Source organism: Rhea pennata, chromosome 8, assembly GCF_028389875.1.
Source record: "Rhea pennata isolate bPtePen1 chromosome 8, bPtePen1.pri, whole genome shotgun sequence".
NCBI classification, from domain to species: Eukaryota; Metazoa; Chordata; class Aves; order Rheiformes; family Rheidae; genus Rhea; species Rhea pennata.
The window spans coordinates 22142510-22214598 of NC_084670.1; the positions used below are offsets into that span (position 1 = coordinate 22142510).

The window sequence follows — 72089 nt, forward strand, 5'->3', positions numbered from 1 at the left end:
ATCTCTCTGTTAATACAGGAAGATGCACAAGCTGTTCTGGGAGTGGCTTAACTAGTGTATTTACCTGGAGTTAGTGTCTCCAGATCCTGTGCAACAGACTTGAAGGAACAGCAACTATTGTTTCAGTTAGATAGGAAGGAAAATGGAGGTAGGACAGGAACTTTTCTGTGGTCCTATTGTAGTTTTTTCCCATCTTATCAGTTCTTGAGACCTGTAAGTAGTTTTGTATTTTGCAGCCTGTATGAAAAATAAGACAATTTGTTGTGCAGCTGCTCATGGGCTTGAGTTGTGAAGTAAATTTATGTAGATAGATACATTTATAAGAGTGAAAACATTCCTGAGACTTAAGTTGGTATCAGCTGGCTTACTGGAAGAGTAAGTGAAATGGCCTCAGATAGATCTGCCAAAATGTCAGTGTGCTTACATTTTTTTTCGCATTTTTAAACATGAACATTATTTTAAATGTTTTTGCTTTTCTATGAGCAAAATTTCAAAAGACTTGCAAGAGGAGAAACGAAGAGTCTGGGATGAACAAAGCTTTAACACAGTGTATTGGACGCCTGCCTTTTCCCAGTGTGCGACAGCCCAGCTGAATACAAAATCTTTACTCTTTCTGACGTTAGCGTCTTTTCCTTTATGCCAAAATAGACAGAACCTCATTCTTTTTCCTTAATGAAATACCCCTCACCACAGCCTGCAATTTCTAATGAAAGCCATGTAGCATACATAAATATTTGTTTACATCAGTTTGGGCCGTAAGTAGTGATATTATCTCTAGCAAAACCTAAACCTCTTTGGAAGAGGTTGGCCTCACTATTGTGGCTGCTTTCTCCTAAGTTGTCTATCAGGTGTCGCACTGATCATTTCGGCCTTGGACTTTTTCCTTTGTCGTCTCCTCCCCCCACCACCACCACCAATTGCTGCCATCCCAGTGAGAAGCCCTTTGTCAACAGATACCTGGTTTTGTATTATGAGTGAGAAGATAGGGAGATTTAGTAAAGCAGTTTGCCTTATAACTCTGTTCCTTGCTGTCCCAGAACAGAGGCAAATACAGGACTGGCTTGGATGTTCAGCCTGGAGTCACAGGTGACAGCCACTATTCTGAGTTTCTTCTGCAGTCCACATCAGGGAGTGAGCTTAGGGAACAAGGGAAAGAAATGATGGGAGGAAGGAGAGTGAGAGAGACGGAAGAAGGGACACGAGATAGAAATTGGGCAGAGTCAGTAATTGTAAAATTGAGGTTGTTCTGAGGCTTCAGGGTTGCAGATTTGCCAGTAAATACCAAGGATCTACCAACCACAGCTGAGAACAGCGCTCATGCATCTAGCAAACTATTGGTCTGTCTCAGAAATAACAGCCTTTTCTCAGATTTACCACTTTCAATTGTCCCATAGCCAGAACTTCAATTAAGCTTCAATATATTTTATAAAAAATAGTACTTAGTTTACTTTCACGTAAGTGAAGAGATACAATTGCACAATGGTGGTTACAATGGTAGAAATACATACTGTCAATAAAATGTTTGCAAGAGATTTAAAAACATACTGTACAGCACCACATCTGAAATTGGGTGATGGCAAAATGAATCATACTCCATGTTTAAGTAAATTAAATTTCTAAGTCTTTCATTTGGAATAAATAAAAAAATATGGCATGAAATTTGTGTCAGATTGCAACCAAAAAATTTCCTGAAGTTGAGCAATATATAGATGAAAAAAAAATGATGAGGTAAAAAAGACATTCATGCATTTAAGCCACCATTAGTCTCTGACTCTAATATAAGGCAGATCATAATCTTTTTAAAACTATGTCTTTAGCCACTTACACTCTTTAGTGCTTTTCATGACAAGGCTTGGACAAACCTTGTAGAATCATGAGTTAAGATGATTTTATTTCCAATAGGTCTTTTTTGACAGGCTCAGCCATGTTAGAAATGCATTGTATTTCTAGAAAATGTTTTTCCTTAATGGAAAAAAATAAATTAAAAGAAACCCAGAGAGATGGATGCTTTAGAGTTATCACAAATGACAGTGTTCTGAAGTGGGATGAGGAGAGGAAAAGAGGAAGAAAATTATGTGTCATCTTCAGTTTTAATGACATGGAAAAGAGTGACATTAAACAGGACTTGGTGTCCATTATTCCAGGCATAGAGAGCTCTATCTCTTGCATTGTAGTCAAGCATGGATATATGAAAATACTGATTATGGAACGGAATGTCTGTATACTCGTAAGTGGAGGTTTTTGTGGAATAAGAGTAGTAGACCTTGGCTCCTGTTAAGTGAGAGTTAGTAACATATAAGGTGCCACAGATCATGAAGGATTCTCCAGCACTTCTCTTTGGATAGCCTGTACTCCAGCTCTTCAGCACTTCCAGTGTATCCTGGTTTAGCTGGCTGATGACAATGTTGCCTGCATTCTGGTTGGTGGCATATACTGCCCAGAGCCCAATTTCATCTGCCATCAGGTCAATATCAGAAAAGCCACCCCAGGTATAGGGGTAGACATTGTGAAAGCCTGCGTACTCAAGGCTGCGCTGTGCAAGCACCCGCCCAGTGTCAAAGCTGTATTTGATGATGATGTTGCTCTGATACTTGTTGAAATAGAGGGAGCCGTTGTAGACAACATGGTTGGTGCCTGCCCATTTGAATGGAAGGTTGTATGTCCTTGATTCCGCCCCGCTGACAAAGTCTGCAATTGATTTATATTCACGAACAATTTTATTGTTAGTATAACTATCCATGTACCAGACCTGGAAAGAAAACAAAGATTGGGAGTGAATACCTGGAACACAATCCGTGATACATAGTCATGAGCCTGCGTGACTGATACCAAGAAAGAAAGGAAGGGCTTCTAGGCATGCACAAGGCTAGCAAAGAACAGGATTGTTCATATTTCTGTTACAAAGTCATGAGGAACTCTTGAATTTCTAAATCAGAACTTACAGAAAATTAACTCTCTAGGAGACTATTAAAACTACAGGGTCTACAATTTCAGATAAATTCAAATTCAGATTATTTAATATTTAGGTCTCTGCTTTATGGGATTTGCTTAAAGTTATTCCTAGAGACTAATAATCTAAGAGACAGATAGAAAATGTTCTGTGAGCTAAGCTTGGTCTTATGCTTATGAGTAACTTGGTTGAATTTTCTTCACCTGAACCTCTAGTCAGTGCAATCCAGTAAATTTTGAGGAAAGCAATCAAATATAGTAGTGATGAAACCCATAGAGTTTTAGGAATTTTTCCCCTTAAAGCAAAAGAGAACAAAATTAACTGATTTTTTTTCACTTCTGTATGCCAGCTATCATTTTCCCCTTTCATGTTTTTTGCCTTTTCTCCTTTCAGTTTATCTCTGAGGAAAGTCAGAATCCTGACTAATAAAAGAACAAATTGTTTTTTTGAGTTATTTTGTCTGCTGATTTGAAAAGTGTTGACAGAGTATTTGTTTAGATGCCAGTTCAGTTCCCCATGTTTCTAGCAGCTGAGATTCTGTGTGCAATATGGCTTGTTTCAATTTGCATGCACTTGGGGAGTTTCTAGGTAGCTCCAAGAGGGTGGCCAGGGTGGCCGTGAGGGCGATGTGGAGCGTCCCTGGGGAGGGCGTTGCAGGGTGTGCGGGAGGGGGCTGCAGTGGGCAGCAGGCCCTGTGGTGGCAAGAGCCCACAGCGAGGGGTCTTTAGCAGCCACCAGGCCTCCGCAGTGGCGGAAGAGATGTCCTTGGGACTGATGGGGCTGGGCAGAGTTTGCAGCACCCCAGGATGTAACCGAGATGGCTGGGGCTGGTAGCGAACCTGCGGGGACTCGGTGGGCAGGGAAGAGCTGCACACAAGCCTTTAGTAATTACTATTTCTGTGTTGCCTACTCTAGCTGCTTTGATCTTTTTCTTCATTTAAGAAGTTTCTGGGTCTTATACAAATGAAACCTAGTGTTCTGACTTCAAAAGCCCTTTTGTTTAGGCAACACCTCCACACAGCTCTAGCCAATTTGAGATCCTATTGCAGATCCAAACAATAACATAACTTTGATCTGAGCAAGTACATGATCTGAATACAGCTCAAATTGGGCCTAGTCCTGCAAATTTTGACTGCTCTGTTATGAGTTGTGTTCTTGGGTAAATTTATTCATGCTATTGTTAAATTATTTGGGTTCTTAAAAATGATAAAATACAATGTAAGAAAAAAAAGATTTGTATAGTGATTTCAGATAAGTATGTATCATCCATGAAATACTTTAAGGAAGTGGCACAGTAAGCTTAGCTAACTTTTGTCTTTGAATATTTTTGCACAAATGCTTTTAGCTTTTTTTTCTAAAGATACAAAACAGTGAAAATGACGAGGGTCCAAGAAATTTGCTTGCATGTATGACCTAAGGGAAAAATCTGTCTTTATAAGTTAAAATATTGCAAGTAAAACTTCAGAAGGACACAAAGGTATTTAATGCTTTAACATACTCGGTTATTTTTCTCTGATGCTAATGGATCTGTCATCCAGGCTCCAAATCGAGTTCCGGATATCTTGACTGTAATGGGGCCTGTAATTTTCATCAATTTGCCACATGCTGAAATTAGAAAAACAAATGCATTAATGCAAACAATTACACAACTCTCCTTGACATCACTCAGAGCACAAGACACATTCCTCTGAACTAAATAGTGGCTCCAGGGGATTTAGGCTTAGATTGAAGATAGATTGTCATCTTCACAGTATGAACTTTTCTATATTGATAACACAGGTATGTAAAAACATAAAAAATAAATAATTTTTTTTTTATATTTCTATCTTTATATATTTATATACAGATACATTTTCTGGACATGTGTCTTTCCAGATGCAGTTAATAAAATTTAATAATAAATAAAAAGAAGACATAAACTCCCCTAATTTAGATCTCCAGAGGGCCAGAAAAATGTTTGAGTTTTCCATTGACCAAGGCAGCAAGAAGGTTAGGGGTAGACCATAAAAAATAGTTTGAGATGTTGGAATAGGTATCCAAATGCCTGTGGCTGTCTCTTCGCTACAGTGACGCACCCATAGCTCTTTCATGCTCACATACTGTATTATGGGCCTGTCTGATGTTAGGAATATGAATGTGAGAATTATTCAGGAACTGTGGCTGTATCAGTTGGTTTCTAATCCATTAGACTGTCTTGTATTAGCCTGTCTGGGAGAAAATAATGAGAGTCAATATGATCTTGAATGCTGACCTTTCTAACAATCCTAAAATCTATATTTTAGGGGACATTAATAACATACCCATTAGCCAAAAGCTGTAGGAGGAATTCATATGTTTGCCCAGGGCCTTAATATCACACAGTGGTGCAGGTGGTTAAGTGAGATAGCATGTTGTTGAAGAAAAGATTTTTCATATGAATGTAAAAAAGTGACTCATTTTATTTCTCTTAATTTAGAAATAAGTACTTCTCGATGATACAATGTATAACACAATCTATCTAGGAAATGTGACAGACAAACTGTATATAATTTTGAGAGTGGAATTTATTCAGTTCAGAGGAGAAGGTCATATCATGCCTGGATTTTCTACTTTCTGTAGCTAACAGGGATGTATTGTATCTTGCTGCCCCAGTTGGTTGGCGTGGGATGATGCTGCAGGGACGGCTCAGGGACTGCTTGTGGGCATTTCGTTCATGGCCAGCGAAACTGGCTGTAATGAAGCTAACTGCCCATGTGCATTGACCTGAATGAGCAGTGCAGGCTGTGCCTCGTGTCTGGATCAATTTAAAGGTGTTATTGTTTAGGTATCACAGTGTATGTATCGTTTTGTTGATATTTTACCCATTTGTTATAGCAGAACTATAAAATACTGACAGAATCAGGGTCATTTATGGTTTAGCTCATTATAAAGATTTGAGTCTGCTCTCTGCACTGAAGAATTGCATATTGAAGAATAGCATTGAATTGCTATTACAAGTAAGTAAATCACTCCAGATGAATCATGCAGCGTTTTGATGACATATTGCTCCAAAGTGCAGTTTATTGATCTGTTTAACACTGAAATAATTAGTGATACTGACTTTATAAAGATAACAATTTCCTTATAGCTTGCCCAAGCCTAGGTTTGCATCTGGTATAGAAGTTAAATGAGAGCTCTTTCAAGACTAAAACTCAATATAGCTTTTAACAGTTCACTAACAAAGCAAGATGAGTTTTCTAGGTGGTTGCAAGCACTCTGAATATTGCATTCAGTGCAAGAAATTTCTTCAAGCCCTCATCTAGTTTTGAAAACAGCTTCTTCTTGCCAAGTTAAGTGTAAAAAGTATTGCTTTAGTGCCAGCCTATACTCATATCTGCAGCACAGACCCTGTAATTTTTCATGCAGCTGTATTCAAATTCACCTTGCATGCTGAGGTTTCTAGTTAGGGAATGGTGATGCTGATGTATTGAAAAAGCAGTAACATCTACGTAAATGCTCTGTGATGTGCCATGTTCAGGTTACTTTCAGAGTTTCACTTTGCAAATAAAATACAGTCCTATGTCATATCATACCTTATAACTAACATAGGAAAATAACAATCTGGATAGATATTAAGAGAATAGGAATCTAAAATAATAAAAAAAAAATCCTTATTTCTAGTTAAGAATTTTCTTAAGTTGTTTTGTATCTGGGGAAATGGCACAGAGACAAATGTCACGTGAAATGGGAAGCTTTCTGGCCTAGTATGTGTTAAACCTGTTAGGAATTGACTTTGACTTTGCCAATCTGGAGATTCCCAACTGCCTCGGTACCTTGTTAACCCTCTGGAGGTGACTCTCAAAACATCTTCAAAGGAGAATTTCTGCCTGGGAGATGTGAACTGCAGAGCAGTTCTGTCAGCTTCAGGCTTTGTTCTCCTTTTGGTTGTTTTCTATGGTCCTTGGAGACGGAGTCTTCATTGCATTTTTAAACAGATGCAAATACTTTACTACCCTAGACTCTGTGTTCACAGGATCTTCCTGCCACACAGCACAGGGCAGCAGAGTTTGCTCTTCTATCTAAAGCCCCTGTGACATGTTGTCAGGCAATGGGATGTTGCTGATAGGTGTTCTTCTCACATTTAATATAGGAGATGTTAGTCAGATGTGTGACTTCTGGTGAGTTTTCCAATTTTCCAGATTGTCCTCATTAAATCAAAAGGAAATTTGAGGTACAGTAACTGGAGCACTTGCAGTGCCTTTTTTGAACTGGAATTACACCTCATGGAAAAAAAAAAAAGACAAAAATCCTTGAATTATTTGACTCAAAATTTCAAAAAGAGAAATCTACTACTCTTTCTATTTTCCTCTTGCAGAGTGTATAAAAAAAGGAGCTTTTGCTTTTGAAACTCGTCAGATCTAAAAGATAGATTTCTTTTTTCCTTTAGAAGCAGGATAGAAAATATTTTTTTCCAAAAGCTGCCTTGGAAGGCAGACCTGGTGGTCAGTGTGTGTGCAGTAGAGGAGATGGTAAAATTACTCTCTACTATGCCTGTCTCCCAACCCAAAAATGAGTAATACATTTGCAGTTATTACCGTATTATAGGTGCATGACTTTTTTTTAATATAACCTTCATATCTACAAATCCTTCACTATTAAGTAATTTGCGACAGAGGTCTTTTATAAGCAAGATATTACTATTTTTCCCATACTAGTATTTACTGGTTGTGAATATGAAAATATAGTTGGGAAAGATCTCAGTGAAGCAGAGAAACCATCTGCCACGGGAATGTTCGGTAACAGTAAAATGGCTGAGAATTAAAACTGGCCCCTGCGTTTCTTTACATGGCCAAAAGCCCCCTTTTTGTTTCCATTTTCTTTCTTTTCTTTTTTTTCTTTCACTTCTGGCACGTAGTGTCCTGTCTCCCTTTCCAACTGAAACTTTTTTTTTTTTTTTTTGGCTTTATCTGCTCTTTAATTGCCTGGTAGGTAAGGGACCAGATGGTAATGAGAAGGTAGGTCAAATGCTTCACAATACTAACAAATGTCAGGAAGCTCAGAAATGTTTAAAAAACAAAGAAACTTTTGTGAGTTTTCTAGCTTTTTTCCAGCACAAAAAGATTCAGATGGAGTTACACTCTCAGAGTGGGGTGATTTGAAGCTTTCAGTGATGGCCTCTTTCTCTTGACTTCAAAAGTACCAGCTTAGAAAAACCCAACCATTACCACTTAGAGTAATTGGAAAATCAAACCTCTGAGTGTTCATCCATCCTAAATGAAACTGTACAAAGAACATCATATAGTGCAAAATCTGGATGTTTATGACTTGATTCTACCTTACAACAGTTTTCCACCATGGACTTAGTAAGTCTGGTTGTGCTTTCCTGAATGCGTCTTTTCAGAATGCATCTGAAAACTCACTCCAAAGTGAATAAATACCAAGAGAAGGTTGTGAAGACCAATTAGGGAACTATTTTGAAAATAGGAATGGGTAGTTAGTATTCCCAGTCTCTGTGATGTCAGTGAACACTGGTAGCTGCTATATATACCAAGCAAGTGTATGAATTATTAAAGGGCTTGCAGGGGAAATGAAATCCATCTCAACCAAACCATCCTCCTGTAAGGATCACATACATTCTTATTATAGGTAATAAATGGGAAAATGAAGTTTTTTTTTTTTTTCAGTGCACACAACCGCTTCCATGTGCTTCAGTTCTTTCACTTTCCACTTACGATCAAATTTGTCACAACATTACTTTATAATGTGAGGGAATGAATAATTACTTCTTAATGGCTGTGTTTCTGTTCTCTTACATAATGCAAATCCAGAAAACATTGTCTACTTATTAGAGCTTGCTAAGAGGAAGCCGGTGGATTGTTCTTTGTGTGCAATGTCTTGCTGTGTAATCTTTTGGAAAGTGACTTCTTGCCTTTTTGTTTCTTTATGTGTAAACTGGAGATATTTATCTCCTTTGAAGAGTTTTGTACTAAATGATATTTGTAAAGCTCTTCAAATACTGATGGGAAAGATGCTTTGGAAGTGCCACACATTATAAGTGTCACTTACAATCAATAAATGCCTGCACTAACACCTCTTTTGCTGTGGTGTAACAGCATTTCTTTGCTGTTTTCTATGGTCTTATATTCTACTTTATATTCTTTCTATGGTCTATATTCTACTTTTCAACTCCTAAGGAAAAATGTTACTGTAAAATGTTGTTTAGATTCTATATTATAATTAGATGTAGCTACAAATTAATCCAGTGTGTATCTGTTCTAATTACTTTTTCATGTTTCATATGCAGTGGTTGGCACGTGTCTACCTGCTAAAGATTTACACGTGCATAAATGCATGCAAATTTGTAGTTCGGGCAATTATATTCCTACACTGTATTCCTACAAGTTTAATAGCGTGCACCCTTTTAAAGTTATGTGACCAAATTTGTTAGCAGCTTCAACTTAAGTTTCTTTCTTAAGTAACTTTCTTTCTATTCCAGGGAGAGGGAACAAGCCTGACTCATCACAACTGCTATAATAATCATTAAACTTTAGTGAAAGTAAGAAAACTGCTCACTGTATGCTAATGACTTTTGCAGGGGTTGCCAGTGCAGATGGAAGATCCCTTTTAAGTGGCCATGACCAAATAAATAATGCATTAGATAGCAGCTATATTGCTGAATAACACCTGCTAGGGAGGAGAAAGGCAAAATAGCTATTACGCATACTGATTAAATAATTATATTGTGCAACTCAACAAAAATCTTTGATGATTCAAGACAGAAACTGTGGCACATTGTGGTCACATATGTCTTCTGCTGCCATAGGTTTCTGGACATCAGATTGGCGTGGATAGCTTTAATTGGATCACCTCCAGTGTGGTGAATGTGGCTGGAGAGAGGGGGTAGGCATGAAAGCCTGTATGCCTGCTGATGTGTGTGCACACTACCTGCTTTCAAGAGTAACTCACAGTAAGCCTGACCTAAGGTGGTTTTAGAAGAAGCAGATATGTGGACCAAAAATGCAGCCATTTGCTTATCAGGAAAGCATAAAAATCATTTAAGCATCTAAGCCCAGGGAATAATACCAATAAGGATGAATAAATCTGTATTTGAGCTTGAGAAGGCCCAAACCCTTTTAATAATTGGTCAGAAGCCTGGCTTCTGATCATTAAAAGGTGTGAAGAAGCTCTTAACCCTATTATGAAATATCAGATTCGTGGTAGTTCTAAGTGACGCTGTTTACCATTGTTGTAACTTCAAATTGCACTTGTATGGCATGTTGGAAAATGTACTTTGTTATAAGACTTTAGAAAGCTTAATGGGAAAAGGAAGGTGCCCAGGGAGGCATCAGTATATTAGAAAAAAGGTATCTTATTTATATAAATGCATTAGGGGCATGGATGTGTATAGTAATCTATTTTGTACAAATATTTTCTCTCTATTGTTAATATGTGTAATTTTAAAGATTTTTTTTTTACATTAGCATATTGAGAAAAATAGCAGGGATTGAAGGATAGAGAGGAGGGGAGACTTGGATAAAAAAAATAGAGAAATATTTGGGAAATAAAAGGCAAACATCTGAGAAGAGTATCTATCTGAATACACCTGGTCATTCTAATGTTTAAAATGTAGCCTGTACTGTAGTTACTGTACTGATCAGTGTTACAAGTACGCATCATAAAACAAGGAAAACCGAGATACTCATTAAAATTGAGATGATCTTTTGGTGCCTAATATACTTGCTGGAACGTTCAGAAAATATTGTCTATTTATACCATTTCTCGTTTGCCGCAGTATTGTAATGCAGCCATTTTCTTTTGACTGCAAGTGTGCCTCCAGTCAATGCAATAATGTGCTATTATGTCTGTGTACTGAGGGGAAAATAGGATCATAAGAGATTTCTGTTTGAAAAATTCTTTCATGTCTTTTTGCCCATCATTGCTATGCTATTTCTAGTGGAAAATAAGGAAATTGGAAATAAATATTTTAAAAGGATAACCCAACCTAGATTTTCCTTATTCTATTGCCTCATGAAAACAAAGAGGCATTGCTTATTACCCTAAAAATGTTTCCTGTCATATGTAGCCTTTAAAAGTAAATCCCCCAACCTGTGGCAGACATTGATCACAGGGTTGAATTTTGTAATTTCTACTTTATTCAAGTTCAGTTTTAACTTTGTATTTATTTCTTACAGAAGGGGCTGTATTGCTGGTTGTAGAAGTCAAGATTTTACTAGCAATCCATTCCGGTTTCTCAGAATGGATGGAATGATTGAAATGACTGATTTCCTAGGGAACTAGTCTGCATCTGTGAGCTGCTGTGTGCTTTGTCCTTACCTTTAAAGGAGACCAGGCTAAGGGGGTAGATTTTGGTTGTGCTTACTGATTACTCCTATTTGGGAAATGGAAGTTAAGGTTGGCATTTAATAACGATAATTATGGCTTCTAATTTTGATAACTGATATGGAGCTGGTGCTGATTTTCAGAGAATGTTCATGCTGAACATTCACTTTTCCTAAGTCAGTCAGCATGAGAACAACCGAGGTGGACACTGTCTAACAGCCCTGTAGCAGATCTGTTGCGTTGCTCAAAATGCATCATTGCTGTGCTTCCTATAGAGATTGTGCTTCATTCCTCTGAGTTAGGTGTCATACTAAATATGCTGTACTGCAAATTGCGGAACAGCACATCTCTGCTAAATGCTAACATTACAGATCTAAAGACAGTGCAGTTTAAAGGGCCTCTCAGATTTTGTAGTGGCATTTGAATCAAGTTTGTGATGTGGATGCCTCTAAACTGATCCCAGTCTACTTTCTACTAAATTCTTTTCATGGTGACATCCCAAAGATGATCTGAATAGCAAGCCTGCCTGAGCTAGCATGAACAAACCTTTGTAGCCCCCCAGGAAGTTGTAAATCTCTTATGATTTAAAGTTGCCGTCTTTTATAATTTTTAATTATAAAATTGTATTATCCTCCTGTATATTGTAGGGCAAATTCTCCTCTGAGATACAGTGGTGTATACTTAGAATGCTATGGTTGACCTTGGCAGAGTTACTCTTGATTTTTATTAGAGTAGCATAGATCAGAATATAGTGTAGTCTTTCTTCAAACAAGAGAACAGAAAACTTCATCTTTCCACAAAGCCTACTAAAATATACAGCTGAGGGACCAAAGCTGACAAGAAGTTGTTAACTTACTGAGCTTTTTCATGCAGTCTCGAAGCCTGGTTTCTAAACTGAGAACCCGCTGGTGTAGTTCCTCATAGTCATAGGCACCAATTTCTTCCTGAATCCCAGTGAGAACAGTAGACAGATTCCTAATTTCCTCCTTGAACTGGGTGATTAATTTGGCATCAGTTTTATATTGTTCCAGAACTGGAATCAGTGGTAAGAGCTCATCCATCTTTTCCTTCAACTCCTGTAAGAGGCAATCATATGTGCATTAGAGCAGTTTAAAGGAGTTCAATCCTCTAACTCCCATTAATATAATATTTATGTGTGATTATTAAAATGACTTAAAAATGCTTATTGATTTTAGTTATAGAACTATTATTAGCATATTCTGAAAGTCTTAGAAATCTCAGAAGTAATGGTAGTAGGCAGTGGGTAAAATGCATGAGAGAATAGTCAGCTTCTCCTGAAAGTACACAATTACCATCAAGTGGCTCGAACCAAACCCCTGAAGGTCTGACTTTCCATCAACAAGGTATAAAAGCCTCAGTATCTTTCAGGAGAGGTGATTAGACCTGAACACACAGTGAGAGTCAAGGACGTCGTACCTGTTTTACAGTGCTGTCATAGCTGGTGAACTGTTTTTTTCTTTTTCAGGCCTTAAAAACACTGAGTTCACCTTTTCCATAATGGCAATTAAACTGTGTAGTGCTGATCCAGCCACAGTGATATACACATCTTTCTTCTGAAGTAATAAATTCAGAACCTATTGTGCATATGCATAGTTCAAAATGCACTTTTCTTAACCGTGAGTCATATTTATCATTCTGCTATATCACTACGTGCCTTTCAACTTCCTCCGTTGTTTTTGTGCTGGACTATCCCAGATCATTTTACTGTCATGCGCAGTTGGTGCTGCCTTGCCAATCCTATTCCTAAACATTACTTAAACAAAATAAGGCTCTCTTTTGCCACCTTGGATTGCAATCTCTTTGCAATCTTAGATTTTGCTATGCCATGTGCTTTGAGAATTTGTCTCAGTTGGTTTGTAACCTATAATGGCTGCTTATCTTTTGTAATTATTTTTCTAAACATGCAAGTCTTAGAGACTTTGTTAAATTAGTTTATATAGTTTGAGAGGGCTTTTTTTGTTTATTTGGTTATTATTCTGTAGTACCCTCAAATAACCCTTGCAGTCAGAAGGTTTTGCTTTATGAAAAACATGCAGGTTTGCCTTGATGTATCATCTGTATATAAAGATTTGCATATCTGTTTGCAATTTGAGGAAACAGCAGGACTTCCGTGAGCAAATGCCAGAGGGACCAGAGGAGATGCAAGCCTGGGCAGAACAAGAAAAGGGTGGAAATAAGAGATTTGTTAGATGTTAGCATTTGGTGATTATAATAGACACTGGCTGCAGATGAGGACACCCAGGGAGAGTCTATAGAAGGGATTAGAAAATCAAGTCCTAAGGAGTAGAGGGAATAGTAGATAGAAGGGAAAGCAGGAGAGAATGAAAATGGAAGCCCAAGAGAAAGAGGTGCAGAAGCAAATGTGGTCAGAGGTGCCAGGTTAGCACCATCACTGAGATACATAGAGACGTGCATATAGTTTATTATGTCATGTATATTAAAGGATGTAATAAACTATAAAAAATTTCCAAAATAAATATGATACCAAAGAGAATACTTTTCTGCTAAGATGTGAAAGAAGCTGAGAGAGATTTTTACTCAAAAATGAAGATTTGCTTGTTTTTTTAGGAAGTATGTTTTACACACAGATCATCTTAATAGCTAGAAAACTGCATTTTAAATTACATGCTGCTATGTTATTATAAATGGGGTCTAAGAGTATCAAGAGTTCTCTTTGTATCTTTGGTTCTATTTTCAAGGGGCCTTCCAATTATAGTAGGTTAGCAGAATTACTGAACTGAACAGAAAGAAGTGAAGAATCAGTTTTGTCTGCTGTTAAAACTATTTTTATTTGTCTGTTCTTATTGAAAAGTTAACTTGAGCCTAATTTGTACCTGTTAAAAAGAACAGCTATGTTGCATGTGATGATAATGAGGTTCCATGATTTAGGAAACACAGCTCCAGAACCCAGTATTTTTGGTATTTAATTTTGAAATGAACTTAGGCTTTGGTTCTATGAAGCAGTAAGCTATCAAAACTCATGGTTAAACCATGAGGCAAAAAAAGAACAAAGTCTGTAAAAATTCAGCAAGATAAAATTAGTAAAGGTAACTTATTCCTTGTAGAATTTATGCCAAATAAGGTATCTTTTGACCAAACCGCTCTTAAGTTTTTGGAGGGTCAGGTATCTTGTGCCTGATATAAATACTGATTTGACAGAAGTATGCTCAAATGTGATCTGGATTGCATTTGTATTTTCTGCTTCTCATAAACATGGAACAGTGTTGGAACATTTCACTTTGGTAAGGAACACACAGGTGGTTTTGGTATTTTCATGACAAAGAGAATAATTTTCTTGGAATCTGCTGGCACTCTTAGCTTGTTGCTATGATAACTGGTACAAGAGCTAATTTGTAGTGCAGCACTGATAGGTGGTAGATGTATTTTGGCACTTTGCACCTGCTGGTATGAGGGGTAATGCTATATCTAGAATGAGTTTCTTTGTCTCAGGAAAGATAAAGCGCTGGGATTATAGCAGATCAAATTTCAGAAAGCCAGCAGCTTATTGTATTGTGTTGACCTTTTAAATTACTCTATAATTTGATTAGTTGGAAATCTGTTTTATACTCCTGCCAAACAGTCAAATTGAAGCTAAATGACTGGCCAGTACAAATATTGAATGTTTAAAAGGTTATAGTAGTGCTGAAAGCTGCTACCTTTGACATCCTATATCAGACATTCAGATTTTGATATTTTGTTCCCAAGGAAAACTATAATGGGAATGCAGAATATATAATGGCACTCTACAAATATGTTGTTACTGTAGTGAAGAGTGCTAAAGAAGGAGAAGTTGGAGACATGTCTGAAAATGGCTGGGAATATATACTCAAACTCTAAGCTAAACTAAGAATGATAGCAGACAATAAAGTTCTCTAGTGAGATCATTAGTATACTTAATTCTTGGCTTTATTAAGACCCATTGGATATTCCGTGGATCTGAAGAACAAATTAGATCCCTTAGCTATGTACTCGCTGATTTAGGTATGTAACTTCAGGACTGATGAGAAAAATTAAGCCCATAATTTTGTGAGCTTTCCTGAACACTTCAGAAATATATATTAGGCTAACATAATTTAGTTCTCAGAATATATTTCCTAGATTCTATCTGGCTTTCTTACAGGCTTGAAATACCCATTTATCAGATTTGCTCTTTAAAGTACATGAATATGCTCTTGCAACATTTTCTCCTTAAGAGTACTTCAGATAACTTTTTCAGAATACACAATACTATTTTGTAATCTCTGCAACCCCCTTTCCTTGCAAAAAGATTGGCTTATGGTTTCTCTTGTCATTAAAATTCCTTGGAAGTCTTTTTTTAATCACACAAATGTGACTGGTGTTGATTTCCCTCTTCCCCTATCCCAAACCCAAAATAGCAAACCTTCAAAGATGAAATTAGATCTTAATTGTACTGGATAAAAATTACAATAACCTGATTTATAACAGGCTTTCTTCCCTTCAGCTGCACTAAATGTCAGGCAACAGTAAAATTGCAGAACTCTCTAGTTGTTTGCTAGTAATTCAATTGGATCTCCACGTTTATCACTGGTGCTTGAGTGAATATAAATTTCTCAGTATGACATGCACATTGATACAGAATAAAACAGGATCTGTTTATAGTGACATTTCTGTAATGTCTTAATAATTAATGGTTATTCCCTATTACAATTAAATTAAACAGAGCAAAAGATTATCATCATAAAGGAAGCTTTAGTACACTTTTCTTTTTAATGTTGCCTTTGTGTGAGCATTTCAAGCTGAGATCTTAGCAGTCCATGCATTGCTGCTTAGTACATTGCTTCCAGCAGGCTTTCAAAGTTATTGTTAAAATAAAACCTACTTGAAAATGCTTTGTCATTAATGTCTTCCGATCATCTTCAATTTGCCGAAACTTGGCCTTCAGCCCTTTCATTTGTGTTTCCATTTTTAAAACATACTGGAAATCCCTCTGAGTCCGTAGATTTAAAACTTCAATAGATTGGGACATATTCTGAACCTGTTAAAGAAGAACACTCTCTAAATGCACTTTTTGTTGCTTTACCTTTTTTCCTGGTTAGGTAGTTAAATGTCAGGCAATAAAATGTGCTTATGTCAGTGCTTTAGTTGTGAGTCATTTATACCACAGCATAGTTTTAAATTCCATAACTGCATGACAGTACAAAAACTGAGCCACAGGGATAACAGAGGACTGGCAGAAGTAAGACCTTAAAGGCAGAGAGGGGGAGGGAGGGAGAGAGAAAGGACCTCTCCAAAGGGCCCCATTATGGCTTTTCTCCCAAGCACGTCGGGAGGGAGGGCACTGCAAGCTGGAGATATTTTCTTGGTCTGTATGAAGAGCTTGATTTTTGTTGCTAGTAGGCATTTGTATAGTAATTCAGTACCAGCAATCTATGAGACTACTCAGAGATAAGATGGAATGGTCCCATCATTGAACAGGTGTTTGGCTATGATTTCGTAAGGAGATAGGAAACCAGAAATGTTACCAAATTGTCTCACTGGTACAAAAATGCATGAAGTGAGAAGTGAATGTTCAGGTTAACTGTTGTAGAGCAAGTGAATTTGTAGCTATAGCTGGCATTTTTGCTACAGTGAGACATGAATCCAAAAAACAATACATGAAAAATAGTCTACTCTTTTATCTAGAGTAAATAATATGTATTTTTAACTGTATCTGATATAAAGGCAGTTCTTTCACCAGTGATAAATCCCACATGGTATTTTGCAAATGCAGTTATTCTATTTCAAAAGGTGTGTTGTCTTCCCAAAACAGAAAGAGGACCCCGAGATTACTGTAAAAATGTTGGGCACTATATTGAAGTTTTGGGACTCAAGCTAAAAAAAAAAAAAAAAAAAAAAAAGTACACCTTCCTGCCTTCCTGATATAGGACAAAACCTGTAGTATTCCTATTGTTTACAAGATGTAAACATGTAACGTCACATTTGTGACTAATATATATTTTGATAAGGACACACAAGTAGCACATTGCACCTACTTGTTAAGAGGATGGGTGGATTTAGTATTATGTGATTCTGTATGATCTAGAGCTCTTAAAATAGTATAGATTAAGCTATTAGAAAATTGCCGTTGGCAGTTCTTAGAAAATATTTTTCATGGAAAAAATTAGTGTTTCTCTTTGCTTTATAATTGCTGAAAGCAAGCAAATAAAGTCCTTCAGGACTTGGATGAACTTTGAATGTTTCCTTTGACGGAAGCTGCATTCACAGAGGGGCTCTGGTTAATGAATGTTTGGATTTACTAGACTAATCGTATTACAGTACATACCCATGTTTACCACAGTTCTAATCATGAGTAAATAACTTTTAGAGACTGATGATTTAGGTTCTTCTCTGTGACAGCTGAAGAACTGTATTGTGAACTTCTCCCTCTGCCCAAGAGAAAGGTTTTTCGTTATTATTTTAGTGTTTGGGCAATATGCTAGAGCAAAGACTCTGAGGACTGAAGTGTCCCTGTGTTTTGGCAACTAAACAGATACAGCATCAGGGGTAGCGCATCCTCTGTGCTGCCTGGGACCTGAAGGGACCTCGTGTGGTGACAAGAGCCATAGCTTTTTCTCTGAAACTTCTGATGTAACGTATTTTATCTGTTCCTAAACAACATCTGCTGAATGGCATGAAACTGTTAGGAATGGTGAGCCTACCCAGGCATTCAGAGGGGTTGTGGTTAAAGGTAAAGAACATAAACTTGGCTTAAGAATCAAAACCAGGCTGACTGTCATTTATTCTGGAATTTAGTGATCACCCAGGTTGACTTTAGTGATAGAGTTACAGGTGAGATAAGAATCTGGCCCTGATTATGTAAGAGTAGCATGTTCGCTTGATTTGGTTTGGAATGTATTTAGGCAGACACATTTAGAAATGTAAGAACTTAATTTTTAACTTAGGCCGTCATAGCTGAAACATTTACTGAATCTGATCCAATCCTGGGTTCTCTCTCCTGTCATGCATAGTAAGTGGAAAGCCAACTAATTCAATTTGGTTGAGATTTTTATCATGTTTAGAATACTGCTCAGGTGGTGTACACCCTGTACAGGAATTTTACCCTCACGAAGTCAGAACACAGAAGAAATATATAATATTTAGCTGGGAAAAGGAGGATGATGTATTATTTCCCAGGGGTTCTGAGATGATAAAGTGGTTCATTAAAACCTGTTAATAGTCTGTAGAGAAGAGGAGAGGGCAAGAAGATATGACTGAAGTTTTGAGTGAGGAGCAAATGTGCCCCCTGGTCTTTACGTTTCAACTTTCATTTGAGACTGGGATTGTTTATATTTGAAATGTTTCCAAATTAGCTGAATCTCATGCTAGGGAGTCCTTTACAAGCTGCAGCTAAACCTCTGCTGAAGTTCACACAGATTTATAGAGAGAAAACTTGCAGGATATGGCACTATATTAGCACTGGCATGATTTTTCTGTGGATAGAAAAGTATTGAAAAATATATACTGAAGAATATATTTTTAGGTCTACATTTTATGATGGATAACCCTTGAATGACTAGTTAGATCACTCTTGAATCCTCCATTATGTATTAAATTTCAAGAGCAAAAGGAGTAGATTTCCAAGGATAGCTTAATGATCAAATGGAGGAATTTGTTGGGGAGACTTACCTTCTCTAGCAGTTGTCTAAGCTGCCTGCTTTTGGCATCTCTTGAACATAGGTTTTGTTCAGGTGCAACAACAGTACAAATGCATCGGCCATCAGGATCCTGGGCTGAACTATAAACTTGCCACCCTTCCTTAGGGCTAATCTGAGTCTGTAACAACACAATAATAATAACAAAAATAAAGGGAATTGAATTGATGTTTTTGTTCGGAACCCCCCGAATATTTTTGTTTATTTTTGTGGTATGTGTTTGGAGTGCAGTTCCTCCTGTTTATCGTTTATTATTAACTTAACTAATTAGAGTGGTGATTTCACACAGTTTTGTCCTGTATCACACCTTTGTATTATTTCTCTAGAAGTGTCCTGCAAATGTTGTTTCTGTTGTAGATGAAAACAGGTTTCTGCTTATGATTCAGCACAAGTTGGTACATTTAATTCTTTGCAGAGGGATGTTATGTTTTTTTCATCAACAGAGAACAAATATGTTCTTTCAGCCTGAATGACTTCTACTTTAGACTAATGGAAACAACAAAGACAGAAAAGAATAAATATGAAATCCCAAAGAGAGAGCATGCTGTGTGTGACTGATGCCATAGGGACTTGAACATGGATTAGCAGGTTTGCTCTTAAAGATGCAGCACGCAGCAAGCTCTTCTCCATTCGCTTTAACCATAGATACAAGAAGGAGAAGGGAGGCTTCCTGCCAGGTAGTACTGAAAAGTGTCTGGGGGCCCATGGCAAAATAAGGGCCATTGCACTGTCCTTTTCTGGGACAGAAGGAGGCTATCCCTGTTCTTTTTGAGCAACCAACAGCAGCAAGAAAAAAAGCAAAAAAATCATGTTTGCTTGCAGAGCAGGCCAACACCTCGCTGCCTTTAAAATTTCTGTGATTCCTTGTGAGACTAGGTATCACTATGTTTAATGGGCTGTATAAAAATATACAAGACTAGAATAAGAAAAGCAATATAATTAGATGATTGAACAGATTCATATGATGGAATTATATCTAATGGATACCAGGAGTATATCTCTCTTACTTTCTCAATCTGTAATTTAATATTATTCATTATTATCTTATATCTAATAATATAATATTGACCACTGAATTTCATAGTACAAATGCTAATGGATTACGACAGAAATAATTTTGCTCTGGTTGAAGTCATTTACTAGCTATATTATAAAATTGTATTCAGCATCAGGGCAAAGAACGATTATTAAATCCTGCAAGGTTTAATATTAATGCTTTACTGGATTATGCAGTTGCACAGTTCCTTCTCTCAGGAGAGATGCAGTGTCTCTATAGTCTGAGGTTAGACAAAAAGGTGGCAATTTTTTCCTGCTCATCAACTTAATGTTAGAGAAAGATCATAGACTTTTTTCCCCCCACAAAGACTCTTCTGAAGGAGTCACTGAATATAGCAGTGACTTCTTCTATTGTGGAGTTAATTGAAAAATCAAAACTGTGTTGTTCCCTGGTTTTGCGAGGAAAACTAAAGGATCATAATCTCAACTGTAAAAAGAGGACAGCTGAACTTGCCTTAGGCTCTGCTACAAAGTCAAATCCAAAGTTCAGTGCTAAATTATACCACTGTGATGATGTTCTTAGCTTTATTTTTAGGGAACAAGGAATCTAGTTTGAGAGATAAAGAACAAAAATAAACAAAAAAAACCACAAAAAAGCAACTGCAGGGACAATTTAAATTGGTTTGGAGTAGTTACTAAGATTGTGAACTTGAACAACTTAAACCTCTCAAGACTGGTAACCCTTGCAAAGTGTAAGCTCTGTTTACTCCAGCAGTTTCCTTGTGCCTTATACCAGGACAGCAATGTCATGCAATAGCCAGGAAGCAAAATTTATCTTGAAGTTCAAGAACATCTACAGACCTAGTGTTTGCGATTATAATTTTTTTAGGACAGAAGAAGTTAGTCTGAGTTTATGAACAAATTGTGAAATTTGGGCCTTGCACCAGGTATGTTTAGGTTGGTAGCCACTGATGAACTGCTTTCAAATGAGTGGTGTTGTGTAAGTCCTGATGATGAATATGTCTCTCTTGATTTTTCTAGAAAAAAAATGTTTATTGATTAATTTCGCAGATATTTTCCTATGATGCCTAATGTATTGCCAGATTTTTAAAAAGTAGATCTTATTTGAGAAAATAATTCTCACTATAGGAGACCTGGCGCAATACGAGTGCTCTGGGATCGGTTGCCCGTGCACAGACACATGCTGAGATAGCATCCCACCGTTTAGGCTACTGCTCTTTGCATTATTCTGTGTTTCCCTATATTTTGGCCATTATGGTTCCTTTCCTTCGCTAATTAGAAGGGCAATGTGAGTGAATGTAGATAGAGAAAAAGAAGCAGGTGTGTGTAAGTGCATTTCTTTGCCATTTATTTCTTTCTGTGTGGTTTTTTTTTTTTTTTTTTTTTTTTTACTTTGACATTTAATGCCTATCTTGAGCAGAAACTGCTGTTGCCACCCAGGGAAAGAGCTAGAAGGCATCAAAACCTTAGGAGAGCTACTGAATCTATTCTTCAAATGCAAGCTTATTGCTGACAGGCCATAGTAAACAAGCGAGAAAAGAAATAACCAACTGGAGAAGAAGAATGATGATAATAAACTACGTTAGTTCTTGAAAATCTATGGAAAAAAAGAATTCCTACAAAAAACTATATTTATTACTGTCTTGGCAGGCAGCTGGGCTACAGACTCACTTCACTTACCTCAAAAAGATTTATTTTTTAACTTGCACTTCTATATATTCTGATAAAACTATTATAACTTCCTCCATTTTTACTAGGGACAGAGCAAATGGCAGTACATATACTTAATATGATTGCTTAATGTAAACAATATTTTTCAGTTTGTCTTGTGACTTCAATCCTGGGATTGTAATAGAGCTGAAAAGACCAGATGCCGCAGAGGAGCAGCCACTCTTTCCCCTGACTCTGCCTAGTTGTATAGTTCTTCCAGCTGAGGAGAAGAGAAGGCTGACAGAGATCTGGAGTTCTTGCTCTTTTTTTCTTTTTTCAATTTTTGAGCTGCCTGAGTGCTAGGAAAGAGCTTTTGGAGAACTCTGTGTGCTGCACTGTTCACTGGGGCAAGTGGCCCATGGGTGACAGTACCTTGGAGATCCTTTGCTGGCAGGTAACTGTCCGTTACTGAAGACCAGAGTATTACTGAACACCGGGGACAGAAAGCCCCTCTGCCAGCATCAGAGGTTTAGAAAAAAGTAGCAGTTCAGGGTTGCTCAGCAGTTTAATGCAAAAGAAACCACGACTGAAGATTGTGTGTTTTTCTCTAGGCAGATGTTGCCAAGCTCAGATACCAGCTTTTGTGATTGTGTCCCCAGCTCTGCAGGCATTCCTGTTACCCTCTTGAAACAAGAAATGTGCAAGTAACTCCAATTTAATAAATGCAAATTGCATTACTGAAATAATTCTTAGGAGGCATTTATATCATCAGTGCTCTACTGAAGCCAAAAGAGGCAGGATAGTTTACTCAGAAACTGCTGCAGTTGATATAAATACATATGTATACATACATACATACGTATGTATATATATGTTCACATACTTGTTATAATAACTAGTGTGGGATTCTCAGCTATTCAGCTGCAAGTTTAAACTTTGACTTAAATGAGATAGGGAACTTTATTACTTGTGACATATTGCCACAAGAACTAGTAATATGTTCTGTAGTTCAATGGGAAAAGTAGTTACACTTAAAATAAAATACAGCTTTTCCTTCTCTCCTCGCATTCTTGCTGGTCTAAAACATAGCAGAATTCTTTCTCATGATCAAAATTAATTTATTTAAAAGTAGCAATGTTTAATCATCTTAATGCAGTAACTTTTTACAGTAATATTTTTCCTGCATACATATATTCAGTTAATTAAATGTTGATTAGTAAATTCATCATTTTAGTTAAAAAATTAAGTTTGAAAATAATGAGTTATTATACAAGTAGTTAACATTATAATTTACATAACATACTATTATATAAACATCTAACTGCAGTTACACTAAAAGTACGGGTATGAGAGTTTGTTTTACTAAGCATTTAGTGTTCCAGTTTAATTTCATCCTTCATGAATACCAGTATAATGTTCCCTGTTGTCTAACTAAACTACTGCTTTAAGTTCACACTTCTCAAGAATAGCTGATCTCATGATTTTTTTCTCCATTAGCAGAGGCTGCTGTATATAAGCATCAACCATACAAAGTGGTGTTTGTGTCATTTACACTGTTTCTGTATTAGCCTTTCTGGAAGTTTGATATCCAGCCTTCTAGTACCAATTTTATTCTGTTTCTAACAGCTATTGATTTGCTTAACTGTACTCCAACAGAGAAGAATAAGAAAGAAGCTGACTTTTTGCATATTGTAGAGACTAGCTGATATACTGTATTCTTCAGACAAAAATTAAAAAGAAATCTACGGTCTGATCTCAAATAGTTTTTCTTAATACTATATATTTTTCTGGAGCAGTAAGCATAGGAAAAAAGTCTAGGCAAGTGAAACGACATTGCTATATTGTTTTTAGCATTTCACCCTCAAGATGAAGGCATTTGTTCTTCAGTATTTAAGTATGCTATTTTAAAATCTTTCCTTTCAGAGAAGACCACAACATGCGCTCACCAGTGTGCAGTTTTATTATGCCCAAAGAGAAGCATGCATTAAGTGATGATAGGCAGATTAGTAGCTTAAAAAGAGACTTACAAAGAGGCAACAAGCTAAAGCTTTTGCTGTCACTTAAATACTAGTTCAGCATTAAGATGGCTTGCAACACATCACAGCTACTTACTAGAGCATCTGAAGTGGAAAGTTTGGTGATATTTAGTCCTACCAGAGATGGGAGAGTTTGGGACATCCAGTTAGAGATCATTGCCATGGTACTAAGAACAGCACCAAGCTTCAGCAGTGGAGGACTCATTGCTGTGGAGCTAATGAGTTTTCATAGTGACTGATTATCATCCCAGTGCAGGCTGGCAGGGAGAGGCGTGACTGCAGCACACAGCAGCCACCGCGGGAAAGGAGATCAAGCTACCCAGATTTAATCATCCATTAAAAACGTTCATATCCATATTTGCTCTCTCTTTGCCTTTGCTAACAAATATGCAGACTACCTTATGATGCTGACCACTAAATTAGCAGTCCTTTATATGCTAATAGTCATTGCAGCTTTCCAGTGAGAGATGGGGGTGAGTGAGTTGCTTTTTTTAGGTGCTACAGTCAATTAATATTTAGTTAGATCAGTCCTTGCAGAGTGGTATGTGTACTTGTCTAAAATGCAAAAGCCCAATTGCAAAACCAAACAAAAATAACCCCCACCTTCTCTCCATCATTACTTTAGTAGAAATATGCTCAAATGTATTTCTAAATACAACAATATACTTGTCCAAGGGCTGGGGAAGAGGGAGGGTTCTCAACATTGCCATGAAAACACAAAAGCTGTCATTCTCACAAGCCTTTCCAGCATTCTGTGATGTTGTCCTCACAAAAATTATCAATATCAGTGACTTTATAGTTTGCAAAGTTTGTAATTAACATACATGTTGTTCATGAAATAACACTGAAGTAATAAGGGTTCACGTTTCCGAACACTCTTGTTCATTTGCACGTTTTCATACTGAGAGTTATTGCATTGCAGTCCCTACCGGCAGGCTGAGTGTGTCTTCATTGCCTTTTGGATGGGAACAGAAAACGAATTTTGGCTAAAATGGTAAAGTAGAGCATTTTGGCTCTACTCTGCGGTTAAATCTACTGTTTTCTAATGCTGTAGTATGATCTCCAGGTTCAGTGGCAATTTGTTTTTTTTGTAAATTCAGTATTTAAAAGTAGATGAATCCACTGATTTCCTTGATACAAGATATACCAAATTAATGTGAAAATAACAGAAAAAAAGAGTGTATAAATCATTGCACAGTTGGGGTAGCTTTACTTTCTAAAATTATTTTTAAAAGAAGAAAAACAGATCAAGGACTTCTAATACCAGTTCTTTCAGAGAGAACTTGCTTAAAAGCTCTCTAAAAGAGAGCCAGAGTATCATATTTATTCCCAAACACAATTCTGGATTTTTTTTGTTTGTTTCTGAGCAAAGTATATTTCTCTTGAAGAATTTTGGTAGTTCAGATGAAGGAAAACTATAATGAAATTGTAAGGGATGCATATTTATAGGAGTGTGTGTGATTGGAATGTATTTATTAAACTTACTAAAACCCTGCAGAATATTTTTCAGATTCTCAGAGCTTGTATACCAAATTCAGGTTGAGCCTCTTTCTTCCAACATTCAGTTAGAATTATTTCAGTCATCTCTGCTGTTTGATCAAGTCAAATAGAAAATTTATTGATTTTTAAAAATCAAGAACAAAACAAAAAAACCCACAAGAGCTAAAGTATAATCTTATAAGGTGTCTTCCAGCAAACAGATTCAGCAATAGCAGAGAAATTCTATGCATCCAAATATTAAGCATTTTTCTGGAATTGCACATTAATGTGAGCTGGAAAGTGTGTCAAATTTTCAAAAGATTTAATTCACTGAAAAGTGCATTTGAAAACAGTATTAGAATATGCTTTAATGACTTCCTAGCCCAGAGGTTTGTGTTCAACAGCTTTTCATGGTGAGGTATATGGAAGCAGAATTAGGTTTCAGAAACCACCTTTTGCAGTGGTGTCTCCTCCGCTTACCCTGTGGGTTGTGCTGCGGGGCCGCGGCCAGCTGGGTGTCCGCAGTGAGCAAGCGTGGCGATGGGCCACGGCTTCGGCCGGGCCCCTGCGCTTCCTTACTGTGAAAAGCGCAAGGTCTGCGCCAGACTGCAGCCTGGTCTGGGCTTGTGGTGGTGTCGGGATATGCTGCTAGATCCAGGGGTTCAGAAACATGCCGCTGTTCAGTGGTCCTTTATTGGCAGCTGCTGTGTGTTTTCTGTACTTCAAAAAATAGCTTTCTTAATAGGTTACCTTATCATGAACATAAACGTTAATGGATTGTGTGATAGGAGCCATTTTATCTTTCTCTGGGGACAGAGACCTTGTAGCAAGACAGCGTTACAGTGGTTGTTGCATCTTAAGACAGAGAGGTTGCCCAGACGTCCATGTATTTAGACATAATAACTGCAGCCCTTATTTCTTCCTATGAAAATAGTATCATCAAAATTTTATTTCCTCTCCCCCCAAAATAAGTGAACATGATTTAGCACTGTAATGAAATCCGTGGGTTGGTTAGTTTTAAAAAATCCATATTTTTTTCACATCAGTATTACTTTTATGTTTTATAAAGTGTGGAATTCTAATTTTAAAAATTCTTTCTTTCATGTCTCTGGGTATTCTGGGGTTTTTTGGGGGGAGATTTTTTAAACTGTTCTGGCCAAAGAGAGTATTTGGATACTGTGAGGGAGTTTATTCATGATGAAGGAATGTCATTAATTTATTGCACAAATTATTTTACTATTTCATTATCACCGTATTTTGCACTTTGTCCGTCATATATATATATATATCATTTTTTTTCCTGCATTGAGCTGCAGCTGTTTATATTTTTGTTTTTCTTCCCTTAAATGTTTTCTAATCCAGAACAGAACAGATTTGTCCTCTCCTGATTTCTTTAACCTTTGACAAAGGTTCAGGACAATTTCCAAAGACAAGTAAAGGCCCTTCAGAAATCCAGAGAAATTATTACTGCTGTTTATCCTTTATCCAGTGTGTGCCAACTCCCACAAAGAATGCTCTAGTCTGGGGGCACAGGATTATTCCTGAGAGATGCCACACCAGTTGATGCTTATCCTGGAATATTCATTAAGGTATTTGAGAACTTTATTGTTTTCCAACTAGTTTACCTGCTGAACTAAAACTTGCTGATGTGCGATTCATGGTATTTTACTAGGCACATCCTTAAAGATAGCAGAGCAGGAAATGTCCCTCCAGTATGGTTGGTTATGTAATTTATTAAACGCCATATAGGTGGTATCTGCATTTCCTGGGGCACTGGCGTTAGATCTGCTATGCTCCAAAGTAAGTGCCTAAGGGCTTTCAAGCACGCTTGTGCAGCTCTGTGCGGCACAGCTGAGCCGACTGGTGGAGCCCAGCGGTGCAGCTCCAGTGGAAGCTGCAGGAAAGCCCTTCTAGGGCTTTTGACAGCCGTGTCCAATGGTGCTGCAAGTTTAATACTGAACGTGGGTTGGTTTACACAGGCTATGCCTTTCTTCTGGACAGGGACCTCAACTTTTCAGTGTAACATTCAATATGTAGTGTATCTAATTATCTTCATTTCTCGTATCCATTTGTCAAATAGATGCTTTGGAGTAGTATTGCAAGAGAAAACAGTGAGAACACTGTATGTCTCTGAAAACATTTTTTTCCCGAGCAGTAGAAATACTCACTGGAACTGTATTTTTTTCCTGTTTTTATTAGAACTGCAGAAATGTCAAAAAAACCTTTCTGCTAAGGAAATAAAGCTTCAAAATCATTTTAGCTGGTTTTATGCCATAAATACTTTAAGAAATTAAAAAATTGTAAGCAAATGTTAGGTAATTGTAGTGAGAAACATACCTGAACCATAAATACAAAGATCTTATCAGAAATCAAAGAATAACTGAAAGGCTATTCACATCTAGTTAAAGTAGAAAGAAAATCTTACGATATTTTATGTCTGCTCTGTGTAAAAAAGCAAAAATTTACAATTTTGCATTTCCAGTGCATGATATACTGCTAAGACATAACTTTATGAACAAAAACTAGAAAGCAACAGAATCTCTAACATATGAACATTATTCTTTTTAAACAAATTACACTAACATTTTCACTGGCATGGTATCTCCCTGTTTTCATAGTTAAACTCTCTTGAAGTCAGTGAAAGGTAAAATATTTATATAGAAGGACTGTAGGAGCGGTATTTTGATCTCATGTAAAGGCACACAAATTTGTAACAATTTCAGTGTTTTCAGTAGAGTTGCTCTGTACCAGCACTGTGATATTCCACTATTATATTTTTCAATTATTACCAAGGTTGTTATATGAATGTCCTTACTTACTGTAATTACACAGGATGAGTCTCTGATATTTACTTTCACTCTGAGACCCTGTTAGACTTTCAGAAGAGTTAAATGAAGTCTAATGTAAATGAGAATAAGGCCCAACATTATATTATCACAACTGATGTACGATAACCTCCATACTAGAAAAAGTAATTAACCTCAGTATTATGAATCTCAATAAAGTAAATATCCTGAGTCAGCAATATACAAGCTCGCACACATAAATATATTAAAAATGAGTAAGTGCCTCCTAGTTGGGGAAAAGGAACAATGATTGTAAGGAAAAGGAAATAGTGAAGATCCGCAGCAGTCATTTAACCCTGCTGTCAGCTTATGTAAAGTGTGCAAAAAAGGTGAGCCCACCTCCAATTATTTCTTAGAATTCAAAAATATGTGCATGGGTAAATGCTACAAAACCAGTCTGATTTGGTAGGAAAACATATTAACTCCTCTGTAAAGCCTTTGCCTAAAAGCTTGCATTTTGTGCAGATGGAGATCAAAGCAATGACACACTCATGGCTCAGATGTCCTAAATAGTTTCTTTTGAAGCAGCGCACAGGCAGGAATCTTAAACCTCAGTAAGTTTCTACTTTGACAAGTTAGGTTTTGAAAGTAAGCTCATGCATAGAAGCCAGAGCTTTGCTTGTTATTGTGCTCTTTTTCTTCTATCATGTCTATAGTTTCCTTTTTATTCATGTGATATAGCCTAGTGATGACTCAGTAAATTGGTTTCAGAAAGGTGTGTCAGTGCATTAGTCATGTTCCTGGAGCATAATTATTTATTCAGGTAAGTTTAATGCTTATATAAGGTAAGTTTTCAGAAACTGAGTTACAATTAGAATTCAGCGAGTTGGGCGTGGACTGAGCAAGTGCAACTTTACCTTTTCAATTACCTTCTTCATCTGCCTCTACATTTTTGTTCAGTAAAAACCTCTGGCTTTGTAGTGTTACCTGAGAATTGTAATATCCAGGTTCTCTTATAACAGCAGATTGAGAGGAATGTGCCCCTTCTGTAGAATATCCTTTACCAGCTCATCTGGTAATGAGCATCTCCACTGATAGTAAATAGCTTACCTTATCAATGGAGCCATTCCCCAGTGGAGCATCTCCATTGATAGTAAAAGCATCGAGCAAGGGATTATTTTAAATCTGTGGCCCATTACATGCTTCTAATCTTACTGTGCTGCTGAGATGACATTCTTCATGAAGTGGTCTTAGCTATCTCCCTGTTCATTTTACAGGCTTCAGGGAGCTTCAAGTCCCTTTGAATGGAGGAAGACATTGCTCTTAGAGAACATTTCCATATTTTCTTCCCACATATCCTCTTGTGTTTGGTTGCTGGCAGCTCCCAAGTATAAAGAGTAACAAATAAAGTAATGTGTCTCCAGTGAAATAGTTCATGATGTGAATTGTCTCGAACTAGAAGGAGGCTAAGCAGTGTGCTTTTGGGAAAGTCTGCAGCTAATTGAACAGCTGAAATTGAAAAAAAAAAAGGGAGGGGGCAAGAAGGGACTAACTGAAATGGAAAAAAACCTTGTTTTTCAATTAATTTCCTGCCATTTTAATTTTCAATAACATTTATATCAGATTCTCAGTAAAACTTAACTATTCCATTTCCTCAAATGTACAATATAATGGTGGATCTAGTGGGAGAAAAAAGGAGTTTAGCGGAATCATCCTTTTCTGTTCTGTTTTCTTTATTTCTCTGAGTGATCAAGGTTACTCATGCATATTCTAAAAGCTTCTTTTCTAAAATATAAGGAGATATTTAATTATTTATTAGACAACGACTAAAGATTGTGCAAAGTCTTTTTCACCTCAGCAGAGACAGAGAACCTGCATGCTTTAAAAAATGCAGGGATCTCTCCTGCTGGCCTGAACAGCCACAGAATAGTAGAGTGGAATGTGTAAGGGCCTGGGCCTGGAATTGGTTGGGCATGACAGCTACAGCAATTTGGATGCTCTTTTCAAAAACATAGGAGCTGGATATAAGGATTTAGGCATAACTGCTCCTAGAATACTCCTCATGCATTTTCTGTTGAGGGAGTAAACAAAGCCTCATTCATTCTGGCAGGATAAATTGAAAAAAAAAACAACAAAAAACAACAACAACAAAAAAAAACTTGGTTCTTCTAATGTATTCAGCAGCCAAATTCACCACCAAGCTAGATCATATATAATGGCTTGAGCCATGAAAATCAGTGAGTTCTGTTGTGGTTTGATAAACGGAGAGGTTTCAAAGGGCTCTGAATGCAAATACATGTAATAAAACAGAGAAATTCCTTACTCAGAACAGAGGTCCATCTAGACCCTCTGCAAATGGCCAGTATAAATGCATTTTCCTCTTGCTGATGTATGCTGCAAACCTTTGGCAGTCAGTGGTTATGGATCCCTAAACTGGAGGTTGCTTGAGGACTGTCATGTTTAATGGTGGATTAGTGCAATCTATATTTAAAATCTCCCTGGATTTTTGCAAGTGAGAACAACAAGAGAAATGTGATTGACAAACAAGTAGAAAAGTTTGAAAACCAAAGACTACGCTTGTAAAAGTCTAATTCTGGCTTTTGGATAAGGCTAATGGGCTATACCTCTCCATGTACACGAAACAGGTCACAGGATGGGGTAGGGCACCGGCTCATAACTAACCCTACTGTTCATTCTTAACACAGTCCTTGATAACTTTTTCTTTTTTATACCTGGGCATGGTTCAGAAGTTGGGCAGGTGGGACATGGTCACTGTATTTCAGGGAGGAAGACAGTAGTCTTGGTGTGCGGGAAGGAGCTGTGCTGCGCCTTGGGGTCAAGAGAGCAGTCCGTGTCCTTTTTTATTTAGCAGTAGGGATGCGCTCACATTTTGCCAAGCACTGTCTTTCGTAGCTGTCAGTAAGGAAACTGCCTCCCGTTGTTTGATTTCTACTGTGTTCCCAGGAACTGGTCTTTGTCTGTTCTTGTAAATAAACAGGTTTGCATTACAGAAACATTTGGCTTCACCCTCTGCTTATTTCCTGATGCAAATATTGTCAAGACTCTATAAGCTGTCTGACTAATGAAAAAGTGAAAAGTGGACAGTTATCCTTTGACTCGCCCTTCGCCCTCCCATATTTCATATGTGGTCATGTCGTCCATAAGGATGAAATATGGAAATTTATCCAGAAGTTTAAACAACAGCTTATTTTTAGCAGGCTGGAGTCCCAAAGGCTATGCTATCTTTAGATATTATCTAAATTTTATAGGTTTAACTAGCATAGCACTGGTGATAGCATTTAAATGTTGTAGCATGTTTCCATTGGAATTTTCTAACAGTAGTAGCATTAACAACATTTCCTGTCTGAGATATGAATCTCCCTTTCAGCAGGCAGAAAGAAAGAAAATTATGTAGCTTTTCAGAAAGTACTGCATGTTTCCTGCAAAATCCTCAGCAAGTCAGATTTTGAGAAAGTATCTCATTTAAGTGACTCCATTTTTATTATATACTGTTTCTCAGCACCATTTTGGAAGGACTTCTTCTGGACAGGGGTGAAAGCGTACAAGGAATATATGTGAATACTGAAAAATCTGAAGGGCATTCTTTTGCAAGACAGAGGTGTTAATCTGAGCACGGTGGCCAAATTCCTAATTCCAGTTAATTATGTTCTGTCTAGCAAACAGCTTCCTGCAGTTTCAGCTAGATACTGTAATCTGTCCTTAAGTGTCATATAGTGCTTTGAATACAATTAAACAGCTGCAGTGTTTCACCTCAGAGATGGCTGTATTTCAGTAATGGGTAAAATGAGCCATATATAATATCAGAAAGCATGATCTGAGATCAAAGACACTATAAAATAGTTCTATTTTTAAATAAGTGTGTAGAAAGCAAACACTTATTATTTTTCAAGGCTCTCAAAATCATGAAGGTTTCTGATTTGAACAACATTAAGAAGAACTTAACCATATTTGAACGTGTATCAAAATTTTATTGCAGAAAAATAACACCAACCTTATTGAAATTTTGATATAAAATGTCGATAGCTATTTTTATTTCCTATTTATCTTTTACTGAACAGAAATAAAATCTCTAAAACATACTTCATTTTTTACAGGATTTATGGCTCATTTTTTTCAAGTTTGCCCTTTATCCTGTTTTTTTGTCTTAACAAGATCATCAAACCAGGCATTTACTGCTCCGGGTGGTTGAACTAGTTCCGTGGATATGCATGTGAGTGGCTGACACTGCCCTCTGCAGGACCGCTAAAGGGCTTAATACTAGGAGGAACTGAAGAAGTTTTTCATGGATGAGGAATTTGTTTTTCAAGTTTGAAGTTCCAAGGTTCTATTCTCAGCCCTTAGTGAGTGAAAGAGAAATTTATAAAATTGTGGCTGTTGTCTTGAAGATATTACTTCATGAGAAATACACTTCTGTAATGCACAGCAGTGAGCAAAAGGAAATGTAACCATGAAAAGCATAGAGATGACTCAAATTTTGTGAAGATTAGTGCTCTTACCTCTCATGCAGTAATGCTGCCTTATGCAAATAAATACAAAAGTAAATAAAATGTATTTTTATCTTGGCTACCAAATTTCTGCAACAACAGAATGTCAACTTTGTAATTATTTGATATCAATGACAGGTATCTGCACATGGGTGAGAGGTAAGATTATAAAAGCCACTTTGAACATGAACAGTTTACAGCAACTTTGTAAAAGGAGAAGAGGAAGAGAAAGACAGCTGAAGGGAAGAAGGGAGTTGATTTTAAAGGAGAGCATGAGATTCCCATTTACTGGAAATGGTAAAACAGTTCTTTAAAAAAACCCTTAATATTGGCTATTCAAAAATAGTAGTTTAATGGTGTTTAAAGAGTTTCTTTCTAATGGTCTGACCAAAAGTCTGCTGAAACCAGTAGAAAAATGTGTTGACTCCCTTAAGCTCTGAGTCAGGTTGCAGATGTGTGTCCGAACAACCAGGGCAAGTGTTCAGTTCCAAAAGTTTGAAATGAGGCTTCCAAGGTAGCTCACACTTCAGAGCGAGTTCTCAGGACTCACTCTTCGAGCATTTTTGTCAATAAATACGTTTTTTGCAGAAAGTAGACAGGGCTCATTAGCAGAATGTAAGCAAATGCATTCATGTGCCTGACTCAGCATTGAGAGAAATATTGAACAATATTTTTGCTTCTGCATTTCAGAATAGCTACCTATTATATACTGTGGAGTTGTCAGTGTTGATTCACATGCGTATGTTTTCCAGATGATTTCACTGATTACCTACAAACAGAAGAGCTACACTAGATGTTGTGTAACTCAAGATGAACTGGTTAAAATTCTTAGTATTAGAAGCTGACTCTTTTCCTGGGCTAGTGGGGCCACTGTAGTTCACACGGCTTATGACTTTCATATGGCTTAAGATTCTACGCTCAGCAAGAGTCCTGGAACACTATAGATGTCCGCACTGTTTTGAAAGAAATTATTCATGATCTGACTCTCTTTCCTCTCTATTTCTGCCAGTGAACTGCTGTTCAATTTAGATGTGAATGACTTACCACTTTGCAGAGATCTAGCATTTTTAACATTAGCTCAGTGCTCAGAAAAATCTATATGTGCAATAGGTAGCAACTCAGAAGACACCATTTCTTATTGATTAGAAAAGAGGTGTATACATTGGAAGTTCTCTTAAAATTAAGCACAGAAAATGAAGATACTCGAGGTAAACACTGAGATAAATGTAGACTATTTCTTCAAACTTGTGGAAAATAAAATCTGGAGAGATAGTCTGAACAATTAGGTTCATGATAAGGTTATTTATTTATAACTATGTGGCTTGCATGGTGGTACTTAAAACAATTAATATTGCATTAATCATTAATTTTTAACACAATGTTAGATAAGGCCTCTTATATTTGCATTTCACACTGTGTTTGTAAGAAATACATAAGAAAGATTATGTCAAGAAATACCCAAGTAGTAAATAACTCTGGAAGATTCAGAGTTTGATAGAGCTACTTTGGTGAATACGGTATATTCAAACTAAATTTCCAACAGACATAATCTCAACTGTCTGCTTTATTATTAAAGGGGAACATTTAAAGTTTTGACTTGGCAAGCACATTGCCTGCTATGAGTGGATTATAATTCTGTCTCACCTCTCACATTGTCTCTTAGTTCTTTTTTTATCCTGAAGTTTTGAACTGGTTGTGATTCCTGTGACTCGTGCTTACAAAAGCAAAATACAGTGGACGTCAGTACAGGTCTTCATTATCATGTTTAATAACAGTAGGAGAGGTTAGTCTGTCAATGCTTGTGGTTCTTCACCCTACAGTGTGTTAACTCCCCCCCCCCCCTTTTAATGCAGCTCTAAAACAGGCATTAAATGCTGTCAAGTTGGGAAGCTGTGGTCTCAGACTAATGATGAGTGATTCTTCAGTTGTTGCAAAACACAGTTGCAGCAGCTGGGGAGGCACAGGGAGATAGTGAGGCTTTGTGGGGTTTTGCAGTGAAGCAGTCGAGTATCTGATATAGGATATGGTAGTGGAAGAGAACAAAGCTTTTATAACACAGTAAACAGTTCTGACATCAAATTGATGAATGACTTTTCCCATACAAAAGGCTCACATCTGAGCTTTCAAATGCAAAATAGTCTAAAAAGACCTGTGTACACATCATGTCACATTACAGGCATTCTTTTAAAGTGACATTTTATGAACAAGGAACGGAAACAAGGTCATTCCTCCTTACGAAATGATTGGAATTTCACAGTGTTTGGGGGGATTGAGGAAGCTGTCAACCAAAGGGTATAAATGATGAATGATGAAGACTTGGAGGATACCACATGAGAAGCATTCTGTTTACTGACATTCTCCACAGTGTGTAATCTGTATTTTTAACATTTCTTTTCAAAAGTTTAATATTTAGGCTATTCTTCATCATCTCCATTTATCATTTTGTAAGCACCAAGATTTTGATTAATAAGGTTGTTTATAGAACTTTCTAAATTTGATGTTAATTTTACAATGAGGATTACTGCTAATTCATTAGCAATGGCCAGAGAAGTTTAATAAAAAATTTCTACAAATCTTGTAATTCACCTCTCCAGTCCAGCTAACATAGTAATGCAGAATGTGAAGAAACTATTTGCTTAAGAGCAAATAATCATCTTGGACACAAAATTTGCGCTGGAGTTCCTGAAAGGTCTTTCTAATCCAAACCACTATAGAGGTCATGAGGTGAGCCCTCTTAATATAGAACAGTACACAACATTTTGAAGGTAAAAATCACTGTATCCTTCAGTGCTGTTGAAACCTGAAAGTTTGCAGAGTAAAAGGAATTTTAATCCATTTCTGTGATGTCACCATGTCTCTAAACTAAACTGAACTATAGCCAATTAATGTGATTGCCTCTGAGCAACTCACTTACTTGGATTTCATAGAAGTTTCGTGCTCTCTGGTATACACTTTTCTGTAATTTAAAAGGAAGAAACCCAGTCACAGAGTAGAGTATAGAATATAGTATTCAAGATCCAGATGCATAAATATAGTCTCCTTACAGCCAAACCATACATACATCAATATCAGTGTCATTCACTGAAAGTATCTGAGAATATAAATAGTCCTTATGGTAAGGAGAGGAATGGCTTGATGCCCATATTGATGCTTCGGTTGTCAACAGAGAAGATCTCTTAAATTGTGTCATCCCTATTGCTGGAGCTAAAGTAGAACTTCTTTAACTATGGGAAAGTATTTTGCTGTAAGATTTCTGTGAACTCTGCTGAAGTATTATGAGTCATAATTATGCCTTTCTTAAACCAGTAAGACATCATAATTTTGGTTTTCACAGTGAGCAGGAACACTTTGGTTTACACCTGGAAACCCATTATGCCCTTGCTTACAAAACACATCGAAGACACTGTGCGCTCTGTGTGACATGTTGCTTAATAGGGTGAAACTGTCTTTTTTCTGCACCTTGATAGTAAGAGGTAAAAAATCTGTACAAAAATTGATCATGTATTTTCAGACTTAGTTTGGGAGGATACTTTTTATTTAAGTATTTAATGTTTACAGCAAAACCTATATGAATCTTCTAACCGCTTTTCTCTTTGTTCAAAATCTTAATCCCAGCTGAGAACACTGGAGATGGTTCACTTTTCTTCTGAGACCTGACCTGCACCATATCTGGAATTCTATTTGCTACCTTTTATCCTGAGCTGAGTGAAAACATATTAGGAATATATTTCTGAATCATATGTGAACCACTGAGTACTTCCAAAATGTCCTATAGTGAAATGATTCAAGAACAGAATGAAATACATCTTTTCAGGCACTTACAAATATAAGGGGGTTGTTGATTGCTGGTGGATTTAAACTATTCAGTATTTGAAACCTAACAAAATCACAGTTCTCCTTGCTTAACCTGCATTTATTTTTAAAAAGTTCAATATTTATTTTTAAACTATTCAATGTCAGCAGAGGGAACAAACAATAAAATCCTCTTTGAACATCTAGGATATAGAATAAATACATAATTTTTCCTCCAAGCTGCATTGCAGATTTCAGTTTCATTTTCTGCAGTCATAGATTCCAGCAGATCCCCATACATATTATATGCTTGTTATACACACAGAATTTTTATTGGCAATAGTGGAAACTCCACTCATGAAACAAGTGCAGAAAATACAGTATTAATCTTGCATATGGATACCTGAGCTGCAGTGCAGCCTGCAGAAAATGCTGGTTAAACTGTAGTGGACTGTCAGCACCGTTGTTCACAGGCAGCATTCTGTTGGGAGCCAAAGGAATTTCTTTTACATTCATTTAGAGAAGTGAGCAGTAAATTGCATGTTTAATGAATAAGCACGTGCTAAATTCTGACCACTGTAAACTATTCCACCAATGGTAAAGATTTAGTTACTTTTCTATATTCTTTTTTTCAATTTCTATATTTTTATATATTATTCTCTGGAAAGAAGGTGAAGAATATTTCTATACGATGTGTCTTTAAACTTATCAGTCACACCTAGTAATCTCTGCTTTGAAGCAGTAGCTGAATACATATTCAAAGATTTTAAGGAGCTCGGGCAGAACTGCAGCACGAGAGCTTGGTGCCAAGGACAGACCGGCAGCCTGGTGCCGCTGCGCCCTCGCTGCCGAGTGCCCGCGAGCGGGACGCCTGCTCCGCAGCGGCCCGTGGGCGCTGGCAGCAGAGGCAGGCTCGCTCGGCCGGCGCTGCCGCCTGCGCGCCCAGCTGTCTCGCGTTGGCATGTGCTGGAGAGGGGAATGTAGCTCATCCTGCCGTCGCCTTTCCCCAAAGGAAACTCCTGGCCTATACTAAGGAGTGTGGGAACTGAGGGGTCAAAAAGGCAAATTTTAAAGCTTCTCTAATCCTGTGTACTCCAGGGTTACCAGCATTCAGACTGTGATAAGAATTAGCTGTAAAGAAGCACACATATGAAGAAGGAACGGATACTTACTTACCCGATTTTAAGGCAACTCAGAAAACCCTGTGTACTTCGCAAGTTGTAGGCAAGATGCTCTTCCAGTTACTGGGTCTGATTTGCCATTCCACTTTTTAATGGGTGTAATGCAGAAATAGTTAGAACTATAAAGATCTTTTCTGCATTTTACAACAGTGTATGTCTTGATCAGGTGAAAATTCTGTTCTAAGCTTTTTGTCTTGCATTAATATCTTCTTAGACAAGGTACAGATTTCCTGGCACTGGAAAGGTACAGATTTCCTGGCACATTACCAACTATAGAGGGACTTTTTAAAGGTATCAAGAGGTTAAACCATAAGAGCAAAGACTATTAATGTGAAACTGGAAAAAAATGATACATCTTACCAAATTTTCAAGTACTGGCATTGTTAAGGCTATTAAACAGCGGTAAGAAAGCACTAACTCCCATCACTGTTAGCCTTCAAAATCAGTTTTAATTTTATAACTAGAATAAAATGATTTAAAATCTATATAAAAAGAGATGGTTTGACAGAAATAGCAACATGCTGAAGAAATAACACAGAGGTCAAAACTGGGAAGCTGAAGAAACCGTATTTCACAGATAATTTATTTTTGTTAATTTTGTGCTTTCAATGGACTAGCAAATTGCTGATGAATATAGCACATAGTGTGTCACACACATGAAGTAAAGTGATTCCAGATGAAATCTTCAGCCAGTGCTCACAATTTTTTATTTTTAGGGTCAAATGGAATTATTTGCAAGAATTAGACTTTTTTTTCTTAAATTAAACATATATGCAAAAAAAAAGGGGGGGGGGAAGTCCTTAAAACATGATTGTTCCCTGCATTCTTATTTCTCACAAATCTTCTTGCAGTAAAGGGGGAAGAAAAGGACTAAAGGAACAAGGAAGGTAGAAGAAATAGTGCATGAATTAGATGATCTATTACTAATAACAAGAAAAAATGCATAATACATAAACAGATAATTTCCAAGGCATTGGCTTTATCAATAGAAATGAAAGTCAGTAAATCAGTAACTAGCTGTAGCAGGTTCTTTCCTATTTAAGACTGTTTAGGAAACAGAATTTGCAGATTTTAAATCTGATGTAATGGATGACCACTTCCAGCTGAAGGCTGTTAATACTATTTTTCTGAATCATCTCTACTGGGAGCTCTGCTTCTTTTACTGCTTTGTATACTACCTTTACTACTTACTTTTTACTACTACTACTACTTTTTTTCTATTACTTTTACTACTTTTCTACTTTTTTTTTTCCCCACTACTGCCACACATATTTTTTCCAGATAATGTAAGCCATTTCCTGAAGGACACTTCAACAAAACTCAGCTTGAATTTATGCCACATTTTTCTGTAAAAAATTTGAGTGGAGTTTTAAAATAACATACTAAATCTTAGCTCTGGAGTAACTTAATTAAATGGCAGTTGCTTTGTAAATGTTTTTTGCTCCTTATAGTGAAATGAAATCATTTTGAAGGCAAAGTGTGACTTGCATGATTTGCAGAAGACATTTATCATGATTCTTTTTGGCTTGGATAGATCATCTTTGCTCATGTTTGCCTTTGGACTGTGACATTTGTGGTTTATTTCTAAGTGTGCTAAGGTTGCAGATGAGTTTATTGTCACAAACGAGGTTATGGTGCTGATAAAGGGAAACTCAAAAGATAAAGTTAGTGAGGTGCAAGTTTTTCTTCTGTAGTATGATATCCATATTCTGGGTTGATACTGACCAGAGGCTGTTCAGTTCTGACAGCTGTCTAATGGCTGTTACATAGTACCTGCTGCAGGTGTACAAATGTTAGCATCATAAATGTGCTAAAAGGAGTTTCAGAGCAAAAAGAGAGCTCTGGGCGGCCCTCAAATGTGTGTGTTACAGCCTCTGTTCGTGCTGCTGTTCTGCTCTAGCATGAAGTAGTAGTTACCTCTGATTACCTATCTATACTTTAAAATAAGAATCATCACACTACTCTTACAGTTTCTGAAAATCTCAGCAAAAGCCCCCGCAGCCCCCCCCCCCCCCCCCCCCAAAAAAAACGAGATTGAATAATCTAGTAATCAGTGCATGGTCACAGTATGAAGCTATAGTTTAAGCAGGGTAGCAAAAACTGTACCACAATAGGGGCAACATCTATGATTTTGTTTAAAAATAGTGAGTAGGCTCCATCCTCGACAATATTCTCCAACAAACATGAAGTTTAAAAAATATGAGAACTTCTCATCTTATAATGATACTCACTTTGCAAAGAATGTAGAAATGCTAAAGGAGAAAGCCCAGCCATTTGGAAACACATTGAAAGAGAACTGTACTTTACTGGGGCTGATTATATGATTTCTATTGTGCAAATAGAGGTCATAATTAAACAAGGACTGTATTTCAAATTAATAGAAAAACGTAGAAATACGGAATTTTAGAGAGCAGTATAATTTGCAAGGATTTGCAGATAATTTAAAAAATATGTGAAAAACTCATCTCTTAAGGATCACAAAGTAAGAAAAGGAGATTTGTGTTATCATGGAGGCACATGGAGACATGGAGTCCATGGTCCCATGTCCCATGATGACCCAGTTGTACCTGAATTTCTTCCAGGCAAATTCAAAAAGAATTAAGGTGATGTGGAACTTGTGATGAACATTAATATAAACGCCATAGACACAGATGTGAAAATAGGAATTGCACTTGCTAGTTAAGAAAAAAAAAAAAAGAATCTGACAGCAAGAGAAGAAAAACTAGTAGTGATTGTCAGAAACCAGTAAAGGTGAAATACCAGCTTGCCTATGCAAATTTTTATGTCATAGTTGATTGTATGGAATGTGGATGGATGTTCATTCAGAGTAATCTATCACTGGACATTTTGTTAAACAAGTTGGATATGGGAAGAAACATTTTGGAAAGCTACCTTTTAACTAATTGTTCATATTTTAAAGAAACAAGTCCCTAGGTTGTAAATGACTCTCTGATCAGCGGAAAGCTTGCAAATCAGGTCACTGCACATATATTCAGTGGTTTATTAGTAATCTGAATGAATATTTAGGGCTGCAAAACAGATTCTCATTTCAAGAGTTTAGAATAAATACTAACTTACACACTTTCATACTTCTGAAAATTTGTTAGAGGCTTAAAAAGCATTTAGTTGATTGTTTAAGAAGGTATTGGATATTGCCAAATTCTAAAGCAAAAGTGATCCTATGGGAATAATTCAAAGTCTGGAAAAGCAGACCTTACAAACATATTTAACTAAGGACATTCATGCAATCTTGTTTTATCCTGGAATCTAACTGCATGTTTTACTGCTGCCAATTTTCATGTCTATTTATTAAGATATATGCGTGTGAGCTGTACAGAAGCTGTTTGTAGTACATGTTTTCTGATTCTTCAGAAGTTATGGTTATACCCTTAACAGGTATTAGCTGTTTGTGTTACAACTTGCTTTCTGGGTTTAGAACAATTGATTGCAGAATCAGATCTCTTTTATGTGAAATCTGTGAAATTCAGATCTAGTTCCAGATCTAGATTTTTCTTTTTTGCTAGCAAGGTTCAATACCTAGTTTGAACTGCAGGAGTTGTAGCATGTATTAAGAAATCCAGGCATCTGAGCATGGACTAGGATTTGTTAAATTCTGCTTAGTATGGACTCTACTAGTAGTCCTTGAAAGTATGATTAATTGCCTTTAAATAAAGGGTTGGACTCTACAGCAAGTTCAGAACCACTGGCAAAACATAAAGCCTACATGATATTGTTCCTCAATAATTTTCATTCCTTCTCTGAATTCCCAGGTGTACAGGAAAATGTCATGACTCTAAATCCCTTGAGCTGATCAGCAGTCCCAGAGGCACACAGAATATAAGGAATTTGCAAATATTTCTTTTAAAATATAATAAGGAGATATCCTATATAAGTGAATGAGATTGGGTGGTATTATCCCTTCTTAACACACACAGTTAACTTGAAGGAGACAGGAAATGAAATGGTGGTAATGGTAAGGCTGAATTAAATGGCTTCAAGTGGGTTAATCAAACAATTTGATTGTGAGTGAAAAAGAAGAATGTCTTTGACTTCTGCAGGCTGGGTGCTTTTCTCAAAGTTTGACATGTGGGATCATAGTTTCCATCTGAGACAGCATCAGAACAAGGAGGTGGAGTGCAGGAACTAGGAAGGGTTATGCAGGAGATGAGAGAGAGAAGCTTCAGCAGAAGTGCTCTTTTTGTTGTGCTCTAGACAGAAAGTTGGAAAGCTAAGGTTGAATGTATAAAGTTACCAATACTACCTAGACACAAAGGCCATTTATTGTTTTTACTCGTTCCTTCTGTACTTTGTGCCTTGGAGAAACCAGTATTTGTTGTTCACGTATTGTTGCAAGTTTATACTGTCCTAGACTCAGGAAGAGTGCTGGAACCAAGTGAAACCAGTATGGGAATTAAGGTTGGGAACTGGGAGATGCAGACAAGAGATTCACCACAAGAATAGGTAGATCTCTTGCTTTGACTCAAAGTAACGTATTAGAAGTCAGATGCATTAAGGATGTGATGCATTCAGGAGGGATTAACTGGAGTCTCTAGTGCAGCTGGCTTGGCAGTCATAAGAATGCAACTATGAAGCCTTTTTAGTGGGGTGGAAATGTCCAATTTCCCCAAAGACCAATCTGGCTTAGCAATGCAGACTTTCATATTCTAATGCTTACTTCACAAGGTACCTTGTTTTCTGTATGTAATGAATTGGAAACAATAGTGTTTCAGCACACAAAATGCAGTACTACTCCATTACACAAAACAATTCTCCAGGAATTTATCGAATAGAAGAAGAGAGAACAGGCCCTACAATCTATAATGAAGAATTTCAAGTTTTACATATTTGATAACTAGAAAGAAGAAGACTAAACATATGACCTATAACAATCTGGATGCACAATCTAGATAAAATATCTTGGCTGAGATGACTGTATATAGATCCTTTAAAAATAAAATAGGAATGTAAAGGACTGACAGTTGGGAATGATGATCAGTATTTTCAAAAACAATACCTGTAGAAGAATGTGGCTTAGCAGATGCTGAAGAACAGAAGATAAATTTAGTATTACTTAAATTCATTGCTTATGTCAAAAGCATATGAACTACAATGTGACTGTAACACATTATACATATTATATGCCTATTATATTATACTGTTTTATGTGTCTAAATACATTTCAGTGTTCTATACAGACAGTTATGTTACTGCACAAAGTCAGTCAGTTTTTAGTAATTAGGAAGAATATAGGAAATTTCATAGTCTATATTCATAGTATAACTTAAATATCCTGGGTTAGGACACAGTAGTGTGCAATTTGTTGTATAGAGAGGAAAAAAAATAGGGTAAAATGTAGAGCATGAAATGAATTGATATAACAATTTAGAGGAGACAAAGGAAAAGAGAGTAAAAATAATAGAAGATATTGAAACATGGAAACACATACAGTAAAAGAACAATCACAGACTTCAGGTATAATTCTCTCTCTTAGACTAGGTGCAGTCAAAGCAGAGAAACAACAGACGCAGTAGGTTTAAGGGCTTACAGCAATCTGTCTTGAACATAATTTTGGAAAGCCAAATAAGGTAGTTATCTTTATTGCTTATTCTAGTGGCCCTTTTAGTAAGATTTTTCCTGAATTTGATATAATATGTTGTTATTATCTGATATCCTACCAGATAATATGTTAAGAATCAAGCAAAGGCAGCAGCTGAAAACGGAGCCCTTTCACAGGGAGAACAAAACAGAAGAGTAAAAACTAAGGCTGACACAGTTCAAGAAACAGGCACTTGCTAGTTTATGTTAGGATGTTTTGGGATTGTTAAACTGGCCTGAGCTGGCTGGGAATGGATGTCTGAACATGAAGAGATCTCAGGGTTATATAATTTGACTCCTTTGCTCACCGTTTTGCTGGATTTCTGAGACAAATGAGGGTTGGCATCGTAGGCTCCAGTCAGCTGATAGTCCATGGTTTCAAAAATAAACTTATTTCTTTTGCTAACATAATTGAAAATTGGATTCTTTGTGGACATATAATTATGAAGGACTCCTAGATTGTTACAGAGCTGGAGAAGGTATTTGACAAAAGGTTGAGTATTTAACACTATAGAGTACATGTTGACAGGCAGTGTTTGATTCCTCAGAACATTCTGTCTTTATTGGAAAATCGGAATCCCCAAAGCAAGCCTTTTTCATGCTTCTGCTATTTAAACAGCCTTTTAGCCAAACATTAAAAATATTTTCAACATTCATGTGGAAGAATCAACTGATTTTTGAACTCTTTTTGCCTACCTAATAGTTCAGATATAGCTGATCTTGATTTGGTACGAAGAATGGACTGAACAAATTCTTCTGCTTTGATTTAAATTTCCATTGAAGAAAAATTATGTTAACACATCATGAAAAAATTGAGAGACTTTTTCTCTTTTCATATGAGAGAAAAGGGGGGAAAAACCTAAGACTACTTTGAATGAGCTTTTTTCTTACAGGACAGCAGAATTTAAAGGAGTGACAGAAAGCAGATCTTCTAATAAAGCCGACAAGAAACCAAGAAATCAGAAACTAAAGACTAGCCTCTGGTCCAGTAAAAGCAATCAAATAGAAGAATTTAATACTTTTTGTTCAAGTGTATCTCTTTCTTGTCTTTGTGTGTGAGGTTATACTCTGAAATGCAGAGATGGCATAATGAAGGTTAATGCAGTTCTGAGATTCATGTAAGTTGTATGAATTAGAAGTAATTTGCTAAAACAGTAGATTCAACAGAATCTAAAAACACTTCATGCAGAGTTCACAACAGACTAAATAACAGTTACCAACAGCTGCAACATAGTTTTGCCAAAGGGAGGTAAAATAAATGCCAAGGAAGTGCTGGAGTGAAGTGTAGGAGGCATCAGTTTACAAATATTTTTTCTACATTATTCCTCTAGAAAACAGCAAAGGAAGAATACTGGGAAGAGAAAAAAACATCAGAAAACAAACAGCTTTGGACTCCTCCATTCTTCTTCCAGTTGATACTGGAGTATAAGTTCCTGAAATTTCTCTCCATTTGAAGTGAAACACTGAAACAGCATTCTCTCCCTTACTTTAGTATACATTGCAAACGTTACAAACTCTGCGTTATATTGTGAAATCAATATAATGTGCCTGCTGAGGAGAATAAGGAAAAATGAGTCCTACTTCTTCGTTCTTCCCATCGAGAGCGATACGGAATTTCAGGGCAAGGAGGAATGCAAACATGCCTACAGCTTTACCTCTTCTCCCAAGATACCTGCCACTGCGAATGAGCCAGTGTGACAAGAATAGTAAATTATTGCTTATATTAATAACAGTAATTAGTATCTCTAGAAGGAAAGGGGGAAACATTTTTTTCTTTGCTGTTCGCATAATAGCAAAACAATCTAATGCTCATTAAGAATTGTATCCTTAGGACATAATTTAGGTGTGGAAGACCTATATGGTTTTCAAAGGTTTAATTTTATAAACAGAGGAGGAATGCTGTTGCATCATCTGGAAATGAATTTGATCCTACACACTGGAAAAACTTGAAGAGTTTGGAACACAATTTTTATTAAGGATACAGGCCCAATTTGTGTCACTTGGCAAATGATTATACTGCACTTTCCTCTTTTCAGGTTCTGGCAGTAAAGGGTAAACTAATTTTACAGTAAGGGTTTCCTGATGAGGCTTTCTGTGGAAAATCTGCAGAGGTGGATGCTGTCCCAACAGCCCAGTGGATCAGCCATCTCCCAGCTTCCACTGGAGCTCCTGAAACACTTTCTGGACTCTGTAAAACTATTCCACATGGGTAAACTGTAGTTTATCCAATCTCAGTTTTTTTTCTTCAACCAAATTTTAATTCACAGAAAGTCATGAAGTACTTAATGTGTATCACTGAACTCTTATCATTTCATTTTATTACTTTTTCAAATTGCTCCTTTACTTCTCTTTAATAAAAATGATTTTAATTTAGATAAAGACTTCAATCTAAGGATCTCATAGTATTTTAACATGATTAATTCATAGCCCAGCAAAAATAAGGAGTTCTAAAAGCCTGTTATTTCCCGTACAATATGAACAGTGTGTATTCTTGTGATGGATATGAAGCTACAGTTAAATTTCTTAAACACTGGAGTGACTGCAGAAGAGGCTGAACTTGCAGTATTGCTTGCATGTTGTCCTTGAATACTGCTGTGGTGAAATACAGCTAATAGGCTGCAGGTTTGGATTAGAAAGGGTATCTTGTATATCCTGTATGTTACTCTCACTAGCATGCCTATATGCTATTTCATGATGTATGGAGAACTTATGTGTATGTGTGATACCACATGCCACCTAAATGCACTTTTTTTTCTACCTTACGTACAACAAATACTAAACACTAGGTGACAACACATTATCTCATCATTACAAGTGATAGAGATAGTCATATATTTATAATTTGAAACACGTCTTATGTACAGATAAATACTTGAATTTTTCTTCCATTTGATTAAGGATTGAGGATTTTGCTCCATATTGGCTGTTCTCCAAACATATTTTATTGCAAGTGTGCATGGTGAGAGAAATTGTGTTGTCTCTCACTGTGTTAGAAAACAAAAGATACTCGTCTATTTTCACACCCTGCTATTGCACTATTCTCAAAACAGCCTTTAACAATAGAGCTGAGAAAAAGTAGTCAAGAATTCTAAACTAACTTCATAGTATTTTGTAAATATGCACTCCTGATATTAGCAGGTAATGAAACAGCATCTGTATGTAACTAATAGAAAAGTGATGGGCAAAATCCTCAGCCAGTATAAATCAACTTAGCTCCACAGGCTATAGCATGTAGGAAATGCAACTCTGAGATTGCCTTAAGGTGATCATCAGTGGTGTTGCTGCGCATTAAGTGGCAGCAGATTATGCAAGTTTAGGTATCTTCTCTAAAAGTACAGAACGCTGTTGTGTCTTTAGATATCTAGGAACAAATCGGAAGCGACTCAGTAGATGCCATCAGAATAGTGCCTTGTTTATACCAATTTAAGGGATGTCAGAATTTTGTTCTCCGGACATTGTTGGTGCTAGCTGTTGCTATGCATTGTTGTTGCATAGTATGTTGTTAGGGGTTCACCAGATAAACAGATTGAGAAGGCTCAGGGTAATTTGTCCTTGCCAAAGAGTAAAAATTCTGTTTATTGTCTTGGGGTTTTTTTTTTTTTAAACGTACCTGGTCAACTCAGAGCAACCTGTAATAATGGGCAAGTGTTTGTTGGAGTATGCTGATTTATTCAAATATCAAGATCTTACCACAATAAAATATTTATGTGGCAGTTTTATTTTGCTAATGATGATTAGGGAGTAAATAGCAGCATGACTTTCTTTGTTAAAAACCTTTCAAGCAGAAGAGAAATGGCAGTTAAGAATTTCACTCTTTAGCACTAGAATGGGATTGGCTCCTAACTCAGACTAATCTCGCTGAGAAGCTCTGGTAACACAGATGGCTCCAGAAAATTTCAGCTTGGTATTCCTTTGGTGAGTCCAAGGGAAGGAAGGAAATGGGGGTAAGGAGGCTAAATAATGGTGGCCAGATTCTGTATCATCCCCAGCTGTGCAGCGCTCTGCAGTGCTGTGTAGGTAGCAGTCCCAGGCATGGCCAGTGATGACTGGCTGGGGGATGGCAAGATCTCTCCAGGTCTAAACACCACTACAAAAGTATGGCGAAGAGTTTATTTAGGATCAGAGTTTATTTAGGGTCAGATCCTCAATGGATATAACTCTGGCCCTTGGATATTCATAACAGCACCCAGGGGCTGGAGCATCTCCCAGATAAAAGTAGAGACAGAGATGAGGGGATCGTGTGTTATTCTCACACAAAGTAAAATAGCTGATCAGAGGGGTGAGAGGTTCTGGCCTTCTCGGTGCAATTCTTTTCTGCACTGTGGAAATATCTGAGCCACAGAATCATCCCAGCAATGTACTGTCTGCAGTGATCTGCGCTGACTGGATCCTCCACTTAAGGTACAATCATTTTGTCTGATGAAGAGATTAAGTTGTATTCTCATTTCTCTTCCCTGTAGGTCATATATTGATTTTACAGATCTCAGCATCAGAGCTTTTTTTCTTTCTTTTTCCTTCCTTCCTTCCCCCCCCTTTTTTCCCCCTCCTTTCTTGAATCTTTGGAAATGGCAGAACAGAAAAATCTACGAAACCCAAACTTTGAGAAATTTTCAAAAAGTTTTTTTTTTTTTTTTTTTTTTTTAAGGCAGGAAAAGACAAAGTGCTCTGAAATAAGAAAATAAGAGCATTCTTCTCTCCAAGGACTTTCTTTGGAGTGCAGTGTGTTTCTGTTTTTCTGATATGATGTCTTTATGACTTTGTAGCACAAATAAATAAAAACTGTAAAACAACTCAGGCCCCTGCCTCCCCTGGGTAGACATGACTTTTAGGATCAGATGCTTTTTTTGATGTTCTTTGGTCATACGTCAGTTCTAAGTCTTTGCTCTTTATTTAACTACTGCAGAGCTGATATCATTTGCATTTATATTGATCCTTCAGCAGAAACATTGGTGTAGGTGAGCTAATGCTTAATAATTGTACTTCAAACTAATTTAACTCACAAACATCCCTATTCTAGCTAGAGAATAAAGGAATTTATGGCACTGGAACTGAATTTATGAATCCCCATGGGGACCCTAAAATAAGAGTCATGTTTTTTACTCTGTTTACGTTCTCCTATACTGAAGTTACTGGTTGTTCCTTCTGCCTACTGTATGCTTTCCTCTACAGAAAAAATGACTGGACAGAAACAGAAGAAGATGGCATAGCAGCTCCCAGGAATATGATGAAAGATCTACTGAATAGCAGAGTTCAAAGCAAACCCATATGCTGTATCTATTCATAATTATTTATTTATAGTAAGCCTACAGCATAGTGTTTTTTTTCCCAGATAAACAAGAAGACTCGGACATTACCTTAAGAAGCTTTAGTAACATTTTTGTTACTAAAATTCTGTTAGGTCTCATGAAGTTGTGCAAAGTGCCTCTTGGAGCTGGCTGGACTGTTTGCAAAAAATAACATCTGCTGTGGTTTCACTGTCTAACCACAAAGTAACTGCCATCAAACTGATGTCCTCAGTATTTTCGTCTGGTAAAAGCTGTGGTGTTGGTGCAGCTGAAAGCTTGTATTAAATCTTTATTACAAACCTGTCCCTGAAAGAATCTAGTATTCCAGCTTACATGGTTAATTCTGACTGGTCAGATTAGTTGTATGTGCTTTTTTCTGTATCCTGACTGGAAAAGTATTTCTAGCGTAAATACCTGTCTGTATTTAAGAACATGTGTTTCTGCAAATAGTCAAGGTTGTAGCTTTGAATTATATGTATATCAATGCTATTGAAAATGTAATAACAAAGATGGTCTTGAATAATGAACAAAATGAAAGTTTAAGTTATGGATTATATTAGTTTTTAAAAAAGATATTGGTGGAATATCTCCATATGGAATATCTCCATATCTTAGTACAATGTGGCTAGAATGTGAGAAAATACTAAGAATCAGAAATGCTATTTCTCATCTTTGCAGCAGCATAGAAAATACCATCTCACCTCAATATATTATTAGTATTCTCATTTATGATGACAATTGACTTTGTTCTTTCTATTCACACACTTCCGTCTGTGTTTGTAGACATCTATTCATCAAGGTTTATGTTTACAGTAGGAAATAAAAGCAAATAAAATAGAGAAACTTTTAAAACCAAGCAGCTATTTTTCCTACTTGTCCTTGAAAATGCATTTATGAAATTGTGCACATTATTTAAAGATATAAATAAATAATTTTAAAATATGGTAAGTGATTGTGCATGTAACAACATAAAGCTACTAGGAAGGAGCTTTTTTTATTTGTTGCAAACTGCTTGAGAACAATAACTACTTAAGGAGAATGCTAGAACTTGGGAACAGCTGAAATTCACATCATGTAGGATTTTGTTTCAAATAAACAGTAGCCTATTCCTTTGTTTTTTTTTTTTTGTTTGCTTTCTTAAACACTTCTTACACATATTTTGAAAAATTGTGAAGAAAAAAATGCAGAAGTATAATGTATTGGATTACTCATATTCTTCTGAGAAGTACTGAGAGCCTCTTTGCTAACATAGTTAAATAGGCTTCCCTATATACTCAATAGTAGGGTTATGCAGATAATTTGATCTAAACAATTTAATAAAATTAGTTTCTTCTTTTACTAGAATCAATCTATAGATAGAGTACTATTTTCAGAAACATTTCTAGAAATGGTCCTGTGGCTATTTCACAAATAATTCACCATATGAATGCTAAAATTTGAGCAACTTTGATTGGACTTCTTATCCTCTACAAATGCAAGTACAAACACATTTTCAAAAATAATATATAATATAATAATAATAATGTATATATTCCATATAATAGACAATTCCATTTTGCAATGATACAGGCTTCTAGCCTGATAGCTGGTTTTCTACTATTTCCATACATGTAACAATTACTAACTTGGTAACAACCCCAGAAAATTAAGAAGAAAATTGCAAGGAAAGTAGTGATGTGTGTGCCTCTCAGCAAGAGTAGTGGCCAGCTATTCAACAGAAGAAACTGTAGTCTTTCAACCATCATTATTTTTTAGTCATCCCAGTCTTCAAAAACTTTCTATATGTATTTTAAAGTATGTATGTATTTGTTCTGAATGATTCTGGGAATGTTCATGCTGCAACTAGGTACATAACTACATGGTTTACTGGAAGGGTTTACCTCTGGCATGCCTCGAGGTGAACAGTGTGGGTGGGCTAAATAAACCTTTGCACTGGATTTAGAGGTTGCATTTAAAAACCAGTAGCCTCTATCCATAATTAGGCATTTAAGGCATTCATCCTGAAGTTCTCATTACTTCCAATGCTACCTTTGGTCTTTCAGCCAGTTATTCTTTAAGCAAGTTAATGTTCAAGCAGAGTCTTATAGTGCATAGACATGACGACACACACTTGCATCATGGAATTGGCCTTCTCATGCTATCAGGCAAGAATTCCCCTAGCAAGAAGTCCCCCAAGGACTGTGGTTTTGTGCACACTATATCCTAATGAAAACAGAACTACAAAGCCTTTTGGACGGGAAATTGGAAGAGTATGCTCTGTTCAGTGTAACAGGATGTTACTGATTTTAAAATGGCAAGATATTCAAAGATGAGGTAGGCAGAAAATGCCCAGATTCTGAAGTAATTTGCCTGATCTTCAAATGTGAACTGTGCATGACTAAATAATATTTTTTTAAATTGAAAATAATGAAGTAGATTATTTAAGATCTTTCTTAAGTTCATGTTTAAATTGATGATAGTAGTATGCTAATAATTGGTTTCTTCTGCTACAGTCGATGCTTTGTAAGAGCCGGCTTGCATTAAAAGACAGCCTGCCTAAAGCAACCGATATATAAAGAAACAGGTACCTTTGGGCTACCAAACAGAAAAGTGTTTCTTTTCCCTTTTTCTCTTTTTTGTGATGCCTGTCATGAAACATTTTCATTAAACTGATACTGATCAGAGTAACAATTCTAGGATTTGGATATATGCCCTTGCAAGGATAGCCCAAAGTCTTTCCAATCCGATGAACAGGTTACCAGATCTGTCCGTATTGGACTTTAAAGTAAAATTAGACATGTATGGTGCATGAACCAGAATCAGGTGAATTCTTAAAGTCTTGGAATGTTAGTAACAGGCTTTTAATATTTTTGAGATAGAAGAAACATTCCACTGACAGAAATAATTATCACTGTTGTCAGTGGAAAAGCTTTTACTAGCTTAGCAGTGCATTTGGCTTGATATGCAGTTACTTGTAGCTACGAGGATATGTTTTTAGTTATTATTAAAAATAGTAATAGTAATAAAAAATTCAGCATGTGAAGTGATATATATAGGGGACTGAAGGATTTTGTCCAAATTTAGCAAAACTCTTATAGTCTCTCGAAAATGAAAAATATTGAAAAGAGCCCTGGAAAAAGAAGCCTTGGTCTAAAGGGAAGCGAATATGGGAAAAGCAGGTACCTAGTAGGAACACAGCTAGCCAGAAAGCATGCCAAGATGGCAAACCATGAGTATGTTGACACAGAATAGCAGCATTCTGGAGGTGGAAAACAAGGGGAAGTATACAGGCTTTGGTGTAAAGTTAACAAATAATAGCATGTTTTCTTCAGAGGAAGCAAAAATAATAGAAAAGAAGCATACTAATTTGCTTTTTTAAAACTGTCGGTATGTGGAAACTAATAGTGGCACAGCATAGCAAGTTTTCAGAACTATACTAGAAATTTATGATAATGGATATGAAAACAGTGATATTTTAACAGGAAAAATTTTGCTTAAGTGGCAGGGTTCCAGAGAGAGAAATAATTAATTAATTAGAAAGTGACAGGGTAACAGAGTTGGTTCTTAAAGTGTTAGAGGCCATTTAAACATACAAATCAGAAGGTACAAATATATGTCAAGAATACTAATTAGAAGGGGAGAACAAGTGTTAGACAAAATCTACATGTATGTAGTTCAGGAAGATCCCAAAGGGAAAAAAAATTACAAGGTTGTTTCTATTTAACAAAAGAATTAGGCGGTTAGTTTTTATCAGGAAATTTTTCAATAACGACCAGCACTGCTACCACCCATTTAGAAAGTGGTTTGTGGAACCACATGAGAAAACTTGCCATGTCCCTTGTAGGGAGATGGACTCAGTGACTTAATCAGTCTTAACCATGTTTAATTTCTGTGGTATCCAACCTCTCTCAGGAATCACAGAATCACTGAGACTGGAAAGGACCTCTAGAAATCTAGTCCAACCCCTGTGCTCAAAGCAGATTCAACTACAGCAGGTTGCTCAGGGCTACCTCCAGGCAAGTTTTGAGTATCTCCAAGGTTGAGGACTCCACAATCTCTCTGGGAAAACTGTTCCACTGTTCAACCACCTTCACAATAAAAAAGGAAATAAATTACTTAATGGAGCATTGTATTTCTTTTTAAACAGATGTAGTAGCTTAGGGGAATGAAAGATATCATACCTCTGGACAGTAAGAGGAATAAGGTTTATACTTGAGGTACTAGCCAGAGAGTAAATAGCTAAGACATAGACTCTGACCCTTAGTGTCCCTAATGCTGATTCATCATTTCTGGCATGTATCAGAATTATCTTCTGTCAAATGAACCAGAAGGTTTTGGAAGGAATCTGGTAGCTCTTGACTTTAACAGTTCGTTTTTTAACAAGATGTTACAGGAATGATAGCCAAAGTGGAAGTAAGTTTTCAAATTTGAATGAATCATTTGGGAATGTTTAGAAATGAACATTCAGGATTGTTTTAATTGCAAACTTTGAAATAAAGCTCATTTCTAAGTGAGAGACAGCTATAAACAAGAGCAATTTATTCTACTCCTGACAGACATTAGTGAATCTAATCAGAATACCAGTGGCCTCTAGGTAAATTTTTCTTCCTTATAATTAGTAGTTGTGAACTTTAGCCATCACTGTAGCTTTCTCACTTGACAAATCTAAAATTTGGCGTATGTGAGTGTTACAGCTACTGCCACTATTGCACGAAAATCCCTTTTCTTTCATCTTCTCCCAAGTGCAAAATTCAAGGCTCAGTTCAGTGTCCATACCAGAGACATCAGAGAAGCCATGTCATTCTCTCTTCAGAGAGTCACTGAAACCTCCACCAGAAGAAGGCTGTCTTTTCAGTCCTCATTCAGCCCAGAGGAAACACAAGTTCAGCCAGCACATATATTCCCTCTCTTCGTGCATCACTGAGAACAGGGATAATTTCATTGTCCAGACCACCAAGTTGACAGAAAGACTGAAAGGTGAACAGTAAATTGGTCTGTTCTGCAAGTGTACCAAGTTGCACATTTATTAGCTGACCATGTGTGGTGTAATCCCTGCTATATCCTTACATTAAACAAGTACAATTTAAACTCTTTAGTCTTCTTTCAGACTTTTTGAAATACAAAAAAATGTTTAACTCCTGAATGTTTTTCTAACTGCAGAGCATTCAAAATATCATTTTAAGGGTAATTGGCACTGCTGCTGTATTTCTGCTTTTTACTGGCTTGGAGGACTAAGAATTTGGCTAGACTGCGATATTTAATGTGCATAGAAGCATGTGCTTGTATCACACATCTTGGTATAAGAACATTTGAAAAAACAGATGTAATCTAGAACTCCAGATAGGCTTTTTCTTTATGCCATATAAACATAAAAGCAAGAAATTACAACATTTCCAGTTCAATTCTATAGGTAAGGAAAGTCCTCCACTTGATCTGGAATGCTGGCATTCTCCCTTGTGATAAGGGCTCCATACTCAAACTTGGCACTCAAAGTCCTCACTTCTCTCAGCTTCATCATGCTTTGAGGAGAAAAGCAATAGGATAGATGGTTGTTCTTATTAAAGATGATCTTAGAAAGAGCTCATCCCAGACTACTGCTGCAAAGATGTAAGCAAGGATCTTGAATTTTATCCGATTTTCACTGAAGGTCCACCAAGAAGTCTAAATAATGCCAAGAAGCATTTGTGTCATACCATGCTACTGAAAAAGGAGATTTTGGTGCCCAAAACAAGCTGGAGATCTCTGAGGACTCCCAGTTCATTTCTTAATAGGCTCCTCTAACTTTAAAGAAAGGAGAACACCTTTACAGTATTTATAACTGTGCTAAGTGTGCAGCTATGTAGTAATATGATCTTTGGAGCTATAGATGGATGTTATTTTACTAGCTGTTAAACTACATTTCCTGTTCATGACAGTCACCATCACTTCTTCAGCTCTTTCTTCTTTGCTTATTTTGTAAATCATTCCTCCTTTACTGGCTTATGACCTGACCAAATATAGAAGGAAGGTGGTAGGCTGGTTACCTGAAGGAAAGCTGCATCTAATGAAAAAATAATTACTTCTTATGGGAGAATAATTACTTAGTATATGTATCTTCATGTCTGTGTATACATATGCATATATAAACTTTTGAGACTATACATATATGTATATACATATATATACACACTTATCACATTCAAAGAAGTAATGGCTATATTGGTGGTGAACAACAGAGGAACCATTTTTAGCTAGAGAAAAAAAGTTGTCTTTATATAGCATCAAGTTAAAAATAACCTGAAGAATATTGTGATGTCTAATAGCACCATAAGAGCTGGTAGACATACAGCTGTCATTCACATGCATATTGTCTCAGTCTCCTCTAGTATCTTTATATATGTTACTTAAAGTGAAACAGAGAATGCCTTCCTGTGATTTTATACAACATATGGTAGAGCTGCGTTATTGGGTGTAGATGAAAAGGAAATACATTAATCATCTTTGTTTTTTCAGTCGCTTCTTCCAGGACACAAAGGCAATAAGGCATTGTATTAACCATTGCAGAGAGGTATGGTAGTGTTAATAACAGCCTTTGGACCTTACCCGCTGATTGAAGTTATTAGAGTAACCCAGGATATAGACAGAACTTGGCTATTCTTCACTGGCTTTGGAATCACTTTGCTTAGAAATGGGAGACCAGACACCAGGCAGGAGCTGACCACATTCAGCAATTAATGATTCAGAGCATTCTTAAGTCCTGCAGGCTAAATAATTAATACAAGGTTTTCATATCGACTAACTAACGATACTGTAGGAAATAGGGTACATTAATTTCCAAGTAGCCACTGAGATTTCACTTATAGTTTTGCAGTGTCTTATAGTATTACAAATCATTATTTCCAATAATGTGTAATGTTAACCCTGTTTGTGCATAATATGCTTGTTATAAAATATCATAATAGGGATGAATTAACTTGTACTGCAAAGTAGCATGAATACAGTCTTTTCTTACCAAAAAGTTCTGGAAGTCTCTGTGGGAAGGAAGAGTTTTTAGTGGCTGGTTACACAGAATGATTGTGTGTGAAGATAACTTCATAGATTTTTAAAATGTAGGAACATAGTCATTCATAAGGTCAAAATGGAAAGACTAAGTACGCCTTCAAAAGCAGCTAAATGGTTTCCAATTTGCTTTCATTTTTTAATGTTAATATTCCCAAACATCCTATCATCTCAAGCAATAAATATGCATAAAAATTATTTTCTGTAACTGTCCTTAATGGTACTATACATATCTCTTGTTTGGGACTATACTTGTCAGTTTTTCTTCTGAAACACTTTTTACCAGATTTCAAAAAATAAACCATCACATATAGGAAACAGATCCATTATGAATGTTAAGACAAAGTTCACGAAATCGTGTTGAAAACTGTACATATTTTTCAGATCTATTTAAATTTTCAAAATTAACCTTAAAAGCACCATGAAAAAAGAGGCAGTGTTTGGAACCTGCTGTGCTTGATTTCTGTGTAGATCAGTATTACATCACCCCAGTATGCTTTCTCAGTTATACTACAGTGATTATTTGGTTATAGTGATCAAATGATGGCTTGCGGAAGTGATCCATATAAAAAAAGTCCACTATACATACTCTGAAGGTCACTACAGAAGACTTATGGCTTGTAGAAAAGCAACACAAACATGCCATCTAGCAGTAATTCTTATGAATAACCTAATATTTAATAGTTTCTTCTTTCAAGATACTGCATTTGATTGTAGGAGAAAGGAAAGACTTTATATTTTGAGGCCTTTGCCTGTAGTTGGTTTCCTGCTGAATAGCTAATCACTCTACTGAAAATAAAACTTTACTGAAATACATTATTCATGAAATATTATATTTTCTTTTTTCTATACAGAGAACAAAAATAGAATCTAATTCACAGTTTTGACTTTTTAGTAAGTTTTTTTAAAATTAATATCCTGCAATTAGCATTAAAAGCATTTAAAAATCAATCAGCAGTGAGCTGTCTTCATTTGCTAAAGAAGAATTTCCAGAGGTAGTCAAGATTCTACATCACGTTTAACATCTTTTTTTTTTTAAAAAAAAAAGAAATACAAGAGCATGGACAATGAATTACTCTAGTAGAAATAAAATCTTAATGTGTCAGAAATTTAAGAAAAAACTATACATATTTTTGGTTATATATCTTACCATAAGATGGCGTTACTTAAACACGTTGCAATCAGCAGATAACCTGGTAAGTTTAACATAGAAGCCCTGTCATAGTAAGAGTGCCTGTGCACAGTAGTTTTACAACCAGTGATGGCCTGGCACTAAATCAAACATTTTTAATTGTAGGCATTGTTTTGAAGTAATTGATCAGTAAAATAAATTATTATTCAGATATTAATTATCTAGGACATGAATAGGATACCTGTTCTATGAAATGCCTAGTGTGATTTATTTTGATAAGCTAATAAGTTTGTCAGTGTCAAGGAGAGGTAAAAAGTTATGCACCTAGTCATGAGCATATTGCACAATTCTTTCTGGAAAAGAAAAAAAATTAACATCCCCTTATCTCCTACAACTAATCTCACATTATATATAGGCTTCTCAACCTGCAGGGCAGGAAATTATTATTACATTTCCATTTAGCATAAAGTAAGATAAATAACCAAATACTACTTCCAATTACAGCTTGTAGTTATTTGCTAAAGACAACTGTATACATTTTCCATATATCATTTTCTACCGAAATATGAAATACCCTGCAAAACTAAATGATTATCTGCCATACAGCATCTTTTAATACACTTAACCTGGTGTAGTATCTTAACCAACAATCTGAGTAACCATTTGATCTTGTGGTTTTATTTCTGAAAACTCAGTTCAGCTCTGTTAAATAGCAAGCTTTGATTAAGAGCTCTTACTTTTACATAATCTTAAGGACTTTAGAGCTTTCCAGTCCAAGATCCCTTCACAAAGTTAAAACGAACATTTTAATATCCCCTAAAATGTCAAATATGGTGATGAATAAAAGGCCATTTTTATGCCCTCAGAACAGTATGCCATAGCAAAAAAGCCTAGAAGCAAAGTTTGAAAAGTTAATTTATGCCATTTCATTCCTGCTTTTCAGTGCTGGATGGTAAGAGACATATAAAACAGAGTTTCTTCCCACTGTTGTTTTGGGGCATATCTTTGACACTTGATCTAAATGAAAATGCTGCCAGCTGAAGCTCATTTGTTTCATTAGTGGCTTTACTCTTCTGTGAGTAGACCAAGTGATAGAAATTTTGCTTTTCCTGCTTTCAGGCAGTCTCTTTGACTTTAACAGATCTGACTAAGGTAACTCAAGATAGGAAAAGAAAAAGTCAAGAAAAATGAGCGTGTGGAAACCCATAATCATAATGTGACCATGGACTGCTATGTGCAGATGTAGAACTCCTGTGCATTGCCTCCTGAGTCTCTACAGAACATAGCAATAGCTGATACTTTTAAATAGCTCCTATATAATAACATAGTGATATAATTCATTATTGAACTAATATTATTAGTCCTGTATCACCTCCTGCTTTTTTAAGTTGTCATTTTATCTTACAGATTAAAGAGCAGTCAAAGTACTGCAGCTGTAAATCAGACTTCCACTGAATTGCTCTTTAAGTTCTATCTTGATATTTTTGAAGAGGAACTTCCTTTCCATATTTTTGGAAATGCAGTATTTTTTATATATGATTAATTTATGTGATTAATTCCTCTATTTAAAAGAGGAAAAACTGTCAGAAGAGCTTAACATTGCTTCCTATGGTTATCTGGTACTTAAATGGTATCATTACAATGACATTCACCAACACACAATATAAATTGTGGCAACAAGCTAAGGACTACTGGTGGTAATGGACTGATATACTATAAAAATATTTTCTCTCTCATTACGTTTTTATAATGCTGACAGTCACAAGATTGCATGACACATAAAAAGATGAACAAGGCAAGTTCTAAGTTTATGCTGCACAGCAGACACATCTGCGGGCCTAGTAGTTTTGAGTCATCATTGCTATTAACCGGTATAAGACATGTCTGATTTTCAGTTATTTAATCTGAAATCACTCTCACAAAGCAGGTTGCATGACTGAAGAAATATTGTTTACTTTTATGTTGCCGTTATTTCAAAATCAGATTTGATCTTTTGGCAGTCTGAATGCACTGGAAGTAATGAACCTGCTGTAGCCTGGAGCACGGCTGTCGTAGGAAAAGCGGTGCCTTCCCGCGACACCGCAGGTTCCACGCTAAGCAAACCTACTTTGACTTGGAGGCTGCTGATCCCCGCTCCCAGTGCTACTGCTTCGCTGGACTGGTGCAGTCACTGAGCACTATAAATACCTCTTGGCCTTGAGTTTAGATAAATCTCTGCTCATTTCAGTCAGAACTGGACAGCTATCAGTTCAGCAGCTAATTATCCCCTTAGTGATTTACCACCAGCAGTCCCGTTGTCCACCTGCTTTTATACACAACAGCTAAAGAAAATCTGTGTGTGGTGCTGCGTGGGGAGCATGTGCGTGCGGCTGTGGTGGGGTGCTGCATGCAGGGCCGTGCATGGCCGTGTGCGGGGTGCTGTGTGTGTGCAGGGTGCTGCGTGCGGGGCCGTGCATGGCCGTGTGCGGGGTGCTGTGTGTGTGCGGGGTGCTGCGTGCGGGGCCGTGCATGGCCGTGTGCGGGGTGCTGTGTGTGTGCGGGGTGCTGCGTGCGGGGCCGTGCATGGCCGTGTGCGGGGTGCTGTGTGTGTGCAGGGTGCTGCGTGCGGGGCCGTGCATGGCCGTGTGCGGGGTGCTGTGTGTGTGCGGGGTGCTGCGTGCGGGGCCGTGCATGGCCGTGTGCGGAGTGCTGTGTGTGTGCAGGGTGCTGCGTGCGGGGCCGTGCATGGCCGTGTGCGGGGTGCTGTGTGTGTGCAGGGTGCTGCGTGTGGGGCCGTGCATGGCCGTGTGCGGAGTGCTGTGTGTGTGCGGGGTGCTGCGTGCGGGGAGTGCTGTGTGTGTGTGCAGGGTGCTGCGTGCGGGGCCGTGCATGGCCGTGTGCGGGGTGCTGTGTGTGTGCAGGGTGCTGCGTGCGGGGCCGTGCATGGCCGTGTGCGGGGTGCTGTATGTGTGTGCAGGGTGCTGCGTGCGGGGCCGTGCATGGCCGTGTGCGGGGTGCTGTGTGTGTGTGCAGGGTGCTGCGTGCGGGGCCGTGCATGGCCGTGCGCGGAGTGCTGCGTGTGCGCGGGGTGCTGCGTGTGCGCGGGGCCGTGCGGGGGGCTGCGTGCGGCGGTGCCGGGGATGGGGGCCGCCGGCGGCGGGCTCTCGCGCCGTCCGAGGGGTCGGCGGCGGCGGCGGGCTCGCCGAGCGGTTACCGCCGCCCGCGCCTCTCCGCCTCGGGCGGTGGGGACGGGCAGCGAGCGCCCTCCGCGCTACCCGCTCCGCAGCGTGCCCGGAGGCGCAGCCGCCTCTCCCCCGGGCCGCCCGCGGGAGCCGCAGCGCCCGCCCTTGCGCGGCCCGCGGCGCTCCTCCTCGAGGCGCAGCCCCGCGCGCCCGGCCGTCTCCTACCTTGGCGGGATGGAGCCCGGCCAGCAAGGACAGCAGCAGGAGGCTGAGGACGGTGGCGGGCGCCCGCATGGCGATCGCCGGCTGCCTCTCCGCGCGGCTCCTCCCGGTCATGCACAGCGCTCCGGCAGCTGCGCTTTCTGCCCGCCCCCCGGAGCCCGAGCGGAGGCGGCGGCAGCAGCCGCCCGGCGGACGCTCATTGCGCGGCGCGGCGGCGCTGCCCCTGCCGCCGGCGCGGCTCCGCGGCGCTGCGCGGCCGCGGCGCTGCCCGCCCCGCCCCAAAACTTTGCAGCCGCAGGACGGCGGCGGCCGCGCGGGTGGCGGATGTGACATCACTGCCGCGGGCCGTTAGCGGCGACCGTTAGCGGCGACCGTTGCCGCCTCGGGGACGGGCCGGCAGGCGTGGGGGGGCTCCAGGGGCCGTAGAGGAGGAGAGGCGCGACGCGGGCTGCCAAAGCGCACAGGCTTCTGTGTCATAGGGCAACTGTCCGCACCCCTTTACACAAACTTTGCATTATTTTCCCTCCCGGCGGTGGCTGCTGGGGCACTTTCCTTTGTGGAGAGCACTGCGCAGGCAGGCGCTGCTCTCCCGTTGCTTACAGGCGGGTAGGTGCGGGTCTCTGCAGATCTCTAGTGTACCCGGGATAGGTACTGCGGAGGGGCAAGGGTGGGCCCTTTTGGGGAGCTGTGGGGGGTGCCGCAGCGGAGAGGGGCAGCCAGAGGAGAGGGGTTTTGTTTGGGGTCCTTGCCTTTTCCATGCACAGCCTGTCGTTCCCCCACGTAGGTCAGTCACGGCTTGGCTGAGCTGTGATAGGAGGAGGAGGGCGGCAGAAGCCACCACTCTGTCCTTGTGGGCCAGCATGAGACAGTCATACCACTTCCCTTTGTCTGGAAAGCTGTGGAGGGAAGGCCTGCCTGGACAAGGGTCCATGGAGCCCATGGGCTGAGGAGTCCCTTGGTAGCCCTCCGAGGGGCATGGTACATTTTGTGTCTATGCAACGTAAGAATTCCTTTTCTTCAACTATCATAGCTATAGTAAGCCAGTACTGTTTTGCCAGCCAAGCTCTAGGCAAGCTCCTGTCTGCCTAAATGACAGCTCATGGTCACCCTTTAAGGACTACAGATGGAGAAATACAGGCAGGGATGTGATCTGGCTTTCCTCAGGGCTGTACACCCAGCCCACACCTCAGCATAGCCCAAATGTAAATCACACTCACCACACTACTATCCTGTTAGCACTGGAAAAGTACATTCAAATTTTAATTGTTTTCCCTCTCATGACCCAAACTATAGTCAGGTTCATCTTAGGTTTGATGTTTTATCAGTTCTTAAGTAGGTTGGGACATACTTGTGCTGGAGTTGGAAAGTAGCTGACCTTTAGCTCAGTTTCACGTATAGGTAGGTTACCCCTGTAATGGCTTCTAAAGGTCTGAATGGAGATATAGTGCTAATCATAGCACTTCACATCTTCAGGAACTATCAGAGCAAAATCCCACGCTTATGGTCTTGGTACTTCCAATTCTTTGTTTTTTTAAGGGCTTCTCTTCTATTGCTGGTGTTGATTGATTTTAAATATCTGTTCAGTGAGATCATACTACATTTTTGAAAATCTAATCTATAGTTTGGTTAGACAACTAGAGCTCAGCTGATACCAGAAAAGGTGAATCTCCCTGCCTACTTTGTTCTGAATAGTTGAGGGCCAAGAAGCATTTCTTCATTCCATTCTCACAGTCTTTCCCATAGTTGCAATTCTGGAGATTCAGTCTTGACCTAGGAACATTTGCTGTTATATTTAAAAGACCCCCCATACCTGTATTCTGTGTAAGAATTACTAGCATTCAGTAAAACATACGTAGAACTCCTAGTATTCAGTGGTAGCAACCTCCCTAACATGTTAAAACTAACCTGAGTGTAATTTAAATATTTGCAGAAGGAAGCTTAGAACTTTAAGACGTTGTTAATTTTAGCAAACTGGCGTATTTTTATGTTGTGGCTGACAGTGGGGCTGATCATGAATAAAGAGCAGTAGTTTTTCCTATTTGTATGTGTACCCATTCCATATTTTCCTATTACAGTATGATACAGCTTAAATTATTCTGTTCCTGCATCCTATTTATATTCAGCACCTGGCAATGCAGTGTACACCTTAGTATCTTTTTTCGGCCGAAACTACAGCTTTCTTTTTGCTTTTCACCATTCCCTTTTGTCCTAACTCTCATTTGCCCAATTTCAATTACAGTGAAGAGGTTGTGGTTCAGTTCTGCTCCAGTCTTAGTGATTGTGCTTATATTCTAGTGAACAACATGGAATTTGGTGCCTCCTTATGTGAGAGGTTGCCTCAGTTTCATGTGTAAACTCCAGGGAAAATGGCAGCCTATTTTAAAATGATTGACACTGAAGCTACAGGTTATGAAAGATGGATGTTTTGACTGAGGATGACATTTTAGTTTTATGATATTTTTTTTAGAGGGAAGTAAATAATTCCAAACACTTAGTTTCACACTTTACTTCCTTGTTGAATTTCTTCGTAATCCTTTCTACTAGTTTTCCCCTGCAAGCTACTTCACACTGTCCTGAATTAAGAAGCAAACATACTGGCCATCTAATCCTTGCCATTTACAGACTGGAAGGGAGGAGGACAAGATATCATGGCTATATGCCTGGAAGCTGTGGGAATAGTTTTCAGTGTGTGGAAGGAAAAGACCTTTCTCACTGCTCTAGCCCTCCTTCCAAGCAGAGTCCCAAGTTTACACAGGCCAGTCTCATGGATTAGACCTGAAGCTAAAGAAGTTTTCTTACTGAAAGGGAAGGAAGAGTGGTAAAAAGAAATGACAGGTAGACAATCAGACAGACAGGGATAGGCCAACTGTGTTACCTTTGTCTTTTCTTTAAGGACTTGCCAAAGGCTGCTTTTTCATCTTCCCATGAAAGTAAAGAAAGAAACACTGCAACCTGAGGACTGAGCTCCTGTGTGCCTGCAGTAGGAACAGTAAGTAGATAGAGAATTATTTGGCTGCATCCATTGTTTTGGTTTGATTTAGTTTTACAAGCTGTGGTTATGTGAGGTGAAGTAAAAAGAAGTTCCCCTTGGATTAGATTAGAGGTGAGTGAAAGGAATATGATATGGGAAAATTAATAAGCTAGGCTAGTTATTCTTTCATGAGATATAAATGTATTCTTCAACTTTACATGGTAAAATATATTAGCTCTACAGTTGGCACTTTGTCTTGACTAGATGTGAAGTTCTCTGGGATCTCCCATTTTCAGCAACTAGCACAGAGAGGCCCTCAGCTTTCTTGGATTTTTAGGTGCAATGTAATACTAAAAAAAAGGGTCAAAAATATCTATATAAAGGGAACAAAATTTCGTTGTAAAACATAAAACAAAAATGCAAAGTATTAATCAGCTAGAGCCCTCTCATACCTGCATCTAGCTTGCTAACAACTGGCAGTGGGCAGAACTGTCAGCATACTTTCCGTTTCTCTGAGCGAGATGTAAGAAAGACTGCATAACCATAACTATTTGACTGAGGCACAAGTTGTCATGATTTTTGTACAGTATTTCAGATAGAACATATGAATGAGTGCTCAAACCTGGAATGGCATCTTGGTTGAGTGTATATTGGTTTTCTAACCAGCTGTCTCCATGTCTACAAGTCTTTTGTCTTCAAGAATTAAGATCACTGTTGAAAGACAAATAGAACAGAAACTTCTATGTTCACAGGCTATCTGAAAAGATGGCATGTCATTGGCATAATGTTCCTGGATCAAAGATGCCAATTTTTTCTTTAGTGGTTTATTATATTTTCAAATTCTGAATTTCTCTGAGAATAAAACTAAACAGATTTTCTTTGGGAGTGAAATAAAATTTGTATTTTATGGTGAGATTAAAAATACTTTTGCAGATTAATGAAAAACATAGCCAAGACATAGGAAAGACACCTTGCAGTCAACATTATCTTTTACAAAGATCAAGTCTTCCATTTCCATGGAAGATACATCTACAGTGCGTGTTTTATTATTCCAAAAAGAAAAAAAAAATGGAATTTATGAATGGACTTTCACTGAATTTCCAGGTGGAGTGAAATGGAAAGAAAATTCCCCTGATACAGACTCAGTGATAAATTTTCTTCTATGGAATATACAGAGGGGAAATCAATTTTAGTTAAATTTTTATGTAGAAAAAGTGTGAAAGCTGTATTCTCTATGGAATAAAGATAAGAGTATATTAAAAGGGACAGCTGCATATATTAGTACAGGTTTAATGATAACTGAAGTAAGAGTACCAAAGCACTGAAAATCTGAGATTCTCTGAAGGAAAAAGAATGGCTAGTGTTTTCAATGGAAAAATCTTTTTATGAAAGAATGTAGAATATAAAACCACAAAGGCAGGTATAAGGGTGCTTATTTAGGATCTTTTTTAGAGTACCTTAGTGCTGGTTCTCTTATTTTCCTTTGTACTTCATGTTCCCTTTTCTGTGTCCTTTCTTCAGTCCATCATAGATAAAATTGGCAAAATTCATGAACTATAATCACAGAATGCACTTACTTAAAGGCCTCTGCAAAGCTGTGTGTTTTTCGCTTCCTCATGCTGCTTGGAATCTATCTTTGAAATCACTAAAATATTGAATAGTACAAGTTAAAAATAAAACAAATGGTTCCCCCTTTCCTGTGAAGAAAATGAGACTTCAGGTCTCCTAAACTCCTAAGATACTTCCACCTGTTTCAAGCTAATTGATTGCTATATGGAAAGGCACAAAATGTGTTTTTAAAGGGCATAGCATAAGGATGACATGAAGTGACACAGTTTTGTTCTCCTTGATTTTAACTGTCTGTTAAGGGGAAGGAGAAAATATATAACGGACTTACCCCCAACCCTCTAGCATCCTGACAAGACAACTCTCAGAAGACTAGTGAGAATCACTAGCAATTAATACCTGAAATAATTGGTTTTGCAAAATATATATGAAAAAATTAATGAAATTCAAGTGAATTTGAGAAGTTTTTATTTCTTCTCTGTATGTCAAAATGGTAAGAAAATGCCTGATTCTACAGATCTTTTCTCTTTACCAGAGCTTTTAAGTGTATCCTAAAAACCTATGAAAACCTATATGAATTATATTCTCTGCAGGGATATTGTTGCAGTCAGGGTAATATATTCACTTATGAGAGAGAAGAAAAGAGATATTAAAAACTTCCCAGCAGACTGAGTGACAGATTATTAGCAATACGGTGGCAAGCTAAATACAGCTTGTCTAGTAGTGGAGGATATGCTCAGCACGTGGCTAAAGTTACAGTAAAGTCTTTTTATGGAAAGACTTATTGCTAGCAGTTGGAATAAAGACAGGTGCTTGTTCACTCGGGTACACTGGAAACTGAAATTGATAAATTGCATGTAGATACTGAATTCTGTATAAATAAATTCTAAGTTCTGCAATTTCAGTTTGATGGCTCCCAAGTACTGATGGGAGTTTTGATAATATCAAGACAGTGCACAAATGCATCAGTAAAACAACACCCTTAAAATTACTTCTACCAGGCCACATCTCAAAACTGTGCTTTGAATTGCAGTACTATCAGAGGTTCTTTTAGACAAGGAAATATTTCTTTAAATCTATTTTATGCTTACACTAAGTAATTCATGGGTGTTGAATTTTCCACTAAGTCTCTAGTTATAAAGGTGGTCTATATTTGGACTATAGACTTCTAGACTTTCTCTGTATTTATGCTAAGGAAGAAATGTTTGGGGAATTGGGAAGACAGAGGTTAAATACTAACCCTGTTGACTTTAATGGAGCTGAAATATTCTTAGAGAGCTTAAATATGTCTTATTACAGATGAGACTTTTTGATATTTCTATAAGATTAAAGAGAGAAAAAGATAAAAACAAGATTAAACCATCACTGATACTGAAGCTAAACTTTTCTGGTAGGATGATGCTATATATGACTATACTTGTAAGGAACATGCGAAAAACATTGCTTAAAAGTGTAGTAAAATCAGGTGAACAGAGAAAACATCAGTAAAGTACTAGTGCATTCATTTTTTTCACTGAAGAGTATGAATGTATTACATAGTATATACAGATATTGGAGATACGAGACAATTTTCAGAACTAGTGTAAATTATTAGATTTGCCTATATTTGGATAGATTTTGCCATCATATTCAAATATGATTTATATTCATCAGTCATATAAGGAGAGTCATCTTTTTCGGAATCTATCAGTGCCACAACCTTGCTTCCTATTCCACATTACTGTATTAATTATTTTCAAAATATTGAAAGGACGTTTTTGAAAGCATATGTTATCACTGTAGCTGTCCTAGTGAAAATTGTACTAAATAGGAGAGTACATTTAGGCCAGCACTGTGTATTGTTGGAAATCCTACAGCCCTGGCAAAATGTATTTTGTGTTTCTGTACAATATGAAAATAAGTAAATTGAAAGATGATTAAAAAATCATAAAAATCAGTCTAGCTGTTGCTGTTTCTCCTACTCCCCATTCTCTCAAAATATTCACAAAGTGATTTTGAGTCTTCTATTTTTTTTTATTTTTTGTTTTGTTGATAACTTTTTTATGACAAATACTCTCCCTTGTATATATTTCAATAAGAGTGCAAAAATAGTTAAAATTCAAGTTTCTGAGAAATGTAGTACTGATGTTATTTCCCAAGGAGATAACTGTCAGTTGAATGTCAATATTAAGTGTACTGTAGAGTGCAAGTAGCTGTAAATCAGCATAATTGTTACTGGCTTCCACGAACATACAAAGTTGCACAAGACAGATGTACAAAGTATTTAGGTATTGAGTGAAGTAGATAGTTTTTTAAAGAAACTGTGTCAGTTAGACACCTCTCTTAGATCTTCAACTGATCTGTATTTAGAATTGACTTTTGCTGAATTTTCAGTATGATCTTAATTTTAATTTGTGAAGAAACTGTCCTAGTAGAGTATTCCCAGGTGTTTAAAATTGAGATGAAGTACAAAAAGGACTTAAACCATATGGAAATGGAAATTGTTTTAAAGCTAATATGAGTATTTGCAAATATTTTCACAAAGTGATTCAGTTCAGTTTGTTTTCCTGTTGATATCATTTATGCTTTTTATTTTCAGTCCTTTATTTATGCATTTAAAAAATTAATAAAATCAGTAAAAGTCCCTCTCCCTGTCCTTTTAACAGTTAACATCATCTTTAGAGTACTATATGGCTCTAGTCTCTTCAGATTTACAAATCAGCTATATTGAACTATAAATTGCTATACGATAGAAATGAAAATATGTAATTAAAGATTATATCAGTTGATATGTAGGAACAGCATTCTTCATGAAAGTGACAACATATGCAAAAAATTCAGAGCTGCTTATGAGCCAAAAATGCTTTTCTTAGATGGTCCTAGAACCAACACAAGCTTTGTTTATATTTTTCCTCCAGTATGGACATCAGACTCCTCAGAATGGAATTTAAGTGTATTATTGGTTACATTTGACTTTTATCATTTAAAATGTCCTAGAACTTGAAGACAATCTTAGGATTAAGATTTCTTTTAAGGGAGATCATAAGGAAGGCAGACATCTGTATTCTTTATGGATTCTCATAGATGTTCTTAAAATTGCATGCATACAGAAAATAAATGAAACCCAGAGAACAAAGGGTGAAATTTATTTCCAGATTCTAGTGCAAATAGTAAAATCTAGTCAATTATTTAATAGAAATTTGGCTTGGATGACAGATCTTGAAAACAAAGATGGTGCAGTTACTCAGTATGAGTAATATCATTTTTAAACACTAAAATATTCAGTTGCCATCATTTAAAATTGAACATTACTTCTTAAAAACATAATTTGCAACCTGTCAAGTCAGTTTTGAGCTAAGTAGCTGATGATCTGGAAATTAATTTCCCAGTTAAGGCATACAAATCTGAAGAATGTTTTAATATTAAATATTTCTTCTAGTTCAGAACAGAAAGAACTTTGCAAATACATACTGCCCAAAATAGCAAGTTCAGGGCTGTATGACATAAGGTGATACATTTATGAATGTATTTTAATAGCAATTTTTATTCTCCAAGCCTTTATATGCAAGCAAAACTCAGCTGTAACTCATAACACATATATGGTATTTATTGACCTCATTGTCATAGTAGAAAGGCTACTTGCAATATTGCTGGGTAATAGCATGATGTGTCTTTGTGGGAAGTGAAAGGACCTGAGTATCCCTAACTGTTGATCAGTGGGAAGTTCCTGGGGCTCAGCATCCTACAGGACTGTCTTTCAAAATAAGAGTAATAAGAAGGACCCACTCATAAAAGTTCAATTGCAGTACCAGTCTGTAGCATAATCATTTAAGGGCACAAGTCCTTAAAAAAACAATTAGGTAATGAGTATAAACTGTGATGCAAATGTTCTGATGAATTTTCTGTTCTGTTCAATTCTAATGTTGTGTGTGTTGTGTATTTTAAAGAGCATATAATAGCATGGTGCTATTTGTGGTTCTACTGCAGTTTTTGTGGTTCCATCTCATGTAGCCAGAGAGTATGCTTGTTACAAGCTGAAGACACATGCTATGTTAATAATATGTCTATATCATGATAATTTTTTGTTAACTGGCACACATTGGATATTTTAGTTCTACCTGGATACTAGTATGTAATTATTCTGAAAAAAATCATCCAAGTCGTGCTTACTGGCATTACTCTGGTGTTTCTGTAGCATTAAATTTTGAATACTGATGTAGGATCATGGTTGTGAAAGGTAAGAAGGTAACCATCAGTATTCTCTCTGAAATCAGTTTAAGTAGGAAGACAGCTTTTTAAAGATGAATGTTAGGAAAAGAAGGATGAACAGTACTTAGAAGAGGTCTTACATGTGCATTTGTTAAGCTGTAAAGGAAATCTTTTTTAAAGCAACTTGATGTGTCTTGACAATTATCAAATGAAGTCAGCTCTTCATAACCTATGAGAAGATTGTCTAGTTATACAGTAATTATTATGAATGAAGAAACCTCCAAATTGGCTCTCTGCAAGTCTGGAAGCAGTAAAGGTGTGCTCACTAAGAGTTGCACTGGGTAGACTTAACAGCTTGGCAAATTCTGCTTTCCACAATATACAGTATTATTTCTTTTGATTTTCTCATTAGAATATAAAAATATAGCTGCTATGTGGACCACATTATCCCTTTTTTTGTATGTTATAGACATTCCATTTGTCCAGTATTATTCCAAATGCTTGAGAGATGGTTCTATATTTATTTTGATTTTAGTCCTGTCCTGTTGCACAGCAGCAACAAAAGGAAAAATGAAATGATTCTGTGCATTCCAGTTCCTCTCATTCATAGCTTTAGCTATGAAACTTGGTCAAAGTAAACATTGTACCTCTTATTTAGAGAAAATTTGTAGAGATTTTCTTCAGTTTTCTATAGGCATCAGCCCATTTTTAAGTTCTACAGAGAACAGTTAATTGTATCATTCGTGTTAAGAGAGAGTACTGTGCTCTGAAGCAAAGGTCTCATTATATGAGTCTTTCCCTTATCCTGTAGTTTACATGCAAGTAATTTTGTTAGTATGTTTGAAGGGTATCACAAGTTTACAACTGGTACATCTGAAAAGTGAATCAGACCTATAATACCTGATACTCAGGAAGTATAGAAGGTATAAATACACCATGTTTCAAGACATAAGGAGAATCTTTTCCACTATTAGGACAGTAAAGCAGTAGAACAGGTTGCCCAGGGAGATCATGCAGTCTCCATCCTTGCAGGTTTTCAATACTAGATTGAAGACCTCTGATTAACCTAGTCTGACTAACATAGCCTGACTTCATAGCTATCCTTGCCTTGAGCAGGAGGTTTGACTGTAGTCCAATCTGTTGAGGTCCTTTCCAGCCTGAATTACCTTATAATCTTATATCAAGCAAACTGCAAAATGTGAAAACAATGGCAAATTTCACAACTGGTTTGGCTCTTTTACTGGGTGTGGAACCTGGAGCCAATTATGTTATCCTTTAACATTTGTGAGAAAAGCCAGACATTGTATTTCTCATCAGTATGTATTTTGAAATTTTGGATCAATTTGATGTATATTGTATTTACGGGAGCAGTAGTGTAGAAATTATTCAGCTTTCTAATTTGAAGTGGTTTTACTGAAAATTGAAAAGAAAAAAAATATATGGAGTTTTGGTGAGCTTCCCTCTTTTTCAGGAGATAGAACTGGTCTTTGTAAAAACAACATCAAGCTTTTTCATAATTAATTAAAAAAAAAGTCACTCCTCTGGCCCCTGTCCAGCATGTTACAGTAACTTGACTTTCTACAATATTGCCACTTTTTTATCTTAAGCCAAGGGAGAATTCTTTAAATCAGCAAAACACTGAGGGCTGTGAGTGAAATATGAGCAGATACCCAGACAGTTAACATCCATGCTGCCATCTGCTGAATATGTTAGCAAGGGATTTGTACTCCTCTCTCTCTGAAAGAAAAGCTGTGTACAGCCTTCAAGAAATATGTTACTGATAGCTTCATTCATATCCTCTCTAATAAGCCAAGTAAACACTTTGCTGTAGTTCTGTGAGAGAATCTATAGTATCTTAGATTTGTTTGACCCACAGATTTAAGATCAAAAAGTACACTTTCTGAAAGACTTTTCTGAGGCTTTTGCTTTGAATTTATTTGAAATTATTAATTGTGGAATTATATCACTTCATTCATAATACACAACAGTGTTGGACAACGTATAAAACCACTAGAGTGCAATGCAAGACCCTAGCATTGGAAATAGTGAAGCATGGGTTTCACATTTCCACGTGTGCATTTCTGAGCACTACCAGGATCAGGGCCTGGGTCTGCAAGGTAATGCCAAAAAAATATGCCATGATCAAGCAGCGGTTTGTGTGTGTCTTTTCAGTAGGACTTGTGTCCTTTGATTTAGGCAAGTTTTTGAATACTGCCAGATCAAGTGTGATGTAGTTGTCATACTATCAAACCCTTGAAGAAGAGCAATGAAGGCCAACATTAAATGTGTAAGACAAACTATCATATCAAATCAAAAAAGTTTTTTCTCTGATCTACACAAGAGTTTGTAAGTCTAGTATTTTCCATCGTAGCATTCATATTAGACTTACAGAAACAGGAATAAGAGGGTACTGAAGACAAAATCTGGAATGCCATCTGAATTTTTCAGTGGTGCTGAATTTTGGCCAGGGCTTTTGAGTGAACATCTCTATTTGTGTGAAAAGTATGCTAACTTATAATTGTTGCTGAATATTGGGAATTTATGCTTTATCTAGAGCAGAATATACTCTAAGAACATAATTTACCATTATTTTCTATGTGCAATTTTATTTAACTCTATTTTTTATTATTATTTCTCTTTTAGCTATTCAAGCAGGATTTCTTCTGTTTGTGTGAAAGTTTGTAGAAACTAAATTTTAAGGCTTTTTGGCAAGATTTGTGTAAATATGAAGACCAATATGTGTCTTAAATTTATTTTGGAAAAGTTAGCAAAATATTAAATCATCTAAGAAGAAAGGATCATTATTATGTGATCTATAAAACAGGTCACACGAGCTACTATTAATTTGTTAGTGTACGTTACTAAGTAATACAATGTACTGAGTACCTCCTAAGAAATCTTAAAGCTAAGATTTGTTTATAAAACTCTGTGAAAATTTAAAAATTAGTAGATCTTTTTGCATGGTTACAAGTAATTGGCAATATATGCAAGTGCTAAATTTGCTAAGTAATTTGTTTTCTGAATAAATTGTTTATTGCCAATTAAGCACTTTACAGCAGCCTAGGTTCCTGATCCTGCAGAGATTTATATGCATAGTTATAGAAGTTATATGCTTATATAGTTATATGCTTATATAGAAGTATAGAGTCTTCATTTAAGCTGGGATTTCCCAGCTTTTAGACACACTTGGTTCTGTGTTGCTTTTGAAATCTTAGGAAATACTAGTCCACCATTTTCCTAAATTTCAGTTTCATAATACTTACTCCTTTCTTTAAACATAAAAGAAAGTTCACATTTTCTTTTTTTCATTTTTAAATAATTTTCTTGTTATAAGTATAAATAAAAACAAATACTCTTTAATATACAAATACTTTAGTATACTTAGTATGTTTAGTGTGTTTATTATAACAAATACTAAAGAATATTTGTTTTTATTTATGCTTATATTATTCAAACCTGTCTCATACTATATTCCTGCTCATGTTCAGCTTGCTTTGTCATGGCACCAACAACTGGCATTTTCGAGAAGATTAGAGCTTGGAGATTGACTTGCTCAGATGAAAAATGCCTACTACTGTAAGGGTC

The 72089-nt window shown here is 37.2% G+C and overlaps 1 protein-coding gene across 2 annotated transcripts; it reads right to left on the reverse strand.

The window, feature by feature from the left end:
- Positions 1 to 1421: 1421 nt before the first annotated feature.
- OLFM3 (olfactomedin 3) lies at positions 1422 to 59980 on the reverse strand. 2 transcript variants are annotated; one of them, XM_062581112.1, is made up of 6 exons: positions 59783 to 59980; positions 18896 to 19042; positions 16110 to 16265; positions 12105 to 12324; positions 4449 to 4555; positions 1422 to 2749 (listed from the first exon to the last, which is right to left on the reverse strand). In XM_062581112.1, the coding sequence occupies exons 1-6, from the start codon at positions 59891 to 59893 to the stop codon at positions 2072 to 2074; spliced, it is 1419 nt and encodes a 472-aa protein (XP_062437096.1). In that variant the 5' UTR covers positions 59894 to 59980; the 3' UTR covers positions 1422 to 2071. The 2 variants fall into 2 exon arrangements, with proteins under 2 accessions (XP_062437096.1, XP_062437097.1); XM_062581113.1 differs by lacking the exon at positions 16110 to 16265.
- Positions 59981 to 72089: the final 12109 nt, after the last annotated feature.

Coding starts and splice junctions, on each gene's coding strand:
- OLFM3 (XM_062581112.1), bottom strand. CDS start 59,893: ATGACCGGGAGGAGCCGCGCGGAGAGGCAGCCGGCGATCGCCATGCGG. Junction 19,043..59,782: donor CCGGGCTCCATCCCGCCAAG/GTAGGAGACGGC, acceptor GTGTTGTTACAG/ACTCAGATTAGCCCTAAGGA. Junction 16,266..18,895: donor TTAGACAACTGCTAGAGAAG/GTAAGTCTCCCC, acceptor CTTCTTTAACAG/GTTCAGAATATGTCCCAATC.